At 34.5% G+C, this 50,802-nt stretch overlaps 7 protein-coding genes across 11 annotated transcripts; 4 read left to right on the top strand and 3 right to left on the bottom strand.

Annotated features, from left to right (window-relative positions):
- The first annotated feature begins 1,677 nt into the window (after positions 1-1,677).
- Positions 1,678-6,014, top strand: LOC133692190 (polyamine oxidase 2-like). 2 transcript variants are annotated; one of them, XM_062112940.1, is made up of 9 exons: positions 1,678-2,166; positions 2,425-2,629; positions 2,748-2,861; positions 3,285-3,372; positions 3,654-3,739; positions 3,847-3,949; positions 4,594-4,691; positions 4,822-5,251; positions 5,380-6,014. In XM_062112940.1, the coding sequence occupies exons 1-9, from the start codon at positions 2,124-2,126 to the stop codon at positions 5,686-5,688; spliced, it is 1,476 nt and encodes a 491-aa protein (XP_061968924.1). In that variant the 5' UTR covers positions 1,678-2,123; the 3' UTR covers positions 5,689-6,014. The 2 variants fall into 2 exon arrangements, with proteins under 2 accessions (XP_061968924.1, XP_061968925.1); XM_062112941.1 differs by having other exon boundaries at positions 3,285-3,442; positions 3,658-3,739.
- Positions 6,015-6,992: 978 nt separating this feature from the next.
- Positions 6,993-12,755, bottom strand: LOC133692670 (protein NPG1). Of its 2 annotated transcripts, none has more exons than XM_062113771.1 (7): positions 12,567-12,755; positions 11,764-12,024; positions 10,264-10,516; positions 8,934-10,144; positions 8,622-8,769; positions 7,470-7,804; positions 6,993-7,311 (listed from the first exon to the last, which is right to left on the bottom strand). In XM_062113771.1, exons 2-6 carry the CDS (start codon positions 11,935-11,937, stop codon positions 7,485-7,487), a joined length of 2,106 nt encoding a protein of 701 aa, XP_061969755.1. In that variant the 5' UTR covers positions 11,938-12,024; positions 12,567-12,755; the 3' UTR covers positions 6,993-7,311; positions 7,470-7,484. The 2 variants fall into 2 exon arrangements, with proteins under 2 accessions (XP_061969755.1, XP_061969756.1); XM_062113772.1 differs by having other exon boundaries at positions 11,764-12,021.
- Positions 12,756-14,934: 2,179 nt separating this feature from the next.
- LOC133692662 (protein DETOXIFICATION 41-like) lies at positions 14,935-17,858 on the bottom strand. The gene is made up of 8 exons (XM_062113762.1): positions 17,484-17,858; positions 16,650-17,194; positions 16,474-16,560; positions 16,330-16,386; positions 15,887-16,125; positions 15,678-15,796; positions 15,422-15,508; positions 14,935-15,324 (listed from the first exon to the last, which is right to left on the bottom strand). The coding sequence occupies exons 1-8, from the start codon at positions 17,787-17,789 to the stop codon at positions 15,253-15,255; spliced, it is 1,512 nt and encodes a 503-aa protein (XP_061969746.1). The 5' UTR covers positions 17,790-17,858; the 3' UTR covers positions 14,935-15,252.
- A 3,236-nt stretch (positions 17,859-21,094) lies between these two features.
- Positions 21,095-30,459, bottom strand: LOC133692358 (auxin response factor 6-like). 3 transcript variants are annotated; one of them, XM_062113240.1, is made up of 14 exons: positions 29,773-30,459; positions 29,402-29,514; positions 28,791-28,889; positions 28,653-28,709; positions 28,415-28,573; positions 28,212-28,296; positions 27,152-27,242; positions 26,593-26,757; positions 26,388-26,504; positions 24,619-24,694; positions 24,354-24,501; positions 23,038-24,245; positions 22,293-22,483; positions 21,095-21,636 (listed from the first exon to the last, which is right to left on the bottom strand). In XM_062113240.1, exons 1-14 carry the CDS (start codon positions 29,828-29,830, stop codon positions 21,378-21,380), a joined length of 2,826 nt encoding a protein of 941 aa, XP_061969224.1. In that variant the 5' UTR covers positions 29,831-30,459; the 3' UTR covers positions 21,095-21,377. The 3 variants fall into 3 exon arrangements, with proteins under 3 accessions (XP_061969224.1, XP_061969222.1, XP_061969223.1); XM_062113238.1 differs by having other exon boundaries at positions 26,388-26,510; positions 29,773-30,458; XM_062113239.1 differs by having other exon boundaries at positions 23,038-24,242; positions 26,388-26,510; positions 29,773-30,458.
- Positions 30,460-38,642: 8,183 nt separating this feature from the next.
- Positions 38,643-40,205, top strand: LOC133691468 (probable aspartic proteinase GIP2). Its single transcript, XM_062111984.1, has one exon. The coding sequence runs from the start codon at positions 38,690-38,692 to the stop codon at positions 40,004-40,006; it is 1,317 nt and encodes a 438-aa protein (XP_061967968.1). The 5' UTR covers positions 38,643-38,689; the 3' UTR covers positions 40,007-40,205.
- Positions 40,206-43,255: 3,050 nt separating this feature from the next.
- LOC133691262 (small nuclear ribonucleoprotein SmD1a-like) lies at positions 43,256-45,946 on the top strand. Its single transcript, XM_062111692.1, has 4 exons — positions 43,256-43,411; positions 43,490-43,566; positions 45,354-45,545; positions 45,653-45,946. The coding sequence occupies exons 1-4, from the start codon at positions 43,398-43,400 to the stop codon at positions 45,715-45,717; spliced, it is 348 nt and encodes a 115-aa protein (XP_061967676.1). The 5' UTR covers positions 43,256-43,397; the 3' UTR covers positions 45,718-45,946.
- Positions 45,947-46,962: 1,016 nt separating this feature from the next.
- LOC133691535 (outer envelope membrane protein 7-like) lies at positions 46,963-47,488 on the top strand. The gene has a single exon (XM_062112076.1). It carries the CDS (start codon positions 47,054-47,056, stop codon positions 47,285-47,287), a length of 234 nt encoding a protein of 77 aa, XP_061968060.1. The 5' UTR covers positions 46,963-47,053; the 3' UTR covers positions 47,288-47,488.
- Positions 47,489-50,802: the final 3,314 nt, after the last annotated feature.

Genomic DNA, 50,802 nt, shown 5'->3' with positions numbered 1-50,802 from the left:
AAGTTAATTTATTTTTTACCTTTTAATTTTAATTATATTTATTAAATTAATTTTTTGAAACACACACACACGAGCAATACAATCCCAAAATAATAAGTAAAGATACTCCAAAATCAAAACTTATCGTTTTAATTAAAAAAATAAAACGCCAACAAAAACAAAATTGACAACTTGAGCGGTCATTGTCGTGGGCACTGAAAAAGGCAGAAAGTGCTTATCCGATACGTAACCTTTCATTTCATTTTCAAACAAACATGGGAGAAATAAATAAAGTATATATCGAAACAGAAAACTAGTAAAATATGTTTCCTTTCTTACAAATTAAAGGGACACATCACACGTGACACCATCTTCTTCAATTTACAGTGGATCTAACCTAACAACAATTCCTTCAAAGTTTCTGCTTGGGATCGGAGAGAAGATTACATTTCTGTTTTTTTTTTTTTAGAAATTTCAAGTCAAAAAATTCAAATTTTAGGTAAATAGTATTTTGACGTTCTAATTCACATACTTACACCAAATTTGTTTTTATATTTAACACAGCGTTTCAGTGTAATTTAAAAATATATTTATTTTAAAAAATATGAAATTAATATTTATCTATAGTTTTTTTTTAATAATTTTGATATTTTAAAATTAAATATAAAATAATTATTTTAATATATTTTTAAATAAAAAATACTTTAAAAAATTATACACGTAACCACCCATCTCTCCCTCTCTAGTCCATCATCCAATTCGACAACCTATTATCTTATAAAGTTTGGTTTAAAAAAACCAACTAAAAAAATTTTAAATCATTGAATAGTTTGGTGAATTAACAAATTATCGAATCAATTGATAACTCTATGATATATTTAATTAAAAATAATTTAATATGTTAAATTTAAACATGCTTATGTTTTAATAAAATAATTGAAAGATTTAAAACTTTGAATTAATAAATATAATTTAAATAATCAAAATACAAAATCAAATCTAAAATCTCAAATATTCAAATAAAAATGTCTACACTACATAATTAAAGAAACATAAACTCCTTCATTTCTTGACACATGTGGGAGGAGACTAGCTTATAGGTGACAATATAAAATTCAGGTGGGTCACACGAATTATTAAAATCTTGATTTGATTGGAAATATTTTTAATATTATGATAATAATAGTTTTTTAAAGTATTTTTTATTTAAAATTTATTTTTTATTTTTTAAAATTTATTTTTAATATTAATATAATAAAATAATTAAACAAATAATAAAATAAAATTATTATTATTTTTTAAATATTAGAAAAAACAATTCTTCTTGTATTAGTTTGAACTTATTTGAGAATGTGATTGTAATTGTTTTTAAAATATTTTTTATTTAAAAATATATTAAAATAATATTTTTTTATTTATTAAAAATTATTTTTAAAATTAACATATTAAAACGATTTAAAAATATAAAAAATAATAATTTTTTTTAAATTTTTTTAAAATACTTTTAAAACCTAATCTGCTGCATCCTGCCGGGTTTACAATTAATGAGCACAACTACCCGCATAATTAAGAAACACGTGTCACTAAATTATCAGCGAGTGAATTTGTTTTTTTACATCAGCGCGTATCCAGGTCTGGACTGGTTGGCATACACGAGTCTATAAAGTCAGGGACCCAAACGAAAAATTGAACCAAAACACCAACCAAACAACCCTCTCTCTAGAAGATCCCCCCACCCTCTCTCCAGAAATCTCACCTTCTCTCTCTCCATATTGCTGAACCGTAAGAATAGATTTCCAAAATACAAACCTCAAGTTTTGTCGATCAAGTTCAGGGAGTAAGGCAGAAAATCTGATCTGGTAAACAAGGAGGAAGAGCTGTCGAATTGGAAAAGAGATTCTGCATGAGCTGGTTGGGAAAACTGGGTTATTATCTCGTGTCGTCGAACTCAAACCATTTCATAACGTGTCTTTTGAGATTTATTCTTCATTACTCTCCTCAATTACCTCCTTCCCTTTTTAATTTCCAAAATAAATCAATTGAACCTTTATTATTACTCCTTATTAGCAGTAATCGTAATTTCTTCCTTTTAAATCCCACTAATCGTAACTTTAACCCCATTCCACCATCATCTTTCAACGATCATGGATTCTGGATTCAAGAGTAATCGCCCTCAGTTACGTAGAGGTTCGTCCTTCCCTTTTTCACCATCTGAATTCTATTTTTTAATCTTTTTTTTTATTTTCTGGTTATGGTTGGCGCATTTTGCCCGTGGGCCCCACTAGTGGGCAGTGCTCGTGTTTGGGGATGCGTGATTTTTAGTAGTTTTGATAATTTTATTAATTATTAGTTTTAATTGCAATTGCAATTACAATTACAGTGGAAATGAATGATTGATCAGTTATTAATCTTGGCTTTGTATTGGCAATAATGTAACATGAACAGGTTTATGTTACTCAAACGAGGGGAGGGGGCAAGCAAGATCTCCGTCAGTGATAGTGATAGGCGGTGGAATTGCCGGAGTGGCAGCCGCACGTGCCTTGCATGACGCTTCATTCCAGGTTGTCTTGTTAGAATCAAGAGACAGGCTTGGTGGTCGAGTTCATACCGATTTCTCTTTTGGTTTTCCTGTCGACCTCGGTGCATCTTGGTAGCACTAGCACTAGCACTAGCAGTAGTGATAAATATTATCGTTGTTTTTATGGTAGATTTTATCATTAATTTTTTAGTTTTCAAAAATTAGAAAATGGGATTGATTGTGTTTCCAGGTTGCATGGGGTGTGCAAAGAGAATCCGTTGGCACCGTTGATTGGGAGGTTAGGACTACCCCTGTATCGTACCAGTGGTGATAACTCTGTCTTGTATGACCATGATCTTGAAAGGTAATTAGTTAATTGATACCAGATAGTATTTTTTGCTTTTATTTCTTATTTGTTTTGCATTTGTCATGTAAGCTGTTTCGGAAGTTCATTTTATTAACTAATACAGCTTGCATGATTACAATTCGGTAGCGTGATTTAGAAAGATGATGAATACGTGCCTGACCCTTTTGAAGTTGTGATGTAGAAAGATAGTTTAGGGTGTTCCTTATCTCCCAAGATGCTATCTGTTTTTTTTTTCCCTGTTGCTGTGTCCTATTAAGAGAAATCAATTGATTGGGTTCAGTTTAAAATCTGGTTGATTTTTTTTAATCATTTTTTTGACATTTTCTTAATTCTTAGTAACGTCTCTTAAATTTTCTATTTGCTGGTACTTTGAATACCAGTTTGAGTTTCTTTTGTTTAAATTTTATATTTTCTGTGCAGCTATGCACTGTTTGATATGGATGGGAACCAAGTTCCACAAGAATTGGTCACCAAAGTTGGCGAAGCATTTGAGAATATCTTAAAGGAGGCATGCATTTCTTCTTTTCTTTTCTCACCTCGTCTTTCTACACTTCCTAATATTATAACATTATTGGACCGTGTTAGCTTAATCAATCCTTTTCTCTTTGACTGAGGCTTATTGTATCTTGAGTTTTTTTTATTAATTGATCTTTGGAGGTTTTTCTGGCATAGAACCCTTGAAGATGATGGTGTTCTTTGCGATTGTGAAATTATTTCCATCGCTTCAACACAAGCCTGTTCTGTTTGTGTCATGGGCGTTTCTGAGTTGCTGTTCCTCCTTGAGTGCAGACAGATAAAGTAAGACTTGAAAACAATGAAGACATGTCTATACTCCGTGCTTTCTCAATTGTTTTTGAAAGAAGACCAGATTTAAGGTCATATTCCCATAATGACATATCGGAATAGTCATTTCTTGTAATGTAATTTGTATGTTTCTTGACCAGGAAATTTTGGTTTTAATAAAGTTGCTTTTGACATACAGGTTGGAGGGGCTTGCCCTTAAGGTGCTTCAGTGGTATTTATGCAGAATGGAAGGATGGTTTGCTGCTGATTCTGAGACAATATCACTTAAATGCTGGGATCAGGTAATTTTTCACTTGCCAAGAATGTCATTATTCAGAATCCTGAGCATCATCACTTTTCATTATCATCTCACTTCCACATATTTGTGATAGCACCAAATAAGAGTATGGTACTTGTAGACTCTTAGATTTATGGCAGACCCGAATTTTAACTATTAAAATGCAATATTGTTTTTTCTTTTTGAAGATCGGAAAATGACATGCATTTACTGGTCTTCTTATAGACTCTCGTACATTGATGACATCAAGACTTAGCAGTTATGTAGAGCATAAGTAGGTTGTAGAATATAGTTGTTTGAGCTGAACATGACAGGGTGAACTTAAATGTTCAATTTCATTGACACCAGACCTGGAATTTTACTGCATTGTACATGCCCACATTTTATCCAAAATTAACTTGGGAATATGAAACCTAAGGTATTATTACTTACTTAAGCCTGCACAAAATGTTGGATTGGTTTGTGGAGAAATGGTTTATTCTATACTCAATTGATTTGGAAACTTTCACTCGCACGACCAAATCTTCTTTCTTTTTTTAGATATTTGCTTTTCAGGCTAGAACTAGTAGTAGTCTTTTTTACTTCTTGGTAGTAGAGTTGACCATCAATTATGTCTTGACATGCTACTATATGCATCATCTTTTGTAGGAAGAACTGCTCCCTGGAGGTCATGGGCTTATGGTGAGGGGCTACCTTCCTGTTATAAACACTCTTGCCAAAGGTCTTGACATTCGCTTGAGCCACAGGTATGAGTTGATAGTAATATAGCCATTTCTTGTTTGCCCTGTGTTATGCTCTAGTTTGTACACACTTGCCAGCACAATGCATCTGCTTTTTTTTTTCTAGCGAGTACATCTCACCCCTATTATTTTTTAGGGTGAAAAAAATAGTAAGGCGTTATAATGGAGTGAAGGTAACAGTGGAAGATGGGAGCACATTTATGGCCGATGCTGCTGTTGTTGCTGTTCCTCTTGGTGTGCTGAAATCCAAGACCATAACTTTTGAACCTGAACTTCCGGATTGGAAGGAAAAAGCCATCAAGGACCTTGGAGTTGGGATTGAGAATAAGATTGTGTTGAACTTTGACCATGTGTTCTGGCCAAATGTAGAGTTCTTGGGTGTGGTTGCAGAGACATCTTATGGCTGCAGCTACTTCCTGAATCTTCACAAGGCAACTGGTCACCCTGTCCTTATTTATATGCCTGCAGGGAAGCTGGCCAGGGACATTGAGAAAATGTCTGATGAAGCTGCTGCTAATTTTGCTTTTACACAACTCAAGAAGATCCTTCCTGATGCATCTGCACCGGTAATCTGAGTTCCACATGCTTGCATTTCTTGTTCATGGAATTATGATATTCTCTGAGAATTTGAACTTGCTGCCCTAGGCTTATTATAGAGCTCATGAAATAATATTCATTTTTCTCGAATATGCAGATTAAGTATCTTGTTTCTCGGTGGGGCTCAGATATCAACTCACTTGGTTCCTATAGCTATGATACAGTAGGCAAATCCCATGATCTGTATGAGAGGCTAAGGATCCCAATAGATAACCTATTCTTTGCAGGAGAGGCTACAAGCATTAGCTACCCAGGGTCAGTGCATGGCGCGTTCTCGACTGGATTGATGGCCGCAGAAGCTTGCAGGATGCGTGTTCTGGAGCGTTATGGAGAGTTGGACATATTTCAGCCAGTCATGGGCGAGGAGGCAACGGTGTCTGTCCCGCTCTTGATCTCCCGAATGTAAATTTCTGGGTGACCTGCTTTATTAGATGCGATAATTCTTGTGTGTAAACATGGCAACTGGCTAACACATGACCTTTTGGATTGGAGATTGTCGTCAAAAATCAATCCGTCATCGTTGATGGCTGTGTTGTCCCCTTCTATGTATACAGGCTGTTATCTATGTACAAGCATAAACAAGAAGAATCTTGTCCTGTTGTTTAGTGGCACTGGCCTCCATGGAAGTCTTTGTGTGAGATGTTATTCCAAGTGCTTCCCACTCGCTTGGCGGGAAGGGCTCTTAGTTTGCATAATTATTTAAATAAAAAGGGTCGGTTTTTATCTCTTTTATTATTTTACTATTATAGCAAATGAAAAGCAGTTTCAATTTCAATTAATTAATCGTTAAACTAGGATATGGAGTGCGTTGTTGACTATGACGCCTCTGTTAAAACATGATGCGAGTATGTAGCATGTGAATTATTTGATTTTAATTATCATTACAATAAAATCTTATTCAAAAGATATGCAAATGTTATAAATCAAAAGCACAAAATAAATAAATGAATAAATTCAACTAACCCAAGAAAAGAAAGAGATTAATTGTTAAAAGAATATATTATAAATTAAGAGCACAAAAATATGTAATGATAAATTTAAATTTAGTGGAGAGGAATATATTAATTCTTAAAATAATGTATTTTTTTAGATTTTTTTGTGGAAGTATCATAAATACCTTCATATTACATAACATAATAGATGAAAGAGAAATATTAATTGTTGAAAAAACTACTGTTAACATAATAGATTAAAGTATCATAAATAAAAAACCATAAAAATAATAAATTTGAATTCAGAAAAATAAAAAACAATACATTAATTTGTGGGAAATTGTGTGCTATATAATAAATATGATCAATTTTTTAACAAATATTATTACATCTTACATTTTAAGAAAGTGTAAAGTATTTGGATCACCTTCGAAACAACAGGGTATCTCTGTTTTCCTCCCTCGGTGTCCACTAGCCAAGGCTGTGAAAGAATATTGCTATACTCTCTTGAGTGGCATGGTTTAGCTAGTGCAAAGACGACAGGGATAGCAATACCATGAGATTGCATTCCATGGTGGACATGATGCCTAACAAACCCAGTTACTTTTTAACAAATCTAATTATTATTATTATTTAAAAATTGTGCCAAATCCTCCATCTTCCGTTTAGCCAGAGACTCCAATCATTTACCACAGCATGCTAGTGGTGAAGTGGGAACCATGTCAAGATTACCTCGCTTGAACTACTCAGTAAATTCCAATGATGCAAACAAGAGATGTAATACCTAAAAAAGGATATAGAATCTTCCACGATATCAAGACATCTTAAAAAGAATTCACTGTTGTACAAATTAAAAGATGAAAAGGTACCTTTACTGTGAATGTTCTTCTAATTTGAAGGGGAAAAAAGAAGCAATATACAATTGATACATGATAAACTATTTGAATCTGTAATTATCTTTCAAAAACCATTGCTCACTTTAAAAACCATACATTTACACAGCTGAGTGTTCATCCATGCTTCAATCCTTTCCTCATCTTCTTAACTTCCTGCGTTTCGTTAAGCAACCTAGCCCCCTCATCGCTCCTCTCTGGCCCCTTTTCATGATCAAAGGAATAGAGGATTAAAAATTAGGAAAATATCCAACATAGTGAAAGGAACATATTTGCAAAACCGTTTCAAGATTTGACGTTGGTGACAATTACTCATGCACTGCAAATGCAAGTAATGAATAAAGATTGGTGTGAGTTCAAACCTGAAGTGAAACCAGTCAAAGAATAGAACTGAAGTTTTCAATGGGATCAGATTCTTCAAGCATGGAGGCTGCTTGGAAGCAGTCTGCAGCATCAGCTATCCGTCCATCAACTCTATGAATTATCCCCAGGTAATACCAAGCCATTCGGTTGGTAGGTTCTATCTTCAAGGCATCTGAGAGTATGCTTCTTGCAACAGGCAATGCATTGGAGTCCCTCTTGGATAACAAGGCACCAATCAGTATCTTGCAACGCACAAATGATGGGTCTAATAAAAGAGCATTAATATAAGCAGACATGGCTTCTTCAACTTGTCCACGTCCTTGGAGCATAACACCTGGCAGAATCACACAAGATAAGCATTTTAATTTGAGGCCGCTGTACTTGACAAAACACCATGAGCATATAAATTCTTATTCTGTTTTTGAGAAACCAACCAGCAAATGGATGCTGCATGCTTACCGATAACTAAAGCACAATATAATAGATATCAAACGGCATATGCTTAATAACAATATATCAAACGGCATATGCTTAATAACAATAATTGGAACGACCAAGTTCATTACTATTGATCACATAGTAATGGGCTTTGACATGCATTCATGCACATTCAAGAGAACTCTGAATTTATTTGCATATCACCTACTCACGGGAGAGCAAGTAAACTTCAGTCCATAAAAATATTTTATGCTTATTTGAATTTCTCGAAAGTGAATGCAAAGGAATTTTCACATTAAAAATAAGTGATAAAATACAACGATTCGGGTGCATCAAGAAGACAGGATGTTCCACATAATTATAGTGATTTTTCTTGAGGCTAAGCTTTTAAAAGCAATCCTTCAGAGAAACTGCATCCTGATCTCTTCAAGTTGCTCTATTCATCTTAATTCAACACAACCTACTGATTTTAAACTCCATTTCTTAAAGTCCTTCATGGTAAGAAGACTGCCCTTGCACACAGATGGCTTTTTTCTAGTGTTCTGGCCTTTCCCCAAGTGCACACAACCAGATTCAAATACACAAAACCTAGAATGAATTTTCATTTTCTATAATTTTAAGCAACGTTGAATATAAAAGAAAGTATTGCAATATTGAATACAAAAGAAAGTATTAAAATTTATTCATGCAGTGACTAGAGTTTCAGATCTTGCCTTCTGTGTAAAGAACTTCTGCAGAGTACTGTTTCAACTCTCTGGCTTTTCCCAGACACACCTCCATGTCCTTCCAATGCGAAAGCCGAGAATACAAATCAGCTAGGCCATGCCAAACTTCATATTCATCCACTCTATCATCCCCAGCCTGTCATGGAAATAAAAAAAGGATAAAGATGAATTTAAAATAAGTAGACAGGCTGAATTGTGATAACACTGTACCCTAAAAGCAATTTACTGAGCTAAATTTCATGATGCAACAGTACAAGATCACAAAATGATCATGTGGGTGTGAAAAAAGAAGCAGCTTACCTGAGAAACACTTCTAAGAGGACCAAAAGACTTCCTTTGTGCTTGAACCAATGCAAGAAGGTAGCGGTAAGTTTCAATTGCATCCATGGGCAGAGACTGGGAGGTCTTCAATTTTGCTTTCAGCCTAAGCAATGGTCCTTGCTCCCATTTTGCAGTCTCGTCCAAAGCAGCATCAATTACCACCTCAGCCTCTGAGAATCGCTGCTGAGCAGACAAAATCTGAGCAAGTAACCTCCAGCCTTTTAGCAAAGAGCCACCAGTTGCATCAATGAACCGCTTTGCATAGCGCAGAGCAGTATTCAAATTCCGTTGCTCTGCGTACAGCATTCCCAACTCAAAAAGCAGATCAGGATTGTTTTTCTCCAAAGATATTGCAGCATCCAATAATTTCAAGGCTTCAGACTGAAGATGGGACCTTTCAAAATCAGATGGAGAAGTAGTAGCCTGCTTTCCCGAACAAAGACCTAGCATTCGAATGGCCACACCTTTTAGATGCTCATCGCGCCCTTGAGCATTAGTAATAGCTCTTTGTGCATATCCCACACCCTCTGCGGCAAGATGAGAATCTTCGCTGCAGATCTTGGCAGCCAACAAGAGTGCAATGAGATCATCAGGTTGTTCATGTTTATGTAAAGACTTCCTCAAAAGGTTTAAAGCTGCTTTGTTCTGTCCTACTGCACTGTAACAAAGAGCTAAAGTATTCCAACGGTCAACACGATGAAACACCCCAGGCATGATCTCCTCAAGTTCCTTTGCCAAAACAGAAGTTTGGCCACATAGAGATAGTGCAAATGTAAGGTGCTCCAAAACTGATGGGTCCCATACAATCTTACCAAGGTAAAATTTCCTAACAAGAATCATCAAGAGTAAAATTGCCTCTTCCAGATTGTGTTTAGGAACATAGGAACCATCAACCTGTGCAGCTAAGCTGGGAGGACCAGCCTCCACTCCACTGTGCATCAAAAACACTGCAAATGCTTTTTGAATCCTTGAACAGTTATCATCGTCAAGGTTCCATTGACTAAGGAGAGCACGTCTGTAAGCAGACATTGCTTCATGATAGCAACCTGCCTGCTTCCAGAGCTCTGGAAGGAGCTCTACAGCTTGACGAACAGTATCTTGCAATCTGTTGTCTACTTGCACATCAGGTATGCCCTGATGGAATATCTTCTCCACAGCATCAAGCACCCTTTTACATTCATGAGCAGCATCTGCAAGATACCACAAAGCAGGGTTCAAAAGAAAATGGGGCATCCAAAGGTACAAAGTCAGTAAGCCAACAGTCATTATTAATCAACAGTCATTATTAATCATTGGAAGATCAGCCTACCATTTAACCTCCCAAGCTTTTGAAGAGATTTTGCTTTTAAGTATATTGCTTCAAGCACCAGGCTAGCAGAATGCTGTGATACTGCATGCTGTGAGTCACCACGAGAACGACCCTTCCTAGAAGGCTGTTTTTCAGAAAATGATGGTTGCAGTCGCTGTATAGCAACCTGGAGATCAATGCCGTCAAACACATGAAGGGCTGCTTCTACATTTCCTCGTTGATACTCCAACCTTCCAAGAAGGGCTCTTGCTTCCTGCCAAGTTTCATAAACACAGACCATCATATTGCATCTGCACCTCTATTATTTACAAAGTTTGAAAAAAAATGCCATTATGCTGCTTCATTTTATATCAATTAATGTATTTCAACATGTAAATATCAGCGATAATTGGTAGGTTGAAAAATCCATTAACAGTTCAATTTTAAGCAAAATAAATTTGAACAGAATCATTTCACAGGTGTGGAATCTAAATACAAAAGGATTATTGACAACCTACAGGTTTAATGGCAAAAGTACTAGTAAAATCTATGAAAATTTTATATACAAACAACAATGTTAGAGTTGGAATAGACTGAGCAATCTGACCCTGTATCATATCTGTGTTCTGCTTATTTTGCATAGAAAAACAGGTTAAAATACAATAGCAACATCAAGATTAGCATGCAGCATAACATAAAAGGCACATGCAGTTGGTCACACTAAACACATACGATAACAGTGAAGTTTCCATGGAGGAATAGCACATTAAGTCGAAAAAAATAACGCCTGAAAGAAAGAGTTCCAAAATCAGAGAAATCAATAGAATTGAAAATGAAAGTCACGAGGTATGAGCTATCTGTTCTGGAAAATATGAGAAGAATAATTGGCATTTTACCCAAACTCCTAAAATTATAGGGGAAAAATGGGCCATAAAGAGCACACTTACAGGGGGGGGAAATGAATATATTTGTCAACAGAAACAACACGAGTGGTATTTGAAGGTATAATAGAAATGGTAAAAAGCACATGGGTCCCGGGGCATCACGATTTTTTAGAGAAAAATGAGTATCTTTAAAACTAAGTGCAAGAGCTATCATCCTTGTGCTAAAGCCAGTAGGTTCAGCAGAATCAACTACTTTGAAATAGAAACCTTCATGGAAGTACTTAACAGGTAAAGATTAGCCTTCTGAAAAAGTCCATTCTCTGGAATACCCTTCTGGATACCAAAATTACTCATTACCTGAGTAATAGATCATTCATGTCTTTCGTTTCTTAAACATTATTTAAATGCATGAGAAATGACACTGGGTGAAGTAGGAAGATCAAACATCATTCCCAACACATTCAACCTCAATCTTGAAAAAGAAAAATAATAAAAAGAGCTTTAATTTATGAAGCTATTTAACACACTCTTCCCTTCAGTTAAATTGCACAAGCTAAAGAAAAGAATAATCCAATAATTCATTCCGATAACAATAAATTAATAACAGCACCTTAAGATTAGAATTAAGGACTCAAACCTCAAAATTTAGCGATAACCCTTCACGTAAGGAAGACTCTGCCTCTTGAATATTTCCCTCATCAAGCTTTGCTTCAACTTCACTAGTTTTCATGCAAATCCCATTTGCCCAAACTTCTCGAGAAGGTGTCTGATCCTCATACTCACTGGAATCAGCAGATTGGCTCCTTACCATCTCTGCTCCCTATCCCTTTTCTTCATAAATTTCACCCCTTTATATCTCTTCAATGCCTAAAAAACTTTCCTAAAGAATCAATGCCTGCTGCAAACAAAATACAAAATGCACCTCGTTCATTCACTTTAAACCGAAAACAACAATAATAGATTACAAAACAAACAGTGAAGAAATGCCAAAACAGAGGAAAAAAAGGAAGCAACAGTGAACAAAAAAAAGAAGAAATTTAGGATCTTTAAATGGAAGCGATCGTTTCTTTCCTTGGGACCCCACACCATCAAATCCAAAGATTCAAACTTTAGACAATTCCTATCATTCTCGCACCACATTTTCCTTCCCGTCATCAGAACCTCAATCTTTTAAGTCATATTCACAGAAACAAACAAAAAATATTAAAAAAAATGAAAATGAAAATGTGAATATTTAGATCCAAATTCATTCAAATAAGTGACAAAAACACACCCTTTGGATTTTTTGTATTTATAGCCAACGAAAAAAGGAACAAAGAAATCATCAATCGACATCATTGTTGTGGGGTCCTAAAGGCTACTCAAAAGTTCCAAGCAAGGACATTCCACGCCGATATCCACTCTTTCCTTCACAAAAATACAAGGATGACAGGAACTGACCTGCGAATTTGAGCAATGAGGAAGAGAAAATTAAGGTCGAATGTGACCGGAGACTGGTTGAGCCGATGGTAGATCAACGGCAACGACAATGTAGAGAAACAGACAGACGGACAGAGCGAGAGATGTTGGATCTGAATTTGTGAAAGCAATTTAATTAAGAAAAATAAATTCTTATTATTATGTATTTGACAGGAGAGACAGAGGAATAACGTTAATTAAAGTGTAAAATCGTATTTTACGGAGTATTCAGATCCGTCCCCGTGGTCCACTCCATTTCCATGACTGTCATTTTCTTTTTTATCTTTTTTTCCTTTGAGATAAAATTATCCTATGGGTTAACATTAGGCGACTAAAAAAGAAAATTAATCACTATGAAGAACATATTTAATTCTTGTTCAATCTAGGAAGGGGTAAATTTTTCTTCTGAGGCAAAAAAATCCGGTATGGTTCTGTGGTAGTGACATGGTAAGTGGTAACAATAACTGTAGTAAAAACATTATTACCGTTAATTGAAATAATTTAATCAGTTCAATGCATATGGATTAGGTGGAGGAAAACAAATACTTTTTTTTTTTTTACACTTTTAACTATTCTGGTTTCCTGTGATAACTTTGTTTGAAAGTGTAGCTATAATTATTTTTTAAAGTATTTTTTATGTTAAAATATATTAAAATAATATTTTTTTTTAAAAAAATTTATTTTTGAGATTAACATATCAAAACAATCTAAAATATACAAAAAATTAATTTTTAGCAAAAAAATTAAATTTTTTAGAAACGCAAGTACAACCACGTTTCCAAACACTCACGATCATCGGTTAAAGCTTATTTACATGAGTGCTCAGACTTTAAATTCTTTGCGATTACATCCTTATCCTTTAATTTATAATAGTTGTTTCACAAAACATTAGCAGGCTACTTGAAACCTTGCAATTAAATTCAAGTTCGAAGGTTAAAACAATTGTTATATTTGAAATCATTTCAAGAGTATTAATTTGAAAAAAATGAGCAGAAGCAAATCAAAGGGTCTCCTCTTTAATTTGCTACAGTAATTCCTCTTAAAATCTTAATTGATTATAATATTCTAAAAATACTCGTTCATAATCCCTCTTTGCTTATCTTTGCCCTGACTTCCCTAGCTCCATATTGGCTTTTTTGGCGTTAATTTTGCTGTTGAAAATTGGTTAAGACAGGCCAATATTGATAAGTTTCCTAATTTCCTGGACTTTTAAGGTTTCTTTCGACCTCATGTCTCCGTCGTATATATAAATACTTGCTATATTTTTTTTTTCTTGCATGAGAAAATGAGCATCAAGGTGAAAAGGAGTTGATTTTGATTTGCATGGGATGTTTGAGGTCATGGGTTTGTCGTTGAAGATGGTATGGTAAATACTAAGTTTGATTTATGGGTTTTGGAGAGATGATTTGGGTTAAGATTTATGAAACTGATTTGGTAAATATTGGTTTGAAATGTGGGAATTCATGGGGGGTTTTGATAAACTTTAGTTAAAAAGATTGATGTATTAATTTTTAAGCTATGATTTGATACAAGAATCCCTAAGTTTCGTAAATAAATGTATAATATAGAAGAAAAAAAGTGGTTTTGGTTATCATAGCATAGCACCTGACATGCACAAACAAAAAAATAATTAACGGTATTCTATTAATTACTTTCTAAATTCATCTCGAGAAAAGAAATATATACAGAAAAAAAAAAGAGAAAATAAAACTAATAACCCACTAAAAATGATAGAAACATTTTCATTAATTTTTTTTTAACTTGTATGTATTTTTTTATAAAAAAAATTAATAAAACAATTAATAAAATATCATTAATTACTTCACGGGTACCGTAAAATTTCACTGTAAAAATTGAAAACTACGAAGAAAGGTAACTTTTATCCCTCGAGTTCGAAAAGTTATAGTTTAAGCCCTGGAGTTAAAAATCAAGATTGTTATCAATTCCAGGATCGTAATAGTTATATTAGATTTTACAAATTAGTCTTTAATGATCAATGATTACGAAAAAAATGTAGTTTCCAGGTGTTGTAAGATTTCTGGAACTTTTTGTCATCATCATTCCAATGAAAATATTTATATCAATTTTTTTTTAGCAAATATATTTTTTCATTTTTTTTCAAAAAATATTAGAGAAATAATTAATATGGGATGCTATTTATATTTTCTTTATAATACTTTTATTTTATGTTATTTTAAATAAATATAAGGATTCTTTTAACAAAAAAATATATTTATATAACAATAATGATTTTTAAATTGAAGGCAAAATAATCAAGTTTCTACTAATATTTCAAAGAGTATAATTAAATGTAATTATATAGCTTGTTTAAATTCAATGACGATGTAGCTTGTTTTCAGTACCAAGGAGCATGGTGTATTATTATACCAGCCACAATTGTAACAGTTCAGAACGTAATGAACTGCTGGAACAAAACAAGTCTATCCAACCATATTCTCAGTTAATTTTACATGGGTCGGGCTCAGGATGTCTTACTATCACTCCATTGTTGGATTTTGAAAAGCAGAAAGAGAAACAAAAAGGAAAAGTGGGAATCTATGGAAATGTCTGTAAGATACTCTGGTTAGTCTTTATTTTCTCCAGACATCTCTCTATCTCTTCTCATTTGTATTGTTCATTTGATCGTCAGACACCGCCGAAATGCAACCTAAATGGTATCCACCAAGCTGGAGAACTCTTCGTTGGCTGAAACATTCAAACGTTCTGCTGCTTTTTCAACCTGTGAATGCATTTTTAACAACAATGACAATGAATCCCGATTCAATCCAACATAGAAGGGGGAAAAAAAGTAATTGACACCACATGAATTAAATTACCTCAGCATTCCAGTTTGTTCTGACAGTAAGCATAATTAAAGTTACTGTTTGCAAGAAAACTCCAGTGATCATCCCCGACCAAATCCCCTGAAACAAGTTAACATGGATTTATCTGAATTCTCTTCTGTAAGCAAGATTTCAGGACAATCAATCGCTGGATTTAGTCCAGTGACCTCTCCGTCCCTCGATAAGAAGATGGTCTCGGGCTCAAATTAATCCAAAGAAGGAAAAAGTAATGCACGGGAGAGAAACTTACAACAACTCCTAAACTGGTTTTGAAGCCAAGAACACATCCAATTGGGAGACCAATTACATAATACGTGGCTAGGTTAACATAAGCTACAATAGCTTGCCATCCACTCCCAATGGCCACACCTGAAATTCAACAAGAAAAATGATTAGTCTATTCTTCCTCGTAGTTATAGCCTTTAACAGGAGTTGATGCATAAAATGTAACATTCTGACCTGAGAGTATAGGCTGAATGCCATTTAAAAAAACGGAGATGGCAAGCAGGGGAGTCAAATTAGAAACAGCATCTATAACCGCAGTGTCACTTGTAAAGAGTTTGCTTAATCCAACTCGAAAACTCAGAACGATTGCACTGAAAATTATACTAATAATTATGCTAGTGGCATTCACCACTATCACCGAGAATTTCGCTACTTTCGGATGACCTGCTCCAAGCTCATTGCCTATTCGAACGCTGCAATTCAACTCAAAAAACTCGTTGGTTTGAAATAGACGGTACGCATTTTCTTAGTATTCTAGCCATCTTATTTGTTTATGCCTTTTTATTCAATGCGGGAAGGTAGCTCAGGACAACGGAAATAAACTGAATGGATTGAATTGAATCAAAGTATATACGCCTTGATTAATGACAGTGGAAGCGTATGAGTTGTTGACAAACCTGGTAGCAGCACTTAGGCCTAGCATAAATTGCATGTCCCAGTTCAAGTAGTTCATGCTGGGGATATTTCTATTTCAAGTTAGAACTTGTAAAAAAGAATGGCATTGTGCAAGTGGGAAATGAAGATGCTAGCAGTTGGCATACCAAATAGAAATAGAGTCCAGTGATATTGTTGGATTAGGGAGAAGTCCTGATATAAGCACCAGTCCTTGGCTGTACCATATCTCCAAACTGCATTATCAATGAAGTATCAATATCCAAAGTAATTAGAATGTAGAAATCAGTACTAAACCATGAAGTGTTGTGAATCTTTTATATACCAAAGCATGACAGCAGAGGAGACTGTAAGCTTAAAATAAGGCCATATTCCTGTGAAAGCACTGATAGACAAGCCAGTCCAGGTTTCCTTGCAAGATGGGCTCAGGACAATGTAAAGCGCATTTATGATGACAAACAACCACCAAGAGAAACTCAGTGTTAGAGCTGCTCCTAGGAGACCGTATTCCAGCACATAAACAACGATCCACGAAAGAAGAATGTGGAGCAGGAACACCCCAACAGACATGTATGCTAGAGGGTTTACTATGTTCTGAGCTTGGAGAAACCTCTGCATAGGGCAGCTTAATGCAAATGCATATAGCTGAGGTATCAGGCCACGAGCGAAAATCTGGCCCTGCTCTGCTATGCTGTCAGATTGCCCTATACCTCGCAGCACTGGTCCCGAAAACCAATAAAGGAATGTGAGGAGGAAAGCTGCTCCCAAGTGCAATATAATTGCTTTTTGGCAAATGATGCCCATTGAAGAGTACTTTTTGGCTCCATAGGCTTGGCCGCAGACAGTTTGCACGGCACTGGCCATTCCCAACTGTTTATTATTAGTAAAGTTAGAAGGTTATAAAGCATGATTACAACTTATATAGAACTTATTGAAAGCAGCAATTAAACTTATTGAAAGAAGCAATTTAAGCTTTGTATCTTTATTTTATTCTTAATTAATTAAGTTGCATATAAAAATATCATCCAAATAGTATATATATAAAAAATCAATCTCAATTCAAAAATTCAAGCTCCCGGAGGAGGATCTAAGAGCACGCTTCAACCAGAATTAAGATTTTCATTTGACTGTCACATAAAGTAACGAAGACAAGACATACCATTATTCCATAAGCAAGACCCTGAATCCCTACATTGGCAATAGATGCCCCAGCAAGCTCTAATGCACCCAAATGCCCTGAAAACATCTGGGTCACGAAACTAAGCATGAAAGTGGCCACGGAAACAATGATAGATGAGCCAGATAGGAGCCAAAGGACCCTTGACTCCCATGCAACAAGACGCGGCCACCATCGGAAAGGCACAGGCCCGTGCTCCAAGAATTCTTCAATTGCAACAGATGACAAATCTGGAAGACGGGAGTCGGGTCCAAATAACAACGGCTGATACCCTGATTCTTCGCCCATGTTGGTTAATTGTGCCAGAACTGCTAGCAGAGTAATTGTTAGAAGGGTTTGTCAGTTTATATATAATTATAGCTAGCATATGTCTTGCAGCCTTCGCTATATAATTGTCCGCTGAAATTCTTAACTACCATTCTAATATTGAACGCAGAGGTGCCTGGAGAAGAGTAGCTCAAGCTAACCCATTTCATGCCTTGCCACCTGATTTCAATTCTGAGTGGGAGTCCATTAACAACTTTCTTGTATTGAAATTCCGAATGTGGCACGCATACTATTGTACCACGTCACTGTCAGTCTGTCACACTCTGAATTTCAAGAACCTGTTAGAATCCCAAGTACCCTCTTTATTTTGCATTGCAGGATGTCATCTAGTCCTGTCCTGTCCTGTCCTTTTATGTCCAACCAACAATATTTATAAACGATGAGGAAATCAAGTGTAGGTGTGGAGAAAGCACGTGGGACCGGGCCCTGACTGAAGTAGTCTGGTCTTAATGGAATGGTATTTTGGCTTCTTCCTTTTTTTTTATTTTAAAAGTATTTTTTTAAAGTTTAAAAAAATAATTTTAAATTAATATCTTTTAGTGTTTTTAAATTCAAAAATAATTTTTAAAAATTAAATAAATATCTTTAAATTAAAATACTTTAAAAACACTCATCAACCTACTCTCAAATGAACTTGGGATCATCACCCTACTTTCAAATAAGCTTGTGAACTTCGGTGGGAGGCAGGAAACGGCAAACGCAGGGGCTTTCCCATAAGTTTTCACGGTACCTGCGACGTGGTAGGTCAAAGCACGTGCGTGCACCTAATCTTCATTCTAGCATAAGTTGTGAGGCCAGAGGGATCCAAGTATCAACCCTTCGCCACCTCATGGTCATACTTTTAGCCACTAAGTTGACCCGTGCTTTTGCTGTAGGGTTGGAAGGATTTTTTTTTTACTTCCACAGAAAAGGAATGCGTGGACCTTGTGGACCTGTTTTTTTAATTTATGAATTGAAAACTGATACATATATTTAATAACATAAATAAAAAATTATATGTATTAATAAATATTTTTTAAAAAATATCAATGTTAATTAAAAACTAAGTCATGAAATTGATGAATGAATTCTGATTAAAATATCTAATTTCATGTCCCAGAAACCTTTAAAATTTTGTTATCTTATTCTATGTGAATATTTTTTTCTCGTAAAAAAAGTGATAATTTAAAATCTATTGAAATAAGATAATTTACTAGTAAAATATCCTTTTGCCATTAATACTTTTTTCTATATAAAAAATATATAACATTTTTGTTTTATATTTTTATTTAATAAAATAAAAAGCTATCAAAATAAATGTAAAAAATCAATGATTTAAAATAAAGATTAAAAAGGTATATCTCTTATTAAAACCCTTTTATCTTATCAACAAACGGCTCTTTTTTGGGTATTTTTAATCAAAATATTTGTTTTTAAAACAACAACTTATCATGATCATAAAAAAATTCTTAATAAAAAAAAATAAAATTTTGGATAATTTTGATTTAAATGTATTAAAAATATCAGAATAATACACTGCTCGTGCCATATAAAATTTTTTTTACAATGTTATTAAACCCAACTTGACCTGGTGGGTCAATTTAGAGACCCTCTCAACCTAGCTCTTTGCCCAATTCAGATTTTAAATTAAATTAGATAAGAGTTCATTGATGTGACAAGATTGATCTAGCAGGTCCAAACACGACATGGTCAAAACTCAATTTGACGTCAAAAGCTTTTTTCAAGATGGTTGTATTTAGATGGATTCAAGTTAACATGTCAAACCGCAACTCGAGTCATGAACCTCTTAAGGTTTAATAACTTTGTTTTTTAAAATTTATTTTTTATTTAATTATATAATAATAAAAATAAACATGCATGAGAAAGGCAGGGTGAGGAACCACTATATGAAAGATTATAGAAAAAAATGCTTGCTAATATTATAAAAATTATGCTATAATTTTATTCAAAAATAAATTAAAAAAAAAGATATTTACTAAAATATATCCCAAGTATGTTTTTAATTAAAATTAAAGGAAAAAAACCATAGAACAAAGCATTTGGTGGGTGGGATATCGTGACTAACCATCCTTTTTTTATATATATATTAAAATTCATATTTTTATTTTTAAAAAAATCATCAACTAGTTTTATTTCAGCCAAATGATACAACTTCTTGAACTCAAAAAACTCATTTTTCAATCTTGTTATTTGAAAACATTTAAGAGATTCTTTGTAAACTTAAATAAACCTATATTTAACCTAAAAAATATTTAATTGGTCAAAAATAAAAAATCATCCTTAGTCCAAAAAACATTCTTGAACATCAATCTATTTATCTACTTTTTTTTTATGAGATGAGAGATTAAAAACACCTCAGTACTACTTGAGGAAACAGAGCTCCTTACTGACTGCCAAGACGCTTTTTCTTCCTTTTCCCGTGCTTTGTCTTCCTCTTTTAAAGGGGTTTCATGACTCCCTCCAGTACCGTTAATTGGAAGATACAACAAAGGAATTCCTGCTACAACTTGTTGAAGGTTGAGCAATCTAGAATCTAAATTTCGCTTTGTTAGGTAAGAACATAATTTGTTCATGACAGAACTTTATCTAGATTTTCTTTGTAATTATCTGATTAATTTAGTTAATATAAGAAATAAATTTAGATAAAAAAAATTATTAAAAAATAATTTTATCAGTGTTTTTATAAAACACGTTAGCAGTTTAGCAGTTTATTATTGACGTAACAGCTTCAAGATTATTATCACCCTTATCACATAAGATATGTCTATAAAAAAAGTTATGTCTGAAAAAAGGTTAATGCTTCAGAAGAGAGTTTCAGAACAGAACATAAAAACATCAATTATTGAAGCAAGTGCGCCAATGAATTAAACCCATCAAACCAGAGAGTTAAAAGACGAGCACAGCTGGAATACAAGTATTTAAGAAACCTCATCCAGTAACATGATCTTAAACAAACTATCAGATTCATTCAAGCGGGTGGAAGATCTTAATTCCCCAATTCTACTTGAAAATGAAAAGACTTGAAGCCTCACCCTGGATCGTTCAAGACATCTAGCAACAGTTGTGTGCAAGATTGTCTAGCGAACTGACCAGACCACTGCGATCCCCAGCCACCACCCCAGAAAAAGGACAACGGTTTATCAATCCAAAACTACAGAAATTACTAGTTCATCTACTAGAAAGTGCACCAAGTTATTTCAAAATAGAAATGTTAATTACTCAAACATGAAATGAAATGAATCACGGGGTATTTACGAATCACAAAATGAAATGAAAATGCTGACCAAGGTCAATATTTTAAAATATCAGGATCATCTCACAAGTCACGAGAAGGGTAACAAACAAACCACTATGCTGCCATTCTCCTAACGCTTTCATGACGTTCATAGTATAGTGTGATAAGAGAAGGTCTCCTTCTATTAAATTACAATTTACAGTAATATGCAGGATAAACTTGACCATGCACAACACTTTACGCACCCAAAAAAAGTGACAGTCACCATAAAATAGTTACTCACATCACAATTAATTTTCATTTGATTTCTGGTTTTATGAGCATCTGCCTTGGTAGTCAAGAGATCCCATGGATGCAATCCCATTGCTCGAGTTTCTAAAATCCTGTCTATTCAAGTAGCCATCGGGATTGCTTGAGTTTCTAAAATCCTGCCTATTCATGTAGCCATCGCTGGTGCTATTAGAAAGCTTTTGGCTTGGCACAGAAGCTGCAGAAATGAGACCTTCTTTACCCATTTGTTGCACTTCAAGGGGAGATAGGATCTTGATATACCAGACATTGTTCACAAATTCCCTGGAAAAAGATGTTCATCAGCAATGAATTGTAAACCAACAAGATCAGACGTATACATGCCAGCAACAAGCAAACAGATTTCTCAAGTAACAAGAAATAATAATGCAAATGCCTCCCAGGAGGTTCAGTCACACTTGTACTCTCATAAATTGATTCCACTGAAGTTGGAGGATAAATTTATGTCCTCGTCACAAGTGTGCATGGACTGCTAGGACCAGGAAGTATGTTCCCAAATTTCGTTTTCTCATTTTTCTTTTAGATAAGATTTATTCTCTGGAGTTATTATCTCTACTTGACCAGTAAGAATAAGCATCCAGGACCACCCCACATTTTTAACACCCAAGTGTATGCAACTAGATTTTTCAAAGAAAAAATGAAAGCATATACAGTTAGTGAACAATTAAATTGAAGATCAATAAAGGAACACCGTATGAAATTGAACATATACATGGCTCCCAAACAGAACCTTGTGAATTGGTGTAATCAATAGAGCAACGAAGGGCAATGGAGCCCAAGCACTGCTAGTCATCAAAGCGACCTAATGGAAAAAGTGATTATAGAATTGCCTCAAGTTTTTTGTTCTAAATTGCCATTTTGGAAAACTATTTATATATATAAAAAAATAAAAGAATGCCAGAAACAATTCAAGGACTTACTGCCAAGGATCATCACCAAGGAGAAGCACATCATTCTCCCGGTCAACAAATACAAGCTGCCAGCCTGATCTCTGTGGGTCCTCTAATTGGCCTTCTAGGCAAAACAAACGAGCAAGCTCACTGCGCAGCTCATCATAGCTGCTGAACTTGGAAATATCTAGTGATCGCCCATAGGACCCTGATTTGTGAACCTGTTAAAATTAGATTATTTTTATTAAGTAACAAAATGATAGCTGCCATGAAACACAGACTACATAGAGGCAAATTACAATTACTTGTTGCAGACTGAAGCACCAAAACCGTGAATAACCTCCTTTCAAAAAAGATTTGTACCAAATACCGATACTTGTACAATATAGCTCATTAAAATTAAAGCACTTTCAGTTACAAGGAGATATTCATTTACTGCTTCATAGGTTGTACATCACATAAACCATATCAAGATTACTTAAACAGTACAATCAAATGGCAATGAAAAGAAAAGGGATTGGGTGCTTTTATCCAGATGGCAACCATGATTGTTTATGATACTACTTCAGCATGCCTTGAATTATTTACAACAATTTCCACAAGTCAGATTAAATTTTCATACTGTGCATGACTTAATGTTATTAATGGCAGACCTTCTACATATATACCAATTTGTTTGTTATCATAAGATATAGTTGCAAATTGAAGACCTATATAGCCACTTTATGTATGCATACATTTCCATATGTGCACACACGTAAGGATAAAAAATTACCTTCACAAAGGTTCTTGTTGAAGGGTTTACTTGATCCACATTTTCAGAGGATTGTAAGAAACCTGATTCATCTACGCAACTTGAAGCTGTCATGTCTGAAGTAAGTGGAATATCACTTCCAGTAGCACTTGTAAAAGTTGAAGCAGTAAATGGCATAGACAACGGATCATTTTCAGTGCCAATGTTTCTCAGGTTTGGTATACCATGCTGAAGCATGAATGTAGAAGAGTCAATGCTAACTCCGAACAGCAGATTGTTTTGCGGATCATTAGCACCTTGATAGGTAGAGTACTCTCTTCCAGAGAATGGAGCTAGCAAGGTAGCAAGATCGGACACAGCTGATTGTGTAGTTCCCGACTGTTCCACCTGGGGTAGCACACCAGGAGCAGCTCCAGAAGAAAGTTGAGGACCAAATGCTGCTTGCTTTGATAACAAGGCAGAAGAGCTGACAGGGTTGGATCCATTTGAGTTAAGCAAGTGACCCCTATCCTGGGGTAATGAACCCATGATACTGGGGACTGAAGAAACGCCGGATGCAGCAATCGGGTTCCCAAGTGGTTCTGAAAAGGCCTGCTGCTGGCACCGGGAAGGAATTGCCTGCAAAGATGGAGAGTGGGATGGTGCAACTGATGTAAGATGAGGCAGAGCTGAAATTACATTTGGGATCTGCTGCTGAGCAGACAATTCATTCAGTTGTTTAGGCTGTTGAACTTGCTGCTGCTGATGCTGATGCTGATGCTGATGCTGATGCTGCTGCTGCTGCAGCTGGGGTTGATGCCGTTGCTGCTGCTGATCAGTATACTGAATGCGCTGCTGCAACTGTTGTTGCAGTAGCTGGGCCTGTGTTGAAGCCTGGTTTTCTTGAAAGTTCTGAAGAAAAGCATTCTGAAGATTTGACTGCTGCAACATCTGCCTCTGAACCAAAGCAGCAGGTCCAGTAGATAAATTTTGAGATTGCTGGAACTGCAAAAGAGATTGAGATGCTAGTTTGGAAGATTCCACTGTTCGCATTTCTTGAAGTGCAGCAGCTGCCATTGTTTGGTACACATCAGGTTGTAGAGCTGGCATAGAAGCTTCAAACCTTGGCTGGATCCAGGGAGCTACACCAAAGTTCTGGAAGTTCAGAGAATGAACTCCCAGATCTCCAACCCCTCCTTGAAGCCACATCATTGGTGAATTAATGCTCAAATCATCATCTTTCAGACCTGCTTTTGGAAGATTCAGGAGGGAAAAAGGATCATTTAAGTGTCAAACTTCATATTTGATTCATGAAGATAGCATCTTACTTCCTAGCACTGAACAGCAACGACACATACCATGGAAAGACGGTAGCCCAGATGGCCATGGCCTTTTCAGTCTCATAGGGAAGGCAGATGGATACATTGGGAATGTAGTTAACGGCTCAATCTCCCACAAAGACACTCTTGGCTGCCTCTCCCCTGCAGTGGATTCATCCCAGCCAACCTAAATTAGCAGTAAAAAAGTTGTTTAAAATTGCACAATAAAGAAAAACTCTGAATAAATCATTAAAAAAAGGGCTTCACAGATACAAGTACAAAAAACAATGAAGTTCCACCAAACCTTGACAGAGCGCCAATGTGAATTTGGCCACCGAGCAGGATCTAAATCACTAATACCAGTTATAGTACCCATGTACCTGGAATCAAACATAATGGAGTCAGTAGACATCACAGGAATCTGTTGAAAGTGGCAGGAAAAAAAAATGCATCTGGGAAAATGGAAGTGTAAAAATAAGACAAAGGAGACGTGGCACAAAAAATAAAGAGACAGCACTATTAGCTTATGAACCCTATGAAAATAAAGATTCCAAATATCTAACTGCCACACTGCATAAAAATAACTATACTATTAGTTTCAGACAAGACAACAGAAGATCTAACTCGAAACAAACTGATGATGAATTGAGACCCAGGTGCGAGGAATTAGGGGGGGAAACCAGGTTTAGTTTTAAGAGTTAGAAAAGTGGTATTGTCTCAAATGTTCCCCGACAACTATATCATTGGAGAGACTATAAATGGTATTCAATAACATTTTCAGCAGCTGTCCATCACTATACATGATGCATATTTCATTTTCATCCTTCTTACAGTCTGCATCCATCAATCACCTCAGTTTAATGTGAAAGACAATTTGCATTTCTGTTGGAAAATTTGGTTTTGGCAATTCTGCAGCAAAATTTGTTTTAACTGAATACACTTCCCTTCCTTGGCTGTCAACTCTGGGGCAAAGGCAACAAACCAGGAACGCAATGTTCTGGAAATCCATTTTGTACTTTACACCATAAAATAGCATCCCACATGATTATGAAGCTTTTGTGTTTACGAACTCCAAAAGAGAAGTATTGATCCATCATTAAACTTAAAAGAAGAGGTAAAATGTATAAAAAAGTGAGCGAGTTGAGTGAAGTCAGCTGAGAAAATGAGCCAGCAAATGAAATGGGAGTAAAATTGGAAACGATGATGTACAGGCAATCTGAGCAATTAGTACACAATCAAAACGCTAATTTAATCTGGTATAGGTGGTGTAGCAATTAAAAAAAAAAGAATTGAAAACGCATGACTATAAGAAAATAGCTCAAACTTATCAAATGACCACTCAACCCAAAACCACAGGCTATTACTTGAAAGCCAAATATGGGCTAAAATAGTTTGCGTGCACCTTCAAATGAATTCACATCAGACTTGAAACGTGGATTAGTTTATAAATTATGGGCGTCAGTACAATATGAACTCCTGAACACAAGGTTAGAGAGGCTCGAACATCTTAAATGGTTACTTGACAGAAAACTTTAAACTACCAGGTGAAGGCCAAAGATAGGTGTCATTTCTTAAAAAAATGGAACTGAAAAATGATAGCAATTAGACCAAGGATAGAAATATCTAGAACAGCACTACGACTCCTAGGCATCACTCACTAGGAATTCTTAGATGCCACACAAAAGAGAAGGCTGCACCACACACATCCATTCCACATTGCATCTCATTATACCCGAAGCACTACAGGCCAAAAATTTTGTTATCTCCATCACTTCAATAGAAAAATTGCAGAAACTGTATATAAGAGTGAAAATACAAGTGCAATTGAGGCACCTCTAAGCCAATGAGTAAGCAACAAGGGTACTTTAAGACTACTCTAAGCACCAGCAGTTTAACACATTAAAGGGGTGGCTGGGTACATAGCTCTGTAAGAATGTAAAAGGTTGTTGAGCATGCAATATTGTAAACAAAATTAAAGAGTCACAGCAGCATAACAAATTACCAGTAACAAAATGACAAAGTAAGGCATTGTCCTAGAGAATCAATTCCATGTCAAACTGCTAGCAGACTTACCGGCGGACACTTGACTCTTCTGTTTCAAATAGCATCCTAAATCTCATGCCCACCGAAACCCTTGTATGGTATACTGCTTTAATATACTTGACCAGGGGAATGACAAATTCCGAAGGACTGGTCCTACAATCAAACAACATAAATGAGCAATATTTACATTCTAATATTAAAGTATTTTCAATGTTGTACTAGAAGTTAATTTTACCTGGGATTATAAAATATTGTAAAACGGCTATTAGTGGCTGCTGCATGCGCTGCAGCAGCAAGAAGACCTATGTGCATGCTATCACTTGATAAAACTGATGAAGGCATAACAGTTTGTGGACGATTAGCTCGCCGAATACCCAAGAGTAATTGATTCTTATCATTCCTGGCAAAAGAAAAATGTTGATTAGAATGTGATTGCCACTGGATTTGATGACCATTCAACTTACAGCCTCAATAGATTTAAGGTCAGCCAAAAGGAAGATGATTGCCACAAAGCTGCATTGTACATACAGTTGCGAGCAGGGATTGGACACAGCCTGGCTAGTCCCCTCTTACAAAAAAATGGGTACATGTGTAATACTTCTAGTTTAAATCTCTATAGTTCACATCCAAAAATACAGATCAAAGAACAGAGAGCATTTTGTTGGATATTTTTAAGCTGCCATCAGGATAGATTGAGGCGTATCTTAGGCAGATTGATTCTCCACACACCCATCCATGTTAACATGCTGTAAAAATAAGTTAAATCATCTAGTCAGGGTTGAGAAATATCCTACCAAATGAAAAGGACAGAATCACCAGCAACAAGCCTCTTTGCACTAACAAACACACTCCATCCTGTTGTAAGAAGATGCCTCTTGGGTTGTCCTGAAAATTCACAGGAAAGAGGTTATGAGAAGCAAGAATTTGCTCTTTGAACATCCTGCCAGTTTCTTCCCATCACTTTGGCAAGAATATCCACTATACTCACATTACTTTTTACCAAAGTGATAATCATTGCCCAGCAGTAAAGATAAGCCAGTAACATATGCAAGCATTCATTTACCAAAGTACTACTTTATTTTTCGCCAAGCATTCAATTTCATATTTAATTTCCAAATCCAAACAAGAAAAGGATAATATTGAACAAAAGTTCTGAAAGACATAGAAGCTCAATATTCCATCCCATCTCATCAATACAAGCACCTCCGCATATGTATTTTTCTTCAATATCAAGTGAGACTTTTCCCATCTTCATATTCCATAATTAGAAAGCTATGAACATAAGAATTACAAAGCACAACTTACAGTCACCAAGTAAACAAGAGTATTTTTGTTTACTTGGTGATTGAGGGCAGCCATATGAACTTGTCATATCTATTAAATTTGTGATGGGGAACAAAGCAAAACTTCAAAGATTGGTGCCTGAAAATTTAATTTAATTTAATTAGGCGAGATTTTAGTTGATATTAGGATACTTAGTTTTGTTTTGCCTCTTAGTAAAGAAGTATTGATTGAGAATCCAATCTATTTTGTCATTCAGTAATATTCACTCTAGTTTCCTATTCAGGAATTTGTTGGTGTTCCTACTTTATCTGAGATTTTATTACAGGTTTGGAGTTCGGTCCTCACAAGAGTGCAATCAACAATATCAAAGATGTCACTGGTACTGCTTACATATCCAAAGATCCAAAAGTGATTTCTAATTCAAAGAAATATGAAAACGGCCCAGCTAAATCATGATGAGCGAAAGAAAAAAAAATACAAACAGGGTACCAGGCAAACAATATTGAAAAATGATTGTTCCAAACATGTCAAAAACACAATCTTGAAAATTTTCATTATACAAAAACTCACCCCGAAATATATGTCTGAATTTCCACTCATTATCATGAAGATCTCTCGCTATTAGTTCCTGAGCTGGAGGTGTCTGAGAGAAATCCTACAAGAGCAACATAATAGAACAAACAAATTAATTGATAAAGAATGATGGCAATGAGCTCAAAACCTGCAGAAACATCATGCAAACAAAAACAGGTGAATAAGAAAGCGGGACCCACAAGAGGAGGAAAGACTTTTTCAGCTGCTCTTCGAGGAACAGAAAACCCTCCATGAGTGCTAGTATCACTTGCAGTCAATGTCTTACAGAAATAGTTAGACGGTTGTTTGCTGGCAGTACCTAGCTCTGCTGGCAATAAGTAAGCATCTTTTTGATCTTCCTGGAAAAGATGTGCGTCAAGGCAGGAAAAACAGCACAAGACAAGGAAACTCAAAATCCAAGCTAGGAATAAAAAATACCGGACTTAAGGGCTGCAAGGTCATTTGAGCATAAACTTCGTCTGTCTCAACATCAGCCTGTAGTTAAAACATAAAACATTTGAGTTCAATAGCAGCATTTTATGCCAATCAGAAGCAGATTAAGAACAAATCACTTACATGCATGGTCACATTGTGAAGCTGGCAGATTAGTTGTGCAGGTAAGCTTGGGTAATTAGGGATGTGAGCATCAACTTCCTTGTTGGTGGAAGCAGCAACCTAAACAGAAAATGGAAGACTCTTTTAAAATGCTAGCAGAGTGGTGAAAAACAGAAATTACATGCTTGTGCGTACATGAGATTAGCTAAAGAAGCATTAATATCTCACTATTAAAGTAGGATATATGTCCTCTACGACTTTATACAGAACTTAAAAGACACTTAGTTTTCACAGAAAAAAGAGCAAATATGCAACTTAATACAGACAACAAAGAAGAATATATGCAAAGCGATATTAAAAAAAAAAGAAGCCCAAACATCTCTTTACCATTTACAAAAGTAAAATTACATATGTAAGCAAGGTGCTAGCCTGCCAAATATAAGATTTTTCCCTTCTACAACAACAACATACGTGAAATAACCCCTAAAAAACTACAAATTATGCAGTACGAGTATCATTTAATGATGAATAAGTTAATATCAATGTCAGGTTGTCAGGCATAGCGTATAAGTGTTCTCCTAGTACTAAATTTTGACAGCAAGTTTGAAATCAAACAAAGTTATTTCACTAACCTGTTCACTGTGACCCTGTGGAAAGTACACAGCTCGGCTTCCAACATGAGGCAGAGACACAAGAGGCCCCGCGCATGCATGCCATAGCTCAGAATTCAAACATTTGTTATCCCCTGCAGAAGAAACAAACATTCCCGCACAATTGCATGAATTTGCATGGAACATCAACAATTATAGCAAGAAATCAGGATACACACACAAATATGTAGCAATTTTCAATGTTCAATGTAAAAACTTGAAATATTCACATAAAAGCAACATCAAGCTCTATAAAAGCACAACATGCACGGACCCCATGTTAAAATTAGCATGCAAGTGCAAGAAAAGCGGTAAAAAAATGAAGAACACGCCAAAGTTTGAGTCTTTTTTACCTTCTTGAGTCACCTGATTAAACCCAGTTGTAGAAGATGAGGAAGAAGAAAGTCTCATTCTTCAGATAAAAAAAAAATGAACCCGGAAAACAAAATACAGTCTTTAATTAAGAGCCTCAAAAACCAAACACTAACAATAATATCTTTCAATTATTATTTAACCGAAGAAGAAAGCCCCACCCACCCACCCTCCCACCGCCAACAGTAAAACCAAGAATACAATTGCTCAACTTGAAAACAACTATCATCCAAAACCACTTCCAGTTCCACTACAACAAAACAAAACACTCCTTGCTAACTTCATGAACTTCTCAGATCTTCTCCTTTTTTAATCCCCAAGCTCCCACATTTCTCTCCTCTCCACACCAAATAAAAACCCTAACTTTCCTTTCAGATCTCAGAAATAAGAATAACTCAGCTCTCTCACTTATGGCATGTAAAGATTTTTGAGAGAGATATGAATGAGACAAGTTAAGTGAACCTTGCTGATGAAAAGGACACTCCTTTTTGTTTCTTGAGGGTTTGTGTTTTTCTTTTTTATTTTTTCTTTTGACGCGAAGCTGAAGCAGAGAGAGAGAGAGAGAGAGAGAGAGGGGAATAGTATATAGTAGTGACTAGTGAGAGTTTCGTAAACGGCTTTTCTCTTCTTTACGTTTTTTTTTTTTTTATATATCTTGAAAGGGAGGGTTTGGTCTTCTCCTCCGAGCTCTAACAGAGAGGGGGAGAGAGAAAGAGAGATCAATCAATCAATTTAATACAGTGGTCATCATTTCTCGGTTGATGGGGTCCATCTCCCCCCCCTTTTATTTACTCAACGATCCAGGTAGAAAGTAGTACTCTCTGCTCTACGGTAGAAGAATAGATTTTTTATTTTTAGTGTTATTGTACTAAAATTAATGAAAAAAACATTAAAAAATCATAAATTTAATATCTTTTAATGATAAATATACTTTATGAAAATACTCGTAAACGAAGCGAACGGGTTATTAATGGATTGTGATATTTGTTTTTGCTTTCGTTATTTATTTATTTTTGTAACATGAACAGTGGGGTCCGGTTCTTGCATTAGCAAAAAGGCTTTTTAGGCCATCAATCTTGGAATCTTGTAAGTTTCTCCTAGATCTAGTTGTCAAAAATATTTATTTTACGGTCATTATCGTTTGAGAATTTGTGGGACCCCTGAGATATGGAGATATTGTCGTGGGGTCCGTACTTTCAAAATTATCCATGCCTCGGACAATCTTTGCATGGATCTCGGATTGTGTAAGGGAAGAGATGGTGGGTGGGAGGATTGTCCAAACACTCCGCATTTCTCTCTCACCCGTCCCTTACAACGACCATTCACTTCCGCATAGAATGAGATCTATTGATGTGGTGTGCGCAAAGACAGCCATGAACCATTGTTCTGGAGGATCTGCCTGTGCAGTTTCTTTTTTAAGAAAGCACTTTACTACGATGTTAGAGAGAGGGGAGAGAAAAAAAGCCCTGTTTTTGTTTGTTCTTTTTTTAAAAAAAAAATATTTTTTTGGTTAAAGTATTTTTTATTCTAAAATATATTAAAAAATTATTTTTGATAATGACACATTAAAATAATTTAAAATTATCAAAAAAATAATTTTTTTAAAATGCTTTTGAGATATTTAAATAAACGGGCTCTTGTTATGGTTGTAGACTTGTAGGTATAGCTTACATTGGATTTATCGCAGTAAAAATGAAATACTTAAAAATATATAAATTTAAAATGTTTTTATGCTGTAGCAACCTTATAAACTTTAAAAAATATAAAAATAAACTTTGTGCTAGTCCAACTCTTAATTGCATTTGGGTCGGTTAATGTCTTGAAACATAAATATTTTCAGAACAATTTATAGTGAATTTTTGTTATTTTAAAGATTCATAAATGTCAATTTCTCATGAATTAATCCATGTTTGATAATAAAAAAAATTACAATACGATGGGCATTAAATATTGAATTGTTCTCATATATTGAAAAAAAAAAGGGTGTGAACACTGTTTAAATCATTATTGGTAACATTAAAGATAGTTTTCTTTTTAAATAAATAATCAAGGAGTAGTATTTTAAAAAAAATTAAAATTTTTTTTTTATTTGCTTCAAATTAATATTTATTTATTTTTTTATATCATTTTAATACAATGATATTAAAAATAATTTTTTAAAAATAAAAAATAATTATTTTCATATATTTTTAAATAAAAAATACTTTAAAAAACATCAATTTATTCGAACCCCACGTTTACAGTTCACAGGGCGTGTTTAGAATGTTTCGAAAACGATGGATGAATAAATAGGTGGATAAATGATCTAAATTGTACTTAAAAATAATGTTAAGTCCAGGGATTTACATGTAATCTGCACTGTCCATGTCCGTTTCGTCGACTAGACAGGAGCTTTATTTTAGTGGATTAGCTTTGCACGCACCTAGACCATGTATTGATCTGTGCATCACGACTCACGAGAGCATATATAAAAAGCTTTGATTGATTTGATTTAACTCTGATCCACTAGCCTTTCAGATGGTCAACAGTCGCTCGCGAGGAGCCATCTTTCTTGGGCCTATGTGAGTGTCTGGTAATATGTTTTAAAATAATTTTTTTATAATAAAATATATGTTAATAATATTTTTTTTATTTTTTAAAAATTATTTTTAAAATCAACATATTATATTCAAAACATATAAATTATATTAAATTTTAATAAAAATAAAATTTTTTAAAAAATATAATTTAAACCGTATTTCCAAACTCATACGAATAAGCTGCTCCTCCTTCTTATCCATGCATGAATCAGTCTATCAAGGCTAGGCCCCAAATTAATGGCGAGTATTTTTTTTTTTTTGGTGATGGGAAATATCAAATGTGTGTTTAAAGCTCGACAGTGTATTCAATAAAACTAACAGACTCTTATGTATTGATAGATAAAAGAAAGTTGTTAATAGTGAGCGAAATCTTTAAAAAAATTCATGACACGTCATGCTGTTCAATACCATGTTTAATCATGTGTTAGTAAATAGTTTTAAAATACAAAAATTGACAGGGAAAAAAACATGCTGGAACTATTCATGTGTTTTTTCATTTTTTCACCATGTTGTTTTTTCTTGGATGGTTCAGGTTTCAACTCTAATTATTTGACATGGTCTATTTGATAAAGATAGCCTAAACACAACCCGGTCATTCAATTCAAAACTAACTCAAGTTTTAAAAAAAATAGTTTAGTTTAATGCTATTTTAATCACATGATCATACTCAAATGTGAAACAACAAACCGCTAGATGATAAAATAAAAAAATAAAATAAAAAAAGGGTCAATTCCAGTCAAATCAAGACAATCTCATGCTGGAACTATTCATGTGTTTTTTTATTTTTACACCATGTTGTTTTTTCTTTGATGGTTCAGGTTTCAACTCTAATTATTTGACATGGTCTATTTGATAAAGATAGCCTAAACACAACCCGGTCATTCAATTCAAAACTAACTCAAGTTTTTAAAAAAATAGTTTAGTTTAATGCTATTCTAATCACATGATCATACTCAAATGTGAAACAACAAACCGCTAGATGATAAAATAAAAAAATAAAATAAAAAAAAGTCAATTCCAGTCAAATCAAGACAATCTCCCCCCCCCCCTCCCTCCAAAACCTTAATTGGGTTCAGGTGGGTGGTATTTGAAGATAATTTAAAGAGCTTTAGAGCTATAGAGAACTAGGAATTAAAAAAAATGAAAAGTTATAAAAGGATATTGGATAAAAATTTTAAAAGGATGACAATAGAACAAGTGGGAAAAAATAATAATTGGCACATCCGTGTTCAACAAAACTAATCACTATCATGTATTAATAAACATGCAAAAAATTAGCATTTGAGGTCGTGTCCTAGCAGGGAAAAGGACTTGTTTGTTTTCTCTGTACCCGAGTTCGATCCTCTTTATGTATGACTGTCATCCCCCGCGGTGTCTTGCATGCCCACTAGACTTGCAGGATGTTCAGTGAGCCCGGGATTAATTGTGGTGCGTATAAGCTGGTCCAGACACCCCGGCTTATAAAAAAACATACAAAAAATTATTAATAATAAATAAAATATTAAAAAAAAAGGATCTCATGGGAAAGAGACTTGTTTCCTTTCTCTACACCCGGGTTCGATCCTCTTTGTACATGCATGTCACTCTTGCGATGCCTTACATGCCCGCCAAGCTTGCAGGATATTCAGTGGACACGGGATTAGATGTGGTGTGTGTAAGCTGACCTGGACATTCCGGGTTATAAAAAACATGCAAAAAATTATTAATAATAAATAAAATATTTAAAAAAGATCCCGCCATGCCATTTAATATCATTTTTAATCATGTGTCAACGTTTATTTTTTAAAAAAAGAAAAAAAATGAACCGCAAAAAAAAGAAAATGCTGGCACATTTTGTGTTCTTTTATTTTTTTCAACTATGCATCATGTCATGCTTTGCTGCATGCTTCAGGTTTTGACTCAGTTTTTCGAAGTGACCCGTTGACCAAGCTAGCCAAAACACGACCCAGTCACCTTTAAAGCCAACCTAGGTAAAAAAAATTACAGTTCAGGGCTAGTTTGAAGAGTCATCCAGAAATGAGGGATCAAAGATAAAAATAAATAAAATGAAACGTTATCAAAGAATCATGGATGAAATAAAATAAAATTATTGCCAAGGGAATAAACCTGGGAAAAAAATAGCATGTGTTGCACGCGCCATTGTATATGGAAATGTTGCCACCGCATGCAAGTGGTGCATGGGGTTTCGTCCGAGCTTTATTTATGTTTTTTTTTTTTTAGGGTTTGTTCATGAATGGTATTTAAATTGTGTTTTCTAAAAAATATCTTAAAAAACTTGTTAATTTTTTTATATTTTTATATTATTTTTATGTACTGGTCTTAAAAATAATTTTTTAAAAATTAAAAAATATTATTTTAATATATTTTTAGGTAAAACACACTTTAAACAACAACAACTATCACAATCTAGAACAGGTCCTTGGATAACACTAAAGTTGTTACGAGAAACGTGTGTCGGTGACAAGTCACCAACGGGGCTTTGATTGTTTTTTTATTTACTTTTATCCTCATTTCTTTTTTTTTTTCTCTTCGTTAGTATTCCTCTAAGAATAAAGAAAGGGAAAAGAAACCATTGTTAGCAGCCACAATAATACGGGAGAGGGTGTATAATAAATCCTCAATGCCAATCGGTTATTTTCATGATGCTAGATTAAAATCAAGTCAGTCTATTAATTAAGAAATCAAGTGTAAATTAAAAAAATGGTCTCCGAATTACATGATGAAACCATTAAATTTTAAATACTCGAATATTGTTTGCTTTTATAGGTGTCTCGTTATATTTCTATATGTACCTTTTAATAGGCCGATTGTAATTGCACATCATACTAATAGATTTTCTCATTTCGTCACGATAGTTCAGCAAGCGATACTCTAGCACTACAATTTAATAACATTTTTTATATAATATTATTGCCTTTTGTTTCCCTTGGCCATTAAATTTGTTTGTTTTTTTTAGATAGTTTTTGTGGTTATGATTTTAAAAAGACAAGTTTTAAAAAAACGTGATTGGGTGTAGATAATTGGATTTAGATATGTGTTTGGTAAAAATTGTAGTTGAGATTTATGTACAGCAAAAAACATGTATAAAATGTTTGATTGTGATTGCTTTTAAAAGTGCTTTTTAATTGAAAATGTATTAAAATAATTTTTTTTATTTTAAAAAAATTATTTTTGATATCAGCGCATCAAAATAATTTGAAAATAAAAAAAAATAACTTGAAGTAAAGAAAAAAATAAATAAAAAATAAAATTTTTTAAAAATGCTCTTGAAACATAAAAACAAATAGAATTTTACAAAATTCTATTAAAAAATATATAAAAATTGCTTTATAAAAAATACATTTCAAACTTATTTTTTCAGTGAACCCACGATATAAAACATAGTTTTATATATTATCAAACATCTTATTATGTTTTTTACATCGCAAATGCAAAAGTTAAAACTAAACACAGCACCCTAAGTTCCTATTGATATTTGTTTGCTTTCTCCTGCTAACCCTTTTTGTTCTTGTCATTTTCTCTATATTTATTAGAAGAAAATCTTATTATTATCAACTTCTATATCTCATCAAGTGCTTTCAGCTCCAATCCCATGATCCACCAGCCTTGTCTTCTAGTTGTCAATGCAATTATAACTCGGACACCATTTTCTATCGTCCCTTTTTTTTTTTACCAATCCTCTTGTTTATTTAAAATTAATTGGAAATGTGGTGCAAACTGTATTTTTAAAAAATTAATTTTTTTTTATTAAATTTTAATATAATTTGTATGTTTTAGATCGTTTTGATGTGCTAATATCAGAAATAATTTTTAAAAAATAAAAAAACATCATTTACATATATTTTAACACAAAAAGTTATTTAAAAAACAACCACTATCACACTGTCAAACATACTCAAAGTATCAACTTCATGTTTCATGGCCCTCGGAGAGTTAAACATTACTCAGTATAACTGGCTTGAATAGCCTTAATTTATCGAGGTTGTTTTTTTAAATAATCATCAAGATTTTAGTATTATTTTAAGATATAGAAATCAAACTCATTAAAAAAAATTATTTGAATTAAGTCTTCATAAGTTCGATGAGGAATTCTGGGAAAACAAATAAAGTTAGTATGTTATGGATTAAAATTAAATCAATATAATAAGGGGCGGAGCAAGAAAAAAAATTTAAAAGAGGCCAAATTAAATAATGTTACAGGGGGGTTTTTTTTTTGAGACTTTGTTCAAAGGGAGGGGCTGAAAATCTCAAGGGAAGGGCTGGAAAAAAATTTCCTTGCAGGGACCAGAGCTCCTCCCACTGAATACAATCATCCATTCTAAAAAAAATCAAGTATCACTTCAAACCATAAAATAAAGAATTTTTAAACAATTGAGGGCTGCAAACTGTTGCCATGTTTATTTGATTGTATTCTTCCACATATATCTTTCAACACAGGTTAATTATAAACTCACGTTCTATTGATATGTATATATATATTTATATTTATTTATCAATTCTTCATTTACCTTCCTACTTGGAATTTTATATCTATCGCTTAGAATAATATATACTTCTTAATATATTAAAATGGTGTGATAAGTATGTCCATAAAATCATTAAAATTTAAAAAAACCCGGTCTTAACTGATGTAAACGTTTATTGTCAAGTAAAGTTGTTTAAATTACACAGGTATTTGAGAGGGCAATAGTAATTATATTTTAAAGTATTTTTTTTAAAATTCATTAACATAATTTTTTAATTTTTTTTTTCATGAAACACTATTTAGAATATAATTTCAAACAACTTATAAGTGTATTTAAAATTATATTAAAGGTTATTTTTAAAAGTGTTTCTCGTTAAAAAATATATTAAAATAATATATGTATATATTTTATTTATTTAAATTTATTTTTCATAGCAACACATTAAAGTTTTTTTAAAAAAAACAATAATAAACTTAAAATAATATATGTTTTTTAAGATTATATTAAAAATTATCTTTTAAAGTGTTTTTATTGTTTAAAAATATATTAAAATATATAATTTTTAATTTTATATATTAAAAAACCAATTTTTTTTTTCAAATACACGACTAAACCTTAAAAACAAATACAGAATGAAATTTGCTTTTGCCAGACGAATAAAAACTTGCCGACCCAGCCAACGGGTTTTTCTTTTTCATGAAGCTAGCAGCTAATTGACAAAACAGATTGTCTGACTTTTGGTATTGCATTCAACAATGACAGATCTCTACTTGACAATTTCTCAAAAAAAGAAAGAAAGATATTTGAGTTGTTGACTTGCTGCCAGGCATCGCTTTTGAGCCTGACAGGGTATGTTTACTGGAGCCATGAACAGGGGGGCAGGTTGCTGGCCATGGATTTTCAGACTTGAAACCTTACGTACTCCTAATGATTACCTAATTACAATTAACTCTATCATTGCTAGTAAAAGCTCGAAGATTATCCAAAAATACCTTCACAGCAAAGATCACAGGCAGTTCAGGATTTGATGCGATTTTTTATATGATGGAAGTCTTCTGGGTCCGCTAGCAGATGTACTCGATGTCCCAATCAAACAGATATATCCATACGTGCTATTGTTGAATTGTGTATAATTTTCAAAAGGATGCTTCCACTCTGTAGTTTCTTATTCTGCTCTATCTTTTTATTATTTAGTTTGACCGGAATATCTTTAATCTATAGTTTTCATTGAATCGTGATAACATATTAAATGGTGGCTTTGTATTGAAAACTGTACAATTATGCTTTTATAAAAGTAATTTTCAGTTTAAAATGTATTAATATAATGATATCTACAAGAAAAATACTTCAACGCTTAAATTAATATATTTACTGAAATTCATTTCTTCTATAACAACACATTCTACAGTCATGTACTAGAGGTAAGTGTACCATGTTTTTGTTTTTGTTTTTTGGAGAATAAGTATGGAATCTGATTAACAATTTATAAAGTGGCTTTATTTAAAAAAAAAAAAAAACAATAACCATTCTTTCACAAAGAGCTTTATGATCATGCAAGAATTTGATTAATCAACAGTAGATTTTCTTAACACGTTTTATAATTACTTAGCTGAGATAATGCGTTATTATATGGTCAAAGATGGCGAGGGCATATTCTGGATCTTGGATATGAAGAGCTGCCGATGTTGAAGTTGCCTCTTTAGTTGACATTATTCCTTTTCATGTTGAGCTGTCCTCCGTCTTGATCCTGTAGCTCTCTATGGCACACCCCACGAGACTCGAGCATAAATTGATGGCATTTGGCCCTTTCTCTCCACGCCCATTTCCCACATCGTTACACATCTGCTCTAACGATGGCTTCTTCAATTCATCACTTTCTCTGCTCTGCTCTGCTACTTTTATTCCTCTCCCCATCTATTGCTCAACAATCTTTCCGCCCCAAGGCCCTAGTCGTTCCAGTCACACAAGACAGTGCCACTCTCCAATATGTCACCCAAATCAAACAAAGGACCCCTCAAGAGCCCATCAACCTTGTTGTTGATCTTGGTGGCCAGTTCTTGTGGGTTGACTGTGACCAAAATTATGTGTCATCTACATACCGTCCAGCACGTTGTGGCTCAGCCCTCTGCTCATTGGCTAGAGCTGGTGGCTGTGGTGATTGTTTCTCAGGGCCCAGGCCAGGTTGCAACAATAACACATGCGGTGTCATTCCTGACAACACAGTGACTCGCACCGCCACAGGTGGTGAACTAGCAACAGATGTTGTGTCTGTCAATTCGACCAACGGGTCAAACCCAGGCAGGGAAGCGTCCGTGCCACGTTTCCTATTCTCTTGTGCCCCCACATTTTTGCTTCAGGGTCTTGCTAGTGGTGTTGTTGGTATGGCTGGACTTGGCAGAACTAGAATCGCATTTCCTTCACAATTTGCTTCTGCCTTCAGCTTCAACAGAAAATTTGCAATTTGTTTAACATCTCCAGCACCCGCAAAAGGTGTCATAATCTTCGGTGATGGTCCTTACAACTTCCTTCCTAACATTCAATTGACATCCCAGTCACTCTCCTTCACACCACTCTTCATCAACCCAGTAAGCACAGCTTCAGCCTTTAGCCAAGGCGAGCCTTCAGCTGAATATTTCATTGGTGTAAAATCTATCAGGATTAGTGACAAAACTGTCCCATTGAATGCAACATTGCTGTCTATTGATAGCCAAGGCAAAGGTGGCACAAAAATTAGCACAGTGAACCCGTACACTGTCCTGGAGTCTTCTATTTTCAATGCTGTGACCAGGGCTTTTATCAATGAGGCTGCAGCTAGGAACATCACAAGGGTGGCTCCCGTTGCACCTTTTGATGTGTGCTTCAGCAGGGAAAACATTTTTAGCACACGTCTGGGGGCTGCTGTGCCAACTATTTCTCTTGTTTTGCAGAATGAGAACGTGATCTGGAGAATATTTGGTGCAAACTCAATGGTGCAAGTCAGCGACAATGTGTTGTGTCTCGGATTTGTTAATGGTGGTTCAAATCCCACAACTTCAATTGTTATTGGAGGGTATCAGCTGGAGGACAATCTCTTTCAGTTTGATTTGGCTGCATCAAGACTCGGGTTTAGCTCTCTGCTCTTTGGCAGGCAAACTACATGTGCCAACTTCAATTTCACCTCCATTGCCTAGGGGTTTCACCATGATGCTTCACGAAATATATTTCTTTTCAATGTTATACACAAATTACACTCTGTAAATAAGCGGCCATTGTTTTTTCTTTTGGTTTGGTGAACAAATAAGTGGCCCCAAAATTTCTTAGCAGACACGTTTGTAATGTAAGCAATATATCCAGTTTTCTCTTAAATTTAATAAAACATGATGTTTGCAACTCTAGAGTGTTGAACATCAAGATCAGAGCTTTAAAGCGTATCTGAACATACATAATTTGCTTCTCCTTTGATAAAAGAAAAAAAAATAGGAAAGATAAACGATTTTGAGGTCTGTAGTTCTGGACCTTATTTCGGTTACGCCATAACACAATGTCTTGCATGAGCAATTACGAGTTTTTTGGGACAATGAACTGCACATTTCGTCAAATCTGGAATGGTGACTTCAGGAGGCACGAAAGCTGAATTTTATACCACTAAAAACAATACAATATACAGCTAGCAGCACACTGATTGTATTGATGAATGGTTGACCAAACCAAGATCTTTATGTACGTGGCAATGAAGATAAATGCATGAAGTATGGGAGTCCAGATTTATGCAAGAATGTGACATTGACACCGACGATTAAGCCAAAGAATAATAATATGTAAAGAGCATAAGAAAAGAGTAAGAATATTTTATTGTTCCTTAGTTAAAAATATACTTGCTGGCAGAGAATGGAAGGAGCGAGCCATAATTAACAGTAATATACGATTTAGAACAGTAAAGTGTCCAAGACCAGAATACAATTAAGAAATGTATTCTCGTGCTTCAAAAACTTGTGAAAGTAGAGTTTCCACAAAGAATCAAGGAAAGTTCCAGTAAAAAATCAATGGCTATAGATAACTTAATAGCAAGAATTGAACAAGAAATGGAAAAAATGAATACAACGCTAATAATATACAGGTTGAAGTTCGAAGCACCCATGAGATACCAACTAGAACAGAGTTCTCGGTAACCATGGAAGCGAAGGAAGAATAGCTTCTCAAAGTGTAACATGTACTCCCAGGTTTAGTAGTTTGTAGCAGGTTTGTTGAATTTCTTGCTGTCGATCAGAAGGAACTGCATTGCCCGGAACATCATTCGTCATTGTGTCACATCTCACATAATTCTCCTAACATGTTTATAATAAAAATGTTTTGATTGCCAGATATAAATCTTTAAAAGGATCAATGGCAAATCAGTAACAGAAAAGGCAACAAAAAGAGTTCAAAAGACATTGAGCTGTACCAACTGGAGCACAGTTTTAGGAATGCCTTGGCATAGCGGTAATGGAGCTCAAATGCTATCAATCAACAAAGGCAGAGGATGAAAGTGTGCTACACACTGGTTAAAGAATGTTACATACAAGATGTCTCTACACCAACAACATTGAACATAAAACTCTTCTAGAGGCATGCAATACACAACCAAGCTTTCCTAGATTCCAACACTATAAATCTGCAATACAAAATAATATAAAGAGTTGAGAACTGATTAAATCGCGCTCTCAAATGTTTCATACATAAACAGGAGTTGCCTCATTATATTTATGACCTCGCATAGATTCTCTGTTAAAATAAGAATCCAAAGGTCTTTTCCACTCCGGAGTTTGAGGGCATGCAGATAGTTCAGGCTTCTTTTCATGATAAAACATGTATAACAAACAAGAACCTAAGAACTTTTTCAAGAAAATGAGCAATCATGCAGCCTGTCAAGTTATGGCCATGGGTGCAATGGAGGAGAATATACTTCTTTGAGTGTGTTTGCTGGGAGGAAAATTGCAGAACCTAAGAAGGGTATGCAACAACAATAAACGAGAACAATTCAAACTCTTGAACATTAAAGCTTTCAAAGGAACGTATGATTCCTATAAAAGCTATTACAATTAATCCTCAGGCAACAACCATTTATCGATAGTGCCAGTGAAATTCTCAAAGTATTTTAGTCTATTGTAGGAATTATTGTATCACAGAATTTCTGTATATATTACAGTACAAAGGTCACCTTCATCAGGTGCAAAATCCCGTCCTGTCCCTTGCATTGCATCTTATCTGACATGAGCAAATATAAAAGTTATTAGAGTCCATCTCAATACCTCGGCAATGAAGTTGATTTAGAATGGAGAGTTGCAAACCTTAACGAACCTGAACGAAGCTCTAATTGCTCAACTTCTTGGGAGTAGAAAGACAACAAAATTACAATCCCAGAAGGTTAAGATATGTTCCTCATCATGGCATGGGTCACTCACTCGGCAATCCTTCCTTTTCCTCTCATTCCATTCCATATACGGGAAACTAACCAGCTACATTAATTACCAAATTGATTAAGGTATAATCGATTCCAAATTAATTAGTGAGAAGTGGAATTGATTAACAATTCTAATCAAAACACGCGCTGTAACGATCTTGAAAATCGTGGCTCTCAGGTTCTGGGCTCTACAGGCAGGGATATGAGGCGGCAGGAAGGAAGGGTCTGTTATTCATAGGGATCTTCGGGTTTCTATTTTCTACCGCTTTTAGTGGAGAGTAATATTTGTCTTTGCACCCTTTAGTTTTTATTTTTAATATTTTAAATGTATTAATATTAAAAATAAATTTTAAAAATAAAAAAATTATTTTAAAAAATAATAGTTGTTATAATACCTAACACTAACTAAGATTTAATACAAAAATTGAATTAATTTAAAATGATATAGTTTTATTTTTTTAATAAGCATAATATTAGATTTAAAAAAAAATTAAATTAGATTTTAACTTGAATAACTAAGTCATTCCAGTCAAATCCTAAATAACTAAAATAAAATTTATTTTTGGATTTTAATATATTTTAAAAATGTATTTAAAATAAATAAATATCAAATAAATATTTTTTAGTATTTTTTAATAATTTTAATATACATATATATTTAAAATATTATTTTAATATATTTTATAAAAATCACTTTTTATTTGTTTGTTTTTGAGTTTAAAATTTTTTTTTAAGAAAATATAGATTTGTTTTTTAAATTAATATCTTTTTAGTATTTTTAAATCATTTTTATGTGTTAATATGAAAAATAATTTTTAAAAAATATTATTTTAATATATTTTTTAATAAAAAATACTTTAAAAAATAACTTTAATCACACTCAAAAACACACTATTAGAATTTAATAACACTATTTTATTAAAAAAAACTCCTCAAAACCTGAAAAAATTTACTTCATATTATTATTTTTAACTATCGAACGACACCGTATGGAGAAGCCCTGGGCCTTTCAATAATAAAGCTTGAGAGGGCAGCCCTAATAGCAGTAGAGCAATTCATCACTCCCGCTTCCAACACTGGCCTTCGATTTTTCATCTTCAAACCCTAGCTAGGTAGCTCAGTTCTTCACGTTCGAGACCACAATGAAGCTCGTCAGGTCAGTTTCTACTCTCCTTTTCTGCTATTAATTAGTAATCCAATTTTTGTGTTGTTGATTAATCGGTTTCTTCTTTAGGTTTTTGATGAAGCTGAACAATGAGACCGTCTCAATTGAACTCAAGAACGGAACTGTTGTTCATGGAACCATCACAGGTTACGATCCCTCTCTCTCTCTCTATGACCTGCATTTTTTTTTTCGTTTTATCTACCTAGGGTTTTGTTAAACCCTAGTATTTATTTGGTTATTGTTTGGCATCAACGTGCTACAGTCTTTTCTAAAAAAAATCCGGGTTGAAGTTTGGCAGCTGTTTCATTTGGGTAGATTCGCAGGGGAGGTCATTTGTTGATGAAGACGCACAACATTGTGCACAATTTACTGTAAATTATGCCATCTTTTCACTTTATTATGGTATATTTAGAGTGTTTGTGTTTTTTTAGTGCAAAAGATAGATCTGTAATATGGCATCATTATTTTCAACATCATAGCAAGGGTTGCTATATCTGTTCTGCTGTAGACTGTTCTTCAGCATAGTACCTTCTTTTTAATCATGTTCAAAATGATTTTTGTAGATTTTGTAGAAAGAAAAAAAAAATTGGGGTTGGACTAGCCCAAGGCCAGTAGAAAAAAAAAAGGAGTTGTGCTTGATGGTCTGGGGAAATTGTGGACTAAATAGACCATTAAGTAAGGTGCCTTTTTTTGATAAATTGTTCATGAACTACTGGATATATTGAAATTTTTCATATGCAGATTCTTGTCTTATGGATAGAGTATATAAAAGACGAGTTCAATTTATATGATTATTGGTAGAGGAAAGGAAGGTAGTTTTCCTCTCTTTTGGATTGGGGGACAAACCCATCTATGGTTGGTAGCCTTTGTTTTCTTTCATGGAATTTCTAACAGCTGGAATCAACTGTTGAGTTTCAAATCAGAGGTTAATCTTTTACCCGAGGAAGGATTTGGATTTTTTTTGGTTATTTTGGGGGGTGAGGGGGTAGCATCTGTACTTTTATTCTTGCCCTTTTTGCAAGGGCTCAACATTTATAAATTTAAGTAGAATAATTAAGATTTACAACCATGAATGTAGAACAACATGCAATAATCTCATAGGGACACATCCATTGTAGGAGCTTGAAGAAGCTTCTGGTCTCTGAAGCTTTGATGAGGAATGAGGATAAACATGGTTTTGTGTATAGTTTGTAACTTCATTTGCAACGTCATTTTTCACTGCCAAGCCATTGAATTTTGAGTTATAAATCAGTGTTAACATGGCCATACTGATGGAGCATATGTGCTAGCTGCTATATCTCTTACAGCAACATCTTTTTCCGTGAATTTTTCTCTCTTAGACATTCATGATACTCTTTTTTACCCTTGGAAATTTGGTGTGGGAAGTAGTGTGCCCCTGACTCAGGCATATCAGTTACCATTGGTAGGAACAACACGTGGGTGAGAATAATACTTGATAAACTGTGGTAACCAGTAGTCTATCAATTGAAAGTTCAACTATGTATGATTTACACACCGCTTGGATGGTTATGAGATCAATAGATTCAATAATGATGTATCCTACAGTCAGGAGGAGGAAGAGGGCAGATTGCAAGACTTTCTGGAACCCTGCTGCTTTGTAGCTATTTGGTGATGGAGGAGGATTTGAAATCTTTTATGATTTTCTCTTTCTAGGCAATTTTGTTCTGGGATTAAATTTTTTTCTGATCCTTAAATGACTTTCAACTTTAGGGGCTTTAGAGGAGTATCATTAGGTGATATTCCAATGGAACTGGCCATGCTGTATTGCTTTAATTTTTTGACTGGATTTTCACTTTGTGGAATATGTCTAACTTGATTTTTCCTGCAATAGAAATTACAATTATCTTTACTGTGGTCATGTTGGAACAGGTGAAGTAATGATAATTCTGACTGGTTGATTTGCTGGCTGTAGGTGTTGATATCAGTATGAATACTCATCTGAAAACAGTGAAACTAACAGTGAAAGGGAAAAACCCAGTAACTTTGGATCATCTCAGCGTGAGGGGCAACAACATTCGCTATTACATCCTTCCTGACAGCTTGAATCTTGAGACTTTGCTGGTTGAGGAGACACCTAGGGTCAAACCTAAGAAGCCAACAGCTGGTATTGCTAACTTATTTGCAGCTTTAGTTACATTTAAATGTTACATATTATTTCATTTTCAATATACTATTGATTGCCAATAATTTTAATTCTACTGAAAAATCCAGGGAGGGCTTTGGGTGGTCGAGGCAGGGGCCGTGGACGTGGTCGTGGGCGCGGACGTGGGCGCTAATTGTGTTGTGCTTGCTTTAATTTTTACAGCGTCTGGTTATGTAAACACCTATGTTGTAGCAAGTATTCGTCGGTAAAGTTAGGGACATTAAGAGAATGTTACTGCTTTTATTTAACTGTTTTTGCCTTGTGGAGGCTAATTGCAGGATATGAGCTTGTCTATCGGTAACCTTTTCCAAATTTAACCAGAAGATCAAAGTAATGAGCTTATGCTATATTACTCTTCTGTATCCTCGTCTTATTCATGCTGCCATCCTATTCGTTTATGGAACGCTCTGCTCTAAATTGCTTGCAGGCTGCAGGTACAAGTTTGCGCAACTAGATCAAGTGGTTATAGGTTCCCCTTCCGACGCTCCTGGTGGCTGGTTCGAAACTGTCTGGATGTCTCTTAATGGCGTTCTTGTGCTGTTGATACTTGAGAGTTTTTAACCCATAAAAACAGATGCTTAGCAAAAGTTCACCTGGCTGATCATTAAATCTCGTTGATGAAATGATAAATAGATGGCCCTGTACAATTGTTTCTGGCATCTCTCTGTGTAGGAATTGAGGAATTGATATGCGATAGTTTAAATCCTAGCAGTAAAAATTGTGTTTAGGGTTGTTCTATAAACAAACACCAAAAAAATAATCTAGAAAATAGTATCAAGTTTACAGAAAAACTAGAAAATAAAAATATTTTTCATGAAATATACCATTATTTTAGGAAATTGAACATTGTAACACAATCGATGTTCCGGTCAAACAACGTTCGGTAAGGGTCTGAATCTCGCTTTTTGGCCTTTTGAGTTGGACTATGACTGTTTCCTTTTCTGTTTCTGTTTTTACTTTATCAGCAACCGTGTATCGAATTTGAAACGGCAGGTCCTCCTCCAGTTTATACCAAAAGGCCTCGAGCAAAAATATAGATTTATCGAGCAAGTCAGACAAGTTTTTTCCCACGTAGCCCCATCTTCTTTAAAAAAGAAGGCAAACCTTTTCCCAGTGACCCTAGCTCAAAACCAAATCCTGACCGTCAATCGATCACAAAAAAACAAAAGCATGATGGGCCCACGCACGGCTAGATAAATCCACCCGGGATACCACCTTTAGTTTGCATAGTAAGCGTCAGACATCGTTTGGCTGTGTGATCGAATCATTATTTTTAAAAAATTGAATTTGTTTTAATTTTAAATATTTTTATATGATTTTAATATATTAAAATCAAAATAAATTTAAAAATTTTAAAAATATTTGGAGTAAAAAATATCTAAAAGAAACTTTTACCGACTCCATTCTGCCCCTTAAAATATCATACTCAACATAGAGGGCAGCGGCTAAGGAGATAGAAGAAGAAGAAGATGGGGATGAAGCCAGCGAAACAGGCGATTTTTGTATTTGGGGCTCTTGCATTTGGGTGGCTAGCTATTGAAATGGCTTTCAAACCTTTCCTCGACAAAGCTCGTTCCGCCGAGGACAAGTCTGATCCTGCTCGCGATCCCGGTGATGACGATGACTCTGCTGATCACGCGCAGAAGGACTTGCCTACAGAATCTGATGCTTTTGTCTCTGATGAGAACCCAGCAACCGTTTGATGATGATGGTATGATTTATGAAGACTAGATGTTTGGTTATATACAAAATAGAAAAGGTGGGGCCAGGGGTTAGAGATCAGTACTTTTAGCGATAGATTTGTAGGGTTTAAATGCCCGGGAATGGAAGATTTATGGGTTCTTAGTTGTATTATGTTGGGGTTTTAATCTACTCTAGTTATCAATGCCAGGAATATTTTATCAGATCTGCCTTGAATCTTTGATGGTGCTTTTTTCCCCCTCCTGTTCTCCAGTTTGCGGATTCAAGAAATCAAGGTGATTGTATAATCTGTATATAAAAAACATAATATTCTATATGTATTTTGGTAAGCTAATGCTTGTGGCGCATGTGTGACGATTTGAATAAGGTTTTGATCAAATAAAGCATGAATTATGGGCTCGTTGATTATAAGATTGGAATTGAATTATTTCCTCTCGTTTTGTAGATGTGAATATTTGATTTGGATCATTAATCTCTGCAACCGAACGATATATATATTATATGCCTAGTAAATCAATTCACAGACCTAATTCATCTCAATGCTGGAAAGGTGGGTGCTGTTGGTGGTTTCATGTCAGCTTAAAATTCATTAGGGAAAAGAGATATAAATACAGGCATGCTGCATGATATTTGCAGATTTTATCATGTTTCGGATTATAATATGTTTGTGAAGGATTATTTTTTTTAGTAATAATTGTTTGAAAATATATTAAAATAATTATTTTTTATTTTTTAAAATTTATTTTGATATTAAAACATCAGAACATTTAAAATATAAAACATATTAATTAAAAACTAAAAAAAATATTTTTTTTCAAAAACACTGTAATTATATATTATATTAAAACGAGTGGAAAAAATATTGCATTTACCATAGACATAAACTAATTGCACTGAAAATGACATTGTAACGTCCATGGGTAATGTTGTTTTTCCTTTGTTTAGTCAAAAATTGTTGCTAGGAGCAAATTTTTTTTTGCTTTTTGTGTTAAAAATTGTTGAATTTGACTTGAAAATCAAACCCAAGTCCTGCTGCCAAGCAGAATCCAATAGCATTGGGTTTATATATTTTCAATTTTATTTGTTTTCTTCTTTAGATTTTTTCCCTTTCTTCCTACCGAAAACAGGCATAGGAGTAGACAAGAAGCAAGAAAGAGTGTCTGTTATGACTATGGATGGAAATCAAACTCTTCCCTTTTAGTTCAAGTCGATTCATTCACTAGAAAAACCAATTCTTGACCTACTACAGCTTCATTCATGTCAACAGAATCATAGAAACTTTTAGAAAAGGGGCAGGGGGTAATCTTTCCCTTTTCTGTTAGGCGAAAAGAAAAGGATAGATGAAGGACAAGCGGCTTGGCGGACGAGAGGAAGGAGCTTTTTAAGCAACTCAACCAAGATAAGCCGAGTACCGAACCTTTTCTTACCATTCACTTAAAATACTTATCTAAGCACTTGACCGGGGAGAGTGAGGGGGAAGGAAGGCATTAGATTGTGTTTTATGATAAAGAAAATTCCGGTCCGGCCCCAGCAGAATTCAAAATAGCTCTGAGTTTGGTTGCACTACAAAACCCAATAGATTTGAGTCCGGTCTCAGCTAGATGCTTGGACCTATTAGCGTCAAGTTCTACCCCAAACAGGACCTTATAGCTTTGGATCCAAACCCATTAGAGTTGGGTCCCGCCCCTAGCAGGATCTAAAATAGCTATGGGTGAGGTTGCACAGCAAGATCCAATAGCTTTGGGTTCGGGGTCATTAGAGTTGGGTTCTTCCCCCAACAGAACTCAAAATAACTCTGGGTTAGGCTGCACAGCAAGACCCAATAGCTTTAGGTGAGGCTGTACAGCTGGACCCAACACCGCTCCCAATAGGACCAAAAATAGCTCTAGAATATGGTGCACAACACGATTCAATAGCTCTGGGTCCGGGCTATTAGAGTTGGGTTTTTCCCCTAATAGGACCCAAAATAACTCTGAATCAGGCTACACAGTAGGACCCAATAATGTTGGGTCCTGCCCACAGCATGTCCCAAAATAGTTTTGAGTCCGGCTCACTAGCAGGACCCAATACCCTTGGGTATGGCCTCAACTGGACCCATCAGCGTTGGGTCTGACTCCACAGCCAGACCCAGGTGTATTGTTTTATTGAGTCTGTCTCTACCACTAGACCCAATAATTTATTTGTGATGTTTTTGTATTAGTTTGATGTGATGATATAAAAAAATCAATTTTAATTTATTTTATATTATTGTTTTTTTTTTCATAAGGTAAAGATGAAATAAATTGATGGGAGTTTTTTTATATTTTACAAAAATTAGATGATGATAATTTTTTTCATTTAAGATTGGGTTGAATTTTCTTATTAATGCATTTAGAAAAATTATAATTCTTGTATTATCATTTTAAAGTTAATGGAGCTCTCAATAAATTTTTTATTCACATCATATATTTTATATATTTGTATTATATAAGAGAATTTTTAAACAATAAAATTCATTAAAAAATAATTCATAAATATTATAATATAATATTATGTTGGGTAATAGAAGATATTTTATTTAATAACATTATTATATGAGATTCAAAGTTTTATTAATATTTGATTTTTTTTAGATTTTTTTATTCAATAGTTTTGAATTATAGATATTATTAAATACATAAATAAATTATGCATCGGGTCCTGCCATTGCCAGATCCATCAGTGTTGGGTCTAACTGCCCAGCAAGACCCAACATCTTTTAGATCCGATTGCCAGATTTAATGCTTTTGGATCTGGCTTGACAACCAGACTCAAGACACTTAAAAGATTTTCTATACTCTTCATCTTTTTTTATATTTTTTTTAAAAATTATTATTGATCCACCGCGTAGCGTTTTAATAATAACAATTATAACATGTTCTCTGAACCCATGTGCTACGTGATTTATTAGTTTTGTGCATTTGCTTATGTTTTATTGTATTTTCCTATTCTGTCCTGGATGGATGTAATACTTTGCACTTCTATTGTACATTTTATGTGGAAGTTTAATTATTTTTTGTTTCAAGAAAAAGAAGACAGAAGCATCTCTAAAAACTTGCATTCATCAATATTATATTTTTTAAGAGTATTTTTTATTAAAATAGTATATTAAAATAATATTTTTTATTTTTTATTTTCAGGAAAAAGCACGAAAAAATATTAATTTAATATTTTTTAAAACAAATGTAAATTGAATATTTCTGAAGACAAGTGCTATTTTTCAAAAAGAAAAGAAAAAAAGAGCTCCCGGGGTGTTAGCCAAGATCTAGTTCATTTATGGTGACAGGTGTGCGACCTATGCTAAGGTTGTAGTAAATTTGAAGCATCGGATCCCAAAATTCCCTTGTCACAAGCAAGCAACACGTGGTGCGCTGGCCAACTGGCACACTTCCATTAACGCAAGAAACATCAACAAGAACCAGACCCCATGGTAACTTGGCAGTGCACAGCATAGATAGGTGTCGTGTCACTTTCACCTCTCGAAGAATCCATCCGCCAT

The sequence above is a fragment of the Populus nigra genome, chromosome 4, assembly GCF_951802175.1.
Source record: "Populus nigra chromosome 4, ddPopNigr1.1, whole genome shotgun sequence".
NCBI classification, from domain to species: Eukaryota; Viridiplantae; Streptophyta; class Magnoliopsida; order Malpighiales; family Salicaceae; genus Populus; species Populus nigra.
Note: the sequence above shows the minus strand (reverse complement) of the source record. Positions and strands in the feature narration are given on the sequence as shown.

Coding starts and splice junctions, on each gene's coding strand:
- LOC133692190 (XM_062112941.1), top strand. CDS start 2,124: ATGGATTCTGGATTCAAGAGTAATCGCCCTCAGTTACGTAGAG. Junction 3,950..4,593: donor CACTTAAATGCTGGGATCAG/GTAATTTTTCAC, acceptor CATCTTTTGTAG/GAAGAACTGCTCCCTGGAGG. Junction 5,252..5,379: donor TTCCTGATGCATCTGCACCG/GTAATCTGAGTT, acceptor TCGAATATGCAG/ATTAAGTATCTTGTTTCTCG.
- LOC133692670 (XM_062113771.1), bottom strand. CDS start 11,937: ATGGTAAGGAGCCAATCTGCTGATTCCAGTGAGTATGAGGATCAGACA. Junction 10,145..10,263: donor AAAGCTTGGGAGGTTAAATG/GTAGGCTGATCT, acceptor GGTATCTTGCAG/ATGCTGCTCATGAATGTAAA. Junction 7,805..8,621: donor AGAAGTTCTTTACACAGAAG/GCAAGATCTGAA, acceptor TGATTCTGCCAG/GTGTTATGCTCCAAGGACGT.
- LOC133692662 (XM_062113762.1), bottom strand. CDS start 17,789: ATGGGCGAAGAATCAGGGTATCAGCCGTTGTTATTTGGACCCGACTCC. Junction 16,387..16,473: donor CTGGACTCTATTTCTATTTG/GTATGCCAACTG, acceptor AAATATCCCCAG/CATGAACTACTTGAACTGGG. Junction 15,509..15,677: donor AAACCAGTTTAGGAGTTGTT/GTAAGTTTCTCT, acceptor AACTTGTTTCAG/GGGATTTGGTCGGGGATGAT.
- LOC133692358 (XM_062113238.1), bottom strand. CDS start 29,830: ATGAGACTTTCTTCTTCCTCATCTTCTACAACTGGGTTTAATCAGGTG. Junction 26,758..27,151: donor GATTCTGTCCTTTTCATTTG/GTAGGATATTTC, acceptor TTCTTTTGCCAG/GAATGATAAGAATCAATTAC. Junction 24,502..24,618: donor CACATTGGCGCTCTGTCAAG/GTTTGGTGGAAC, acceptor CTGCTAATTTAG/GTTGGCTGGGATGAATCCAC.
- LOC133691468 (XM_062111984.1), top strand. CDS start 38,690: ATGGCTTCTTCAATTCATCACTTTCTCTGCTCTGCTCTGCTACTTTTA.
- LOC133691262 (XM_062111692.1), top strand. Junction 43,567..45,353: donor TGTTCATGGAACCATCACAG/GTTACGATCCCT, acceptor TGCTGGCTGTAG/GTGTTGATATCAGTATGAAT. Junction 45,546..45,652: donor ACCTAAGAAGCCAACAGCTG/GTATTGCTAACT, acceptor TGAAAAATCCAG/GGAGGGCTTTGGGTGGTCGA.
- LOC133691535 (XM_062112076.1), top strand. CDS start 47,054: ATGGGGATGAAGCCAGCGAAACAGGCGATTTTTGTATTTGGGGCTCTT.